Source organism: Hibiscus syriacus, unplaced genomic scaffold, assembly GCF_006381635.1.
Source record: "Hibiscus syriacus cultivar Baekdansim isolate YM2019G1 unplaced genomic scaffold, ASM638163v2 tig00109982_pilon, whole genome shotgun sequence".
Classification (NCBI taxonomy): Eukaryota; Viridiplantae; Streptophyta; class Magnoliopsida; order Malvales; family Malvaceae; genus Hibiscus; species Hibiscus syriacus.
The window spans coordinates 115,578-187,666 of NW_024062548.1; the positions used below are offsets into that span (position 1 = coordinate 115,578).

Below are 72,089 nucleotides of genomic sequence, written 5' to 3' on the forward strand. Positions count from 1 at the left end.
ATTGGGCAGGCTCCGGGAAATTAGCAAGTTGGAGGTTGGTTTCTCTGTCTATATCAGGCGAAACTATGTGGATCGGATCAGGGTCCACTGGCTCCTCTGCTTCAGCTCGCTGGGGACTGTCTTTACTCGATGAATGTTGAGCAGCAGCTGGGGTGGGTGGAGGTACTTCTGCAGATGCCTCGGTATCTCCATGCGATGGGACGAGCTCATCAGGAAAAGAGGGAATGGTAAAGTTAGTGTGCGGGGAGAAACTCCATCAGGGAACTGGTGAGAAAGGTATCACGTCGTTTGGCATAAGCAAAATAGACCATCAGTTTGTCGGACAGCTGCCCAACATGCTGGTGAGTGCACTGGACAGCCTGCTCTAGGTCAGTTGAAGATGCCCTGACATGTGGTGATGATGCAACGCGAGATGTGGTTGCCTCGTGTTCCTTTCCTTTGGCTTCCTTGTAGCCCAGCAACATAGGTATTTTCTCTTTGTTGAGTCCAACAATGCCCGGCAAAATCTCATCAAACATTTCTTCTCGAACTTTCTTTTTTCGGCATAAAACAGTGATGAGATTTGGGAATACCAAGGCACTTGCATGTCGCTTTAGGCATAGATGAGCCTGTTCCACGATAATCTTCCCTATATCGATGGTTCGTCCGGTGATGATAGAGTGCAGCAAAAGCATCCGCTGGCATGATACAGTTGTATTGTGGGAGGTTGACATAAGCTTGTGCTTCATGAAATGGTTCCACAGTTTGACATGGGGGAGCAGTCGATCCCTATCCACGGTCTTTCGTTTCAGTTGCTGACTGTTCCACTGAGTACCGGGAAGACACAAGTCTTCCAGGATGCCTTGGTAAGTTTCATGGTCGGCCTCTTGGGCAAAGCTCGCATGGTGGTCATCAGCAACCTGCAGTTTAAAATAACGGTTAATAGCGGTAGGAGTAAAACGAATAAAAATGCCGCGAACCATCACGGCATGCTGATTTGGCTCGATAATGTTAGAATAAAACTCCTTCACTATTGTGGCGTTGACAGGGGCAGGATGTTTGGCAAACTTCTATCACTTATGCTTAGTGACCACGTCCAGTACTTCACTACCCAAATCGGCGTTCTCCGCCTCGGAGAAGACAAAGCCCAACTCGAAAAAGACTCACCGGTTCTTTATGGTTTGATAGCGTTCCTTGGCAGCCTCATCGACAAAGCATGGTGGTGAGGGTAGTGGGGCTGGTCGTGAGCGCACCATCGTGAGACTGCAAAAATAAATGAAGGAAGATAGCCTTTTGAGGCAGTTGTTATGGTGGTCGACGGCAGTTGGAAAAGAGAAGAGGAAACTAGAAAGTGAAAGTAAAAAGAGAAAGTGAAAAGTAAGTGGGGTAGGCTAGTTAAATGGAAATATTTTGGGGGGGGGTAATAGATAAGCGGTGGGGTAGGGCGGGAAAGAAAAAAAAATTCATTCCTAAGTCAAAAGTCAAAATAAAATTTCCCTCCTTTTTCCTTTTCATTTTGCCGCCCAAAGTGTTCTCAACTTCGTCAACACGCCTCACGTGCTTAGTGCGTGGGATTCCCTGGCAAAAATATGAAATGAAAATAATTGATAATGAGATATTAAAATAAAGGCAAACAAAAATAATTTATGTACAGATGTAAGTTAAAAATGCCACGGCATCCTTAAGATGCCGAACCAGTGTCAACATCTTGCAAGAGCAACGCCGACTTGTCACGTGCAGGTGGGACTCCTTGATAAGCCTTTAGGCGCTGGCCATTGACTTTAAAGATGGATCCATCGTCCAGGTTCTTGATATAAACAGCACCATAAGGGTAAACATGGTGAACTTCAAATGGTCCAGACCAGCGCGACTTTAATTTACCTGGGAAGAGCTTGAGCCTAGAATTGAACAACAGTACTTTTTGACCCATATGAAATTACCGTGGCAAAAGCATTCTATCGTGCCACTTTTTGGTTTTTTCCTTGTAGAGCTTGGCATTTTCATATGATTGCACTCAAAACTCTTCTATTTCATTTAGATCCAGTAATCATTTCTCCCCAGCAATTTGCTCGTCAAAGTTTAACTTTTTGATTGCCCAGTACGCCTTGTGCTCTAGTTCAATAGGGAGGTGGCAGGCTTTTCCATATACCATCTTAAAGGGCGACATTCCTAAAGGTGTTTTGATTGCTGTCCTATATGCCCATAATGCTTCGTCAAACTTTGGGGACCAGTCTTTCCTTCGGGGGTTAACCACCTTCTCCAGGATTTGCTTAACTTCTCGATTGGAGATTTCAACCTGTCCATTCGTCTGCGGATGATATGGCGTGGCAATCTTATGTCACACTCCATATTTCTGTAATGCCTTGGCAATCAACTTGTTGTCAAAGTGAGTGCCCTCATCACTGATAATAGCTCTTGGGACTCCAAAACGAGTGAAGATGTTCTTATGAAGGAACTTGAGCACAGTCTTTGAGTCGTTTCTCGGCGTAGCAATTGCTTCAACCCACTTTGAAACGTAATCCACCACTAGCAAGATATATAAATCTCCAAAGGAGATGGGAATGGTCCCATGAAATCGATGCCCCAAACATCAAAGAGCTCATCTCCAGTCGTCTGGAAATATTTCCAGTGCTGGCATCTGTCGCACGCCTTGCAAAATGCGTGGGCATCTTTAAATAATGATGGCCAATAAAAACCTGACTGGGGAACCTTTGCAGCAGTCCTCGAACCTCCAAAATGCCCTCCACAAGTTGATGTATGGCATGGTGTAAGATATCGCTTTGTTCTTCTTCGGGACCACCGTCGAATCATTTGATCAGCACATTGCTTGAATAAGTACGGCTCGTCCCAAAAGTAGAACTTGGCATCATGAAGAAACCTCTTTTTGCCCTGGCTGTTCAGTTCATAAGGAAAAACACCACTAACAAGAAAGTTAACCAGGTCAGCGTACCACGGAATTGCCGTGGCTATAAAATTTTCTCGTCAGGGAATTCTTCTTTAATATCAAAAATGTCATGTCATTCTGAAATATTTTCTAGCCTAGATAAGTGGTCTGCAACCTGATTTTCAGTACCTTTCCTATCAATTACCTCTAAGTCGAATTCTTGCAGAAGTAATATCCACCTGATCAGTCTAGGCTTGGCATCTTTCTTGTTCACAAAATATTTTATAGCTGAATGATCAGTGTGAACTATAACCTTGGTGCCTATCAAGTATGGCCTAAATTTGTCAAATGCAAATACCACGGCAAGTAATTCTTTCTCAGTGGTTGTGTAATTTAATTGTGCATCATTTAAGGTACAACTAGCATAATATATGACATGAAAGATTTTACCTTTATGCTGCCCAAGCACAGCTCCCACGGCAAAATCACTTGCATCACACATTAATTCAAATGGGGCCGTCCAATCTGGGGGAACTACAATTGGTGCAGAGATAAGTTTCTGCTTCAGCTCTTTAAATGCGCCATGGCATTTCTGATCGAATACAAAGGGTTGGTTCTATTACAGCAAGGTGCACAATGGCTTGGATAGTGTGGAAAAATCCTTGATGAATCGTCTGTAAAAACCAGCGTGGCCAAGGAAACTCCGAATGCCCTTGACAGAATTTGGTGGGGGAAGCTTCTCGATCACCTCGATCTTAGCCTTGTCGACCTCAATGCCCTTTGCATAAATTTTATGTCCTAGAACAATGCCTTCAGTCACCATGAAGTGGCATTTTTCCCAGTTTAGTACGAGATCAGCCTCCTCGCATCGCTTCAGTACCTTTGCTAAATTGCCGAGGCATTTTTGAAAATCGTCTCTGGAAACAGAAAAATCGTCCATAAAAATTTCCAAAAAATCCTCCACCATGTCAGAAAAGATGGCTTGCATGCAACGCTGAAAAGTTGCCGGGGTATTACAGAGTCCAAAAGGCATTCTTCGAAAAGCATATGTGCCATACGGGCACGTGAATGTCGTCTTCTCTTGGTCCTCTGGTGCTATGGCAATCTGATTATACCCTGAATAACCATCCAAGAAACAATAGTATGCCTTGCCCGCAAGTCGATCCAGCATTTGATCGATGAATGGCAAAGGAAAATGATCCTTCTTGGTGGCCTTGTTAAGCCTGCGGTAGTCCATGCAGATGCGCCATCCAGTGACAGTTCGAGTAGGTATTAAGTCATTTCCTTCGCTCGTTACCACGGTCATGCCTCCCTTTTTAGGCACGCATTGGACGGGACTGACCCACGAACTATCCGAAATAGGGTATATCACTCCAGTATCGAGCCATTTGAGAACCTCTTTCATCACAACGTGCTTCATGATTGGATTTAATCTTCACTATGGCTCTATGGATTTGCCGTGGCATTCTTCCAGCAAAATTTTGTGCATGCAGATTGTTGGACTTATTCCCTTGAGATCTGTCATCGTCCACCCTAACGCTTTCTTATGCTGTGACAAAATACTTAGCAAACTAGATTCTTGGTTAGGAGTAAGGGCAGAGGAAATAATCACAGGCAAAGTGTCATTACTACCCAGATAAGCATATTTAAGATGTTGTGGCAAATTTTTAAGTTCAAGGGTAGGTGCATGCTGTAATGAGGGCTTAGGAGGAACAAACTCTTCGAAATTCAAAGGTTCAAAGCGCGTACCTGGGCTAGCTTTAAGGAAGCTAGCCTGCTGTTCCTCGGATGAAAAGTCATTCGGCTCTTCAAGGAGCCTCTCATCAATATCTAGCTGAATGAAATTGTCGTGGTAAAATTGATCTGCCTCTTTTGTAATTTCAGTGTCTACCTCAAAAATGCTCTGACATTTTTATAATCATCCATGTGTTTGAGAGATCGGAAAACATTAACAGTGATTTGTTGATCGGCCACTCGCATGGTTAGCTCGCCCTTCTCGCAATCGATGAGAATACGACCGGTGGCTAGGAAAGGTCTCCCCAATATAATGGGCGCTGTGGCGTCGACCTCACAGTCCAGAATCAGAAAATCGACAGGGAAAACGAACTTGTCAACCCTCACGATGACATCTTCAATTCACCCTTCTGGACGCACATGTGAACGATCGGCAAGTTGCAAGATGACTGAAGTAGGTCTCGCATTTCCTATCCCCAGTTTTACGAAAATCGACTTAGGCATCAAGTTTACACTTGAGCCAAGGTCACACAGTGCTTTTCCAACAAATTTGTTTCCAATCGAACATGGAATGATAAAGCTTCCTGGATCACGTCTTTTTTTGGTGGTAGCTTACTTAAGGAAGAGCAAAATTCTTTTGCCGTGGCAATTGTTTCGTACTGCTCAACCTTTCTCTTCTTGGTGACGATTTCTTTTAGAAATTTAGCATATGTGGGCATTTGTTCCATTGCTTCAAGAAAAGGAACATTGATCTCCAGTTGACCCAGAATATCAACAAATTTTTTAAACTGAGTATCCTCGTTATGTTTCTTTAGTCTTTGCGAAAAAGGAGGTGGGGGTCTGGCTTCTTGTAATGATGGGGTGCGAACAGAAGTTACCGTGGCATTTTTATTTGCCCCTTCAACTTTGTTACTTGATGAACCCTCAGATTTATCTTCTTCCTTCGATTTTTTCTCCTGCAGTTCTTTATCAGCTTGACTGGTTGTGGGGGGTGAATCTTCCTTCGGTTTTCCCCCCAGACTTATCTTCTATATTAATTTGTGTACCGCTTCGGAGAGTTAGCACATTTCATTGTTCTTTGCTATGAGGTTTGGTGACTTCAGTGTCACTTGGCAAATGTCCGGGTTTGCGTTCTTGTAATGCCGCGAAAATCTGACCTACTTGACTCTCTAGTGCCCTTAACGATGAACTATGGCTCTGGAGTAGAGCTTCTTGATTTTTTATAAAGGTCGAGTGGTCTTGCAGCATTGTTTTTGTTGTTGCAATGAATTCTTGCATTGTGGCCTCCAAAGAACTAGTATTTGATGAAGATGGCCCTCCCTTGTTTTGATTATGCCATGGAATATTTGATTGATAGCCTTGGGAATCATTAAAATTATGCCGACGAGCTGGCTATTGAGCAGTGCTGTTTCCTTGATTTCCCCAAGAAAAATTTGGATGCTGACGCCATCCAGGATTATAGGTGTTTGAATAGGGGTTGTTATTGCCTCGATTAAAATTGCCAACAAAGTTGATGGATTCTTGATTGGTTGGGCAATTACTCTCATTGTGATTGCCTTGGCATAATAAACAAACTGAACAGGCTGCCTTCGATCCCTTACCTCACTTGGCCTTTGTAAATTTTTTAGCATGTTGGTAATGGCAGCAAGTTGGGCTGACACGGCATCATTAGAATCTAGCTCGAGAGCTCCATGTGTCTTACGCCCAAACCCATGCTTAGTTGAGGGAAACTGATAATCATTGGTAGCAATCCTATCTAAGATGTGCCTCTGCTGGTGATTTATCTAGTAACGTCCCATTTGCCGAGGCATCTAGCATCATCCTCGTGGGTGCGTTTACTCCATTATAGAACATCACTACTTGTGTCCAATCTTGAAAACCATGGTTTGAACACTTGCAAAGCAATGCTTTGTATCTATCCCAATACTCATGCATCGACTCGTCATCAGCTTGACGGAATGAAGCAATGTCGTTCCTAAGTTAGGTGTTCATGTTCGGAGGATTATACCGCAGCAAAAAATATTTGCACAGATCTGTCCACGACCACATAGAACCCGCTGGAACTCCACTCAACCATGCCCTTGCTCTGTCTCGTAGGGAATATGGGAAAAGCTTTAATTTCAGAACATCTTCGTGCACCCCTTGTTGGCGAAAAGAATCGCACACTTCCAAGAAGTTACGAATATGCTGCCTGGCATCTTCATTTGGCATGCCCCCAAACTACCCTATAGAGTTTAACATGTTGAACATGACAGGTTTCAGCTCGAAATGGGCTGCCTGAATATCGGGTGCCACAATTCCAGGGTTGAGATCCTCTAAGATTGGATTTAAATGATCATGAATAGCCCGAGGCCTAGCTGCATTCCCAGCATTTGGATTTGCCTCAGCATGTTGATCACCCTTATGGCCAATGCCCTGATTTCCGAGTTGGTACATATTGACACGTTGTGCTCATCTTCTTTGTCTAAAGAGCCTTTCAATTTCAGGATCAATAGGTTCTAATGGCTCTTCAGGGTTGCTTCTGGTCATAAACTCGAAAAAATCTGAAAAATTAAAAAAAATATAAAGTAAATATAACTAAAAGAAAAAAAAAATTTACACAAGTAATATAAAAATGCTATGACAAATCAATTTAACTTCCAGTTGCAATTCCCCGGCAACGGCGCCAAAAACTTGTCCGCTATTTGTGAGTACTAAAATATGATGCGGATATGTGTGCAAGTATACACAATCGAACAAGTAATAAAGTGATAAGTAGAGTATCGTATCCACAGGGAATTGGGGAAATCAAATAGGTTTGTCAAGGCACTTTACTTTGTCACCTAAGTAAAGTTAGTTATGGTATATACAGATGAGAATGCAGTGGCAAAATGGAATGGACATAGTGGAAATGGAGTGGTGATAGTGTGGTAGCAGATGGATATGTCGTGGCAAATTAAATTGTGATACGTGAAAACAAATGGAAATGTCAAGGCCAAATAAAAATTCAAATACTAGATTTAATATATGTAGGACTTTAGCATTCTCACAAGACAAGCAGCAATGAAAATGAGTGATGGGAGACACAAGCAAAACTTAAGTTTATTTCTCTAAATGGTGCTTCTTCTATGCTTACCCTGCCCGACAGAGTCTACTGATGTGCCCTATGCTATCTCTAGTAAGGGACTTGACAGACTAAAGATGCCCTGGAAAAATCGATTGGCGTAAGCCCAAGCAGTGATCCTATTGACTCAGCTAATAGAATATGTCTCGGTAATACCTTTTTTGCGGCAGCATTAACATCTAACCTATTGTTTATACACAACTCCTTTTAGTCGAATGAAATCCTATTCTTATCTCTAAGGTGGATTAGGCCTAGTTACTATCTAGAACCCGTTGTTTATGTAGTTCCTCCCTAGCTTCTCTCGAAGACTAAAGATAAATTGCCAAGGCATTCTCTCGAACCTTATGAACCCTCCTAAGGAAAGGCTACTCTCGTAGCTCCTACAACCTCAAGACTTTAAGCATCATAAAAAAAACAGAATAGAGCATGAAACAACAACCATTCATTAAAATAACAACTTAAATAACCATGCGAACTCCCACCAAATAGGATTAGTTCATGGTGGGGCTCGAAATCAACAAGCACAAAGCAAGATTCATTCGTTCCTTACAACCCAACAACAAAATATAAAAAGCAAGGACTAAGGGGATGAGAGAAAGCCTTCGACGTGCACTGCCAAATGCCTTCCTCGGCCACCAAGGACTGCTCCCAGCGGACTAGCTCCTATCGGATGCTCAGAACGCCACTCCATTCTGCTAGTCAAGGAGAAATGCCACGGCAAGTGGGATTGACGGAGAAAGATAAGACTTTCTCTCTCTAACTTTTTAAGATCAAATGTGGCTGGAACTAAAGTCCTCTTCAATATAGCTTCCTCCTCTATTTATAGGGGAAAAGAAATCCTAAGTTTTGGTGTTAACCATCCTAGGAAACCCCAAAACCATGGTTGAGTTACTTGGGAGTCGAGCAGACTAGGCAATGATACAGCCTAGGTAGCTGGCTAGAGACCGGCATAATCCCGCTATAGGCGCCCTAGGACCGACAGGATCTGCAGGGTCAGACTAGGCAACATCATCAACAGAACCGGTGGTTGAAGTGCCAAAATGCTGCGGTGGGTATCTCGGGCAGAGCATGCGTAAAATCCGGGACAGCTGGCTAGAAAATATCTTCTCTCTCCTTGTACGCTCCTGAAATGCCATTTGAACTTGGCATTTTTATTTAGCTCAGCAATATCCTTATGTCACGGTATTTTAAATCCTCTTTTCCTTGCTTTCAACACCTGCACATCATCAGACAAGTACCTTTCCCATAAAGCAGCACCGCTGTAAAAATAAAATGCCACGGCAAACTGAAATCCACCACATGCAACTATATGCTCCTAAATGCATCTAAATGGTCCTAAATGGGCTCTTAGACATTCAATAACTTAAGTGAAAAGGTCCCAAAATATGACCTTTTCAAGGAGTTATCAATAGTCTATGCCCTCTTCTTGAGTATACCCTTGAGCAACAAGTCTAGCATTGTTTCTCACTATATTACCACTCTCATCAAGCTTATTCCTAAATACCCATCTAGTACCTACAGTAGATTTATTACTAGGCCTTTCAACTAATGTCCATACTTTACTTCTCTCAAATTGATTTAACTCTTCTTGCATAGCCATAATCCAATGTTCATCATTTAATGCTTCTTTAATATTCTTAGGCTCTATGCATGAGATAAATGCAACATAATTACAAATATTTCTTAAAGAAGATCGAGTTGTTACCCCTTTGGATGGATCACCTATAATTTCACCATCCTTGACATAGTTGTACTCTCTTGGATAAGATACTTCCCTTTCTTCAATGGTTGGATTCTCAAAAGGATCATGAGTTTCCTCATTTTTTGTTTCTTCCTTTGATGATGGTTCTCCAACTTCATGTCTAACGTCATTTGTATTTATAACACCTACATCATTATTCACACAAGAATCCTTCCTCGGAAGGGGATTATCATCGAAAACAACATGTATAGACTCTTCTACAACTAAAGTTCTTTTATTAAATACTCGATAAGCTTTAGAATTTAAGGAATAACCCAGAAAAATTCCTTCATCACTTTTAGCATCAAATTTGCCAAGGTTCTCTTTACCATTGTTTAAAACAAAACATTTACATCCAAAAGGATGAAAATAGCTAATGTTAGGATTTTTATTTTTGAAAATTTCATATGGAGTTTTCTTTAAAATTGGCCTAATCATTACTCGATTTATAACATAACAAGCGGTATTTGTGGCTGCCGCCCAAAAATATTTTGGCAAATTATTTTCACAAAGCATGGTTCTAGCCATTGCTTCTAAAGTTTGATTTTTCCTTTCAACAACTCTATTTTGTTGAGGGGTTCTAGGTGCTGAAAAATGATGGCTAATACCGTTAGAGTTACAAAATTCAGTAAATCCAAGATTTTCAAATTCAGTTCCATGATCACTCTTAACACTAGTTATAGAGTAACCTTTTTCATTTTGGATTACTTTTGAAAACGTGATGAATTGTTCTAATGCTTCATCTTTAGTACTTAAAAATAGAACCCAAGTATATCTAGAATAGTCATCTACTAAGACAAATGCATATTGTTTTCCACCCAAGCTAGTAGTCCTAGTTGGTCCAAAAAGATCTATATGGATCAATTGTAATACTCTACTAGTTGATATGTCATTAATGGATTTAAAAGAAATTTGCTTTTGTTTTCCTTTAGCACAAGCATCACAGATTTTATCATTATCAAATTTAAGCTTAGGCAACCCTCGAACTAAATCACCTTGAATTAGCCGTTGCAAAACACTCATACTAGCATGTCCTAGTCTCCTATGCCATAACCAACTATCATGTTCATCCTTAGCAACTAGGCACAAATTAGTCATATCAATAGAATCTAAATGCACCATGTATATGTTTCCTATTCTATGACCAACAAGCATAATCTGATTAGATGCAATGTCAATGACTTTACAACCATTAATATCAAACATGACATTGAATCCCTTATCACAAAATTGACTAATACTTAATAGATTATGCTTTAATCCATTCATATATAAAACATTCTTAATTTGTATGGAAGAGGTATTACCAATAGTACCAATACCTTCAATGTGACCTTTTGAATCATCACCAAAAGTCACTTCTCCTTCATTTTTGGCGTTAAGCTTAATGAACCGGCTTTTGTCTCCGGTCATGTGTCTTGAGCATCCACTATCAAGGTACCATGAGTTTGAATTTGTTTCCCGTGCCTTGTAGCAATTCTCCTTTTCCTACAATCATAGATTAATTTCTAATTTTTGGTACCCAAATTCTTTTGGGTCCATATTCATTAGTTTCCAAAATTCTAGTCCCCTTAGGTATCCATTTGTGTAGGATATCCTTATCTTTAGTAGTAATGAGCTCTTTAGGAACCCATATACTTCTAACGATTTTTCCATTAGAGGTTCTTTGGGGACCTCTATGATTGTAGTTTTTAAAAAAATTTCTAACAAAGTTGGATTTAGAATTTTCTCCACATTCAAAACATTTTGTTCCAACTTTATCAAAAGAAGCTTTAAGATCATCAATTTTCTTTTGATGATCATCATTGACCTTTGAAAGTAAATTTTGCAAATCTAAATTTTTCTTTTCAAACTCTTCTAGTTTGATTTGCAAATGTTTGATCTTACTTTAAAGATCGTTGTTGGTTTTGGATATGTGTTTATTTTCATTTTTCAATTTTGAAACATCATTTTTATATTTTAAAAACAATTTCTCATAATCCGAAGCCAACCCATTATATTCCTCTAATAGCTCATCATAGGATAAATCATCAAAATCAGATGAGTTAGAGGTTACCTTAGAATCTTCCCCGAATGCCATCAAGCACAAGTTTGCTACTTCTTGTTCCTCTTCATCGGAACCTTCTTCGTCGCTCCATGTAGCTACATAAGCCTTGTGCTTATTCTTTGATTGACTCTTTCTCTTCAATTGTGGGCAATCATATTTAACATGCCCCAGTTTTTTGCATTCATAGCAAATGATTGGGTCCTTCTCTTTTGGTTCATTTTTGAGGCCTTCATTTCGTTTGAATTTTCTTCCTCGATAAGGTCTCATCATTTTTCTGAACCATTTGGCAAACAATGTCATTTCCTCGTCATCGTCATCTTCATCTTCATCCGAATCACTCTCATCTTTTGTGGATTTGAGAGCAACTCCAATGTTTTTCCTCTTCTCCTTCTCCTTTGGTGTCTCTTCAATCTTATCAAGGTCTACCTCATCTTCAAGCATCATTTCATGAGTGAGGAGTGACCCAATTAGCTCTTCAAGAGTTAAGGACGTTAAGTCCTTAGACTCGATGATTGTCGTCTTCTTTGATTGCCACGATTTTGGGAGGGAGTAGACTAACTTCCTCACAAGCTTTTCATTTGAAATGATCTCTCCATATGACTTGAGACCATTGAAAATTGCTGAAAATCTATCCGTCATAGCTTTGATATTTTCATTTGGTTTCATCTTGAAATTTTCATAGCTATGCGTTAGAATACTAATTTTAGATTTCTTTACCTCATCGGTACCTTCATGAGTGACTTGAAGTTTATCCCATATTTCTTTGGCGATTGTACACGATGAAACTCTTCCGTATTCATCTGGTCCAAGAGCACAAAAAATTATATGGATGGCTTTGGAGTTGAGCTGGAACATTTTTGTCTCTCTTTCACTCCATAATCTTGCATGAGTGAGAGGCTTGATGTATCATTCTACTACGACATTCCATGCTCCCATGTCACTTGCTTGAATGAAGTACATCATTCTTTTCTTCCAATAGGAATAGTTAGCTCCATTGAAGAAAGAAGGCTTGTTGACGGGCATCGAATCGAGACCGGAGTCGAAGTTTGAAGCGGAGGCCATTGATGACTTTGATTAACGATATAACTCTTCCCGAATCGACTCAAGAGGTTATTAAAACTTCAAATGAGTTAGGATCTGATGCCAATTGTTGAGTTAATCGATTGACGGAATCGGCCAAGAGGGGGGGTGAATTGGCAATTAAAATTTTGGTGGAAGCTTTTGCAGAAAATTGAAAGTAATTGCACAGCGATTTAGAGTGGTTCGACTTTATCAACCAAAGTCTACGTCCACTACCTTAGCTATCCACACTAAGGATTTTCCAACAAATTCACTAATTTGTTCTTTCTTTTGAGGACAAATAGTAACCTTACAGCTCCCTCAATAATTATACCCCAAATTCTTGAGCACACTCTTTTTCAAAGAGAAATACACAAATTTGCAAACTTACAAGGAAAAACCTCACAAGGTAAGATGTTTGAACAATTCTAGAACAAGAAAAGAACACTCACAAATAATTACAAATGAGCACAAATGGTGTTCTTTGAAAGCAAAATGAATATTAAAAGGAAAATTTGCTTGATTTGCACAAACTTGGTGTTTGATGCTTTCTCTCTTGTTTCTCTATGATTTCTTGTTGATCAAAGGCTTCAGAACTTGTTTAAATACACCTTGAATCACTTCTGAACGTTGGGGATGATTAGTGAAGATAATATAGTCGTTTTAGTGTGAAAACAATTAATAAAATAGCTTGGAGCGTGGGGGGAATCGGTACCCCCTATGGGGAAACGGTTCCCTAAGTGTAAAATTCAAATATTTCGACCGTTATACAAGGGGGGAATCGGTACCCCCTGGGGGGAATCGGTTCCCTCCGAGCATACTGGAATTCTCGGAGCCAAACCATTCATGGGGAATCGGTCCCCTTAGGGGGAATCGGTTCCCTCTGAGCAACCTGGAATTTTTAGCTTTGAAATGGTTCGAAATACTTTGTAAAATTATTTTGAAATTGTTTTAAGATTAAAACATAATTTTATACTTGAGTAAGGATTAAAAATGATTTTTGAAAGATTTGGAGTAATGTTTTGATATTCGAATAGTTATATCGAATATACTTAGAAAATTATTTGGAAAATCTTAAAATTCAATTAACTTAATTTGTTATATCGAAATATCAAAATGTTTTCAATAGTAAGAGCATCTCAACATTTACAGAAGTGGAGGATAAAAATCTAAAAGACATAATTTCACTCAGAGTATAGAAATTATCGCAGAGAGTATGTTTCTCACTAAGAATAACATCTCACGTAGGGGTTGACTTATCTCACAAAGGATAACATTTCACGCGGAGGATGACTTCTCTCGTAAAGGATAACATTTCACATAAAGGATGACTTCTCTCGGGGAGGATAGCATCTCACGTGGAGGATAAGAGAAATTATGTTTCCATATTGATTCTAAAGGGTAGCAAACGCACCTTGACTCTTTTGACTGGTCATTGATAGGGGTGGCAAAGTTATTGTAGTAAGATATAGGGCAAAGGTTTCTCTAAGCCCTTATCTACAGAGAATGTGTCTCTTCACTCTCGAAGAGATTTGGTTATTGTCCTGGTGAAAAGTGAAAACAAATGGGAAAAATGTCAACTTTCCCTTTGCCAATGTAAATGCATCTCGATACCGTAGAAAAGGTATCTCAGCATTATTTGGATATGACTCTGAGTTGTATTAGTAAGAGTGAGAGGTGTCCTGACATTAGTCGGGCTTTAGGAGGTATCTCAATGATTCATGGATAGAAGCATCTTAACATTTTGTTAGAGTTAAAGCTCTCGACTCATTCGGTTGATTTTGGGACGTAATTTTATTTTCTAAAGAGAGCATGAAAAATCTCAATGTTGTTCGACTAGGTAGAGGAGACTACTAAGTCTGCAATGGCACACTACGATAGGTGTATATCCATCTTAACACGTACCACACACTACAAGTAGAAATGAGGCATCTTTTTTGTGTAAAGTTAGGGCAAAGACATCTCAATGCCGCAAAGGATACATGTCAGCCTCTCAAGTTGATTCATGGTCGTAAGCTGGGGTAAAGGAAATTCAATGCTCTTCGGAGATAACTTATGTTATGTAGGTACGAAGACAACTCAATATCTCTATAGTTAGCGAGAAGAGGCTTCTCCGTGTTCTGAGTCATCCCACCTCTTTTGGTGAGTGAATTCATCTCAATACTCAGAAAGAAGGTAGTTCAAAACTCTTTTAGCCAAAAGGAAAATACATCCCTACTATGGCATCACAGTGAAAACATATCATGTTGTGGCAACATACTGAGGATAAAAGAAATATACTTGGGAACTCAATGCTAAAGCGGATGTAGCAAAACCTCAATACATGCATATGTTAGTTGTTCAAACATTATATGCTATTCTAAGGAGGGGTTTCAGAGCATATAGGTCAGATAGTAGTTTGGTAAATTCTAATGAAGGTTGTTCTTGACATGACATGTTAGATCCAAATAATATATTACAAGGAGGTTGCGACCCATACCTAGCGAGAAACTGTCTAGAAGACCATGATAGGGGCTCTTCTTAACATCACGGGTTAGAATTGCATACCATTATATGAGGTTCTATATGATGAAATGCTCACAAAATAAGAAAGAATTTAAGAAGATAGAGAAAATAAAGTAAAGAAAACAGAATTCATCATCATTTCATTCATAATTTCCATATCATTACAACTGAATTTTTATAGGAATTATTTACTAATAGATTGTCAGCTGTATCATTTCTCTAACAACTTATATTCCCTTAACCGTTTTTGTTGTCTTTTGTTGGTTGTAGGTAATTGGGCTCGTCATCTCCTGGTCCAATAAGCACTTAGTCTCTTGCTTCAGCAGTCCACACACGACCCTCTTCTCATCAGGTAACATCTCAGCCCCATCATTGTACTCCTTATCTAATTTCCCAAACATAATCCCTAATTTCCCTGTGTTTCCCCCTTTCTCCTCATCAGCCTGTAATTTATTTCCCCGTTTCTTCTCATCAGTCTCCAGTCTTGCCTCTTGGATCATGACAATACCCCCAGTTGCAATGGATGCTTGTCCCCAAGGATCAAAATCAGGAAATTGGGATCGTAGCACTGTAAAATCCTCCCAGGTAGTATTCTCAATCCCTAAATTCGACCACTGAATCAACAATTGAGTCAATGCCTTATTGTTTCTTTTAATAACTCGTTTATCCAAAACAATTGCAGGATAAACTTGAAGATGTCCATCAGCAGTGAGTTCAGTGGGTCTCGTGAAGCAACACTTCTATCCCCAATTTTCCTTTTCAAAAGGCTGATATGAAATACCGGATGAAGTTTAGAATGAACTGGCAATTCTAATTGGTATGCGACTGAACCAATTCGTTTCTGTATCTTATAGGGACCATAGTATCGAGCAGACAGTTTCAAATTTTTTCATAGAGCTAAGGAAGTCTGCTTGTAAGGCTAAAGTTTAAGGTAAACTTCCTCCCCTTCCTTAAATTCCCTGTCACTGCGGTTTCTATCTGCATAATATTTCATGCGATGTTGTGCTTCAGTGAGTTGTTCTAAAAGGATACTATTGATATTATCCCTCTCCTGCATAAATTGGTGTACATCAGCCACCCTTGTCTCGCTTGACCAAGTCATTGTTGGAGGTGTATAGCCATATAGGGCATGAAAAGGTGTTGTACCCAATGATGTATGAAAACTAGTGTTATACCACCATTCTGTGTGGGAAAACTACTTAGCCCAGGAACTTGGTTTTAGAAAACACAATCCCCTTAAGTACTGTTCAAGACATTGGTTAAGCCTCTCGGTTTGACCATCCGTTTGAGGATGATATGTATAAACAATGTTGTAGTGCCCAATAACTTTAATAATTCCTTCCAAAAAGCACTAGTAAAAATTTTATCTCTATCAGAAAGAGCAACTTTAGGCTGACCATGAAGTTTGTAAACCTGGTCCAAGTAGATTTTAGCAACTTCAGAAGCTGTAAAAGGATGAATCAGGGGTAAAAAATTCCCATAGTTGGTGAATTTATCAATTATCGCCAAAATAGAATTGAATCTATTAGAAGTATGCAGCCCTTCAATAAAGTCCATAGTAATAAACTCCCAAGCATGCTGTGGAATAGGTAAAGGTTGTAATAATCCAGGCTGTAAAACATGTTCATTTTTTATTCTCTGAGAAACATCACATTGCTGCACATACTGTTTAACCAGTGCTTTCATTCTTTTCCAATAAAAATACAACTTCATCCTATAATAAGTAGCATGTATCCCAGAATGGCCACCTTGTGGTGAATCATGAAGTATATAAAGAATCTGCTGTCTTAGACCACCTGTCTCACCAATATAAACTTTACCTTTGTATCTCAAAACACCCTTAGCATAGGACCAATCTGCTATAGAATTATTATCAAGTAACAACTTAGGAATGAAATCCTTTGCCAAAGAATCCTGCTCATAACTGTTTTCTACCTCTTGTACCCAAGCAGGAATAACAATTGTAGCAGATAACTGATTTAATTCTGATTTGTTTTCAAACTGTCTAGATAAAGCATCAGCAGCTCTGTTATGTTTGCCTCTTCGAAACTGAATTGAGTAATCCAGTCCTAGCAATTTTGTTGGACCTTTCTTCTGAATAGCAATACTAATCTTCTGTTCTAACAAATGTTTCAAAGATTCATGATATGTTTTAATAATAAATGGACTCCCTTCAATATAATGTCTCCATTTAGAAATAGCCATTAATATTGCTAGATACTCCTTCTCATAGATAGACAAATCAATTTGCTTTGGTCCCAAAGCCTTACTGAGGTAAGAAATTGGTCTGCCTTCTTGGGACAAGACTGCACCTATACCCTTAGAACTGACATCAGTTTCTAAACAAAATTGCTTTGTAAAATCTGGTAAAGCCAGCATAGGAGCCCTACACATAATCTCTTTAAGTGTGATAAATGCCTTCCTAGCCTCCTTAGTCCAAAAAAATTGATCCTTTTTCAACATAGTAGTGAGGGGTTTACTTATTTCTCCATAACCCTTAATAAATTTTCTGTAGTAGCCAGTGAGGCCCAAAAAACCCCTCAAGATTTCAAATTCCTTGAAATGGACCATTCCTTAATAGCTTGAATTTTTGAAGAATCTGTAGCTACTCCCTGTGGAAAAATAGTATGACCAAGGTACTCCACCTCTGATTGGCCAAAGAAACATTTAGTTCTCTTAGCAAAAAGCTTATACTGCCTTGGAATTTCCAACTGTTGTGCATGACTATGTAAATCAGGGCTGTAGATTAAAATATCATCAAAGAATACTAGAACAAATTTCCTGAGATAAGCTCCAAATAAATCATTCATAAGAGCTTGAAAAGTAGCTGGTGCATTAGTTAAGCCAAAGGGCATTACCTTGAATTCAAAATGACCATGGTGTGTCCTGAAGGTTGTTTTTGGAATGTCTTCCGGCCTGATCCGAATCTGCTAGTATCAAGATCTTAAATCTAATTTAGAAAAAAAATTTAGCTCCAGCTAGTTCATCCAAAAGATCATCCACCACAGGTATAGGAAATTTGTTCTTAACAGTTAAAGTATTTAACTGTCTATAATCAATGCACATTCTCTAACTACCATCTTTCTTTTTTACTAACAAACAAGGTGAAGCAAAAAGACTTTTGCTAGTTTGATAATTGATGCTGCCAACATTTCAGTCACCTGTTTCTCAACCTCTGATTTTTTATGATAAGGCATTCTGTAAGGTCTGACATTAACTGCTTCAATTCCTGATTTTAAAATAATAGAATGATCATGTTTCCTTATTGGAGGCATTCCAGTAGGCTCCTCAAATACATCTTTGTAATCAGTAATTACTGCTTGAATTGTAGGAGGAATTTCATTATAACCAACCTCTGCATTTAGCATATAAATCTCCCCAACTGCTTCAGGATTCTTAATCATCAATTTCTGCATTTTGTTGTCTAAAATTATCCTCATTGCAGTAGTGTGCAATCCTTCCCGCAATACAATCTCTTGGTCACCCATTTTAAAGCTAAGAGTCATGTTGTTAAAATCCATTAATATTGGACTATATTTCTTCATCCAATCAACTCCTAGCACCATATCACTGCCTCCAAGGGGTAAAACCCTAAAATCATGTGCAAAAAGAAAATCTTGCATCTCCCAACTCAATTTTTTACTCTTTGTTGTACTACAAAGTTTATCACCATTAGCTACTGTGATAACTAAGGGATTAGTTTCCTCCACTTTCAACCCTTCTTTAGCCCACCTATTAGTGACAAAATTGTGGGTGCTGCCACTATCAATTAATATACTGAGTGGTTTCCCTTTTATGAATCCTTGAATCCTCAAGGTACTACTTCCTAAACTGCCAGTAATTGCATTCATAGAAATCTCAGGATCTTTTTCTTCTAATGGTACTTTATCAATATTAGTTTGAGTTGCTTGTAATTCTTCAGCATCCTCTTGCTCTTCCACCTCTTCCATAGAATTCAATTGCTTCAATTTGCAATGATGTCCTGGAGTAAACTTGTCACCACATTTATAGCATAAATTATTGGCCCTTCTATAATCCAGTAGCTGTTGTCTGTTTGTAGGAGGTGTTGAACTGTTTTTCAAAGGTGAACTTAGTGAAGGATTAGAATTCCTAGAACTGGTAGAATTCCCTGGCAGCAATGGTCTGAAAATACTTCTGAATTTTTTACTTTCCACTTCTGCTAATAGGTCATAGAGTTTTGCTTTCCTAGCAGCTTCAGCTACAGTCTTGGGTTCCAAAACCTTCACCTTATGCTTCAATTCCTCTTTAAGACCACTCAAAAAACTGGAAACAAAATACTCCTCTCCTAGTTCAGGATTAATCTGTAGAAGGTAAGGTTGAAGTTCCTCAAACTGAGCTTCATACTCCTCCGCAGAGGACAGTTGAGTCAATTTATTAAATTCATCAATAACATCAATATATCCTTTATCAGTAAATCGATGACACATATCAGAAACAAACTCATGCCAAGTAACTCGACTTTTCTTCATAATATACCCATCAAACCATACTTCAGCCTTACTAGTAAAGTACATGGCAGCTATTTCTAACTTCTGTAATTCAGGAACATCAAAGATAGAAAAATATTTCTCACATTTCCTAATCCAACTCCTAGGATTAGTACCATCAAAGAACTGGAGCTCTATTTTTGGTTTCGGAAGAAACATACCAGTGTTGTTATTCCTGGAATGTTTTTCCATAAATGGATGACCCTTACTGACATATTGTTCCCCTGACTCCATTGTATTTGTTGTTGTTTTCATCTTAAAAACATCATGTGGCAAGGTAGGCTTGGATGCTAGGATTCCTGGTTATCCTGGTTGAAATGAGTATTTCTCCTTATCATCAAGGACTGTAACTTGTAATGGCATTTTAGTTGCATCCTTGGTCTGAGTTGGTGATGCTTGTGGTCGTTCTGCAGGAGTAGATTGCCCAGATTCAGTCCCAGCCTTCTGTATCAACCCTAAAAGTTACTGAAGCATGTTCTTCGTGTCAATTGTTGTGGCCTCCAGTAGTTGCATCCGCTGCTCCTAATTACTCTGTTGATTAAGCCACCAAGTTGGAACTGGCTCCACCTCAGAAGACTCTACTGGATCAACAGGAATGACCGGCGGCTGATCATTGTGTGCCATCTGCTGTAATTTATGTGTCTTACCTAGCTTGAAAAAAAAAATTAGTATTTTTGGATCAAAATGGCCTTGCTCTGAATACCAATTGTGATGAAACGCTCACAAAATAAGAAAGGATTTAAGAAGATAGAGAAAATAGAGTAAAGAAAATAGAATTCATCATCATTTCATTCATAATTTCCATCTCATTACAACTAAATTATTATAGGAATTATTTACTAACAGATTGCCAGCTGTATCATTTCTCTAACAACTTATATTCCCTTAACCGTTTATGTTGTCTTTTGTTGGCTATAGGTAATTGGGCTCATCATCTCCTGGTCCAATAAGCAATTGGTCTCTTGCTTCAGCAGTCCACGCACGGCCCTCTTCTCATCAGGTAACATCTCAGCCCCATCATTGTACTCATTATCTAATTTCCCAAACATAATCCCTAATTTCCCCGTGTTTCCCCCTTTCTCCTCATCAGCCTGTAATTTGTTTCCCCGTTTCTTCTCATCAATCTCCAGTCTTGCCTCCTGGATCATGACATTCTAACTCATACCTTTCATCAATGATTCAACACCGAGGATCAGTCGATGATTCCTTGAGCATGCCTTTCTTGTTGTTGTCTGGGAAGCTTGAAACTATGTATGCAAGCTTCGCAACTTGCTTTAAAGGCTTTGAATTTGTTGGTTTTCTGAGCCATAAGAATTTGCAGGTCTTTATTGACTGGTAAAAGATAAAGAAAATGTAGGGTGGGATGATTTTGAGAACAATAATAAAGATTGGTTTGACCGTTTTAGTTTTAAGGATCTTTTTTACCGACATTTGAAGATCAAAAGTTTTTCACATCCACTGCACTAATTGTTGATGAGAACAAATGAGTTGCGTCAGTCACTGACATTTTACCCTTCTAATTTGGGCGGGGAACCGCAACCAATGCAAAGATGAATACTAGCGAGTTAGTCTTTTTGAGAGGAAAAAAGAGAAAGATGGTCTGAGAGAGAAGATGAATAATGTAGATAAGAGAGCTGAGAGAACGAGAGACTTTCTTTCAGTCTTTCCTCGGAATATAAATGTCCCAACTATAGGGTGATTAGTGTTAGGTCTAGGATCATCATGTCTGTTAATAGGCTAACAAATTGAACAGGTACGAGTGTCAACTATTAGATTTGGCTTTGTCAAATATCATGTCAAAGATCGAGAGTATAGACTCCAAAAAAATGATATTGACGAAGGATGATTCCGGAGATAATATAATATCTATGAGAATCTTTATTGACAAAGGTTCGATATAATTTCCGAAGGATATCTATGTAGGTATAACACACTTTTTTTTTTCTTCTAAATATGCACTCAAATTCTTTTATAAAAAAAATTGTTGGGGGAGAACTGGGAAGGGAATAAAGGCTGAGCTTTTCCTTTTCATCTAAGAGTGGTGGATGTTGTTGGCCTTTGGCTCATAGAGTTCTGGTATGCCCCCGGCTCAAATCTGCTCCAACATCGCTATTAACCAAAGAATAATAATAACAATAAAAACGAATTTTCTTCTGCTGAAACTCTTTGCTTGCGCCACAAAAATTCCCTCAGCTTTGGTAGTTTAACACTAACGTTTTTGCTTCTCCGTTTTTTTTTAATTAAATCAATGTATTGAAGCATATATACATATGGGTTTATTTATTTATTTTCCTTTTTTCCTTGGAATGGAAATTCATGAATTTCCAGTTTTAGGCTGCACTATTCAAGAAATGATTGGAATAGTAATTTTATGTTGATTAATTGTATCATTTTTAATTTAATGGTAGTTTTGGTGCGAAATGTTTTGTAGTTAATTTTATAGAACATTTATTTTCTTTTTTCTGCTAAAGGAGAATTGAATTTATGCATATTTGAATTAAGATCTTATCTGTGGGGTTTTTTTTATTGTTTGTTGAATTATTTTCACAGTTGTATGAAGAAGAAAAAAATTCCTTGAATTTTTTTTTTTTGAAGTAAGAAGGTGAATATGGGTGCGTCAGAGAACAGTGCTTTGTTCCCAATCTTTGTGTTCACTATAATGGCTTTGCCATTAGTGCCATACACTCTAGTTAATATATTAAGCGCCTTCTCAAAGAAGGCGACGACTATCCACTGCCAGAGTTCCGTGTGTTCTCGTTCGGGGAAGTATAGGAAATCGATTTTCAAACGGGTAGGTTCGCCTCCAGTTACTTTCATTTATATCCGGAATGTTATTTCTATTCGAGTAATATTTATGATCCTTTGGATTGCTTTGGCAGATCTCAAACTTCTCTACATGTAGTAATCTTACCCTTGTGCTTCTTTGGATTGTCATGGGGGTGCTGATATACTATATCAAGCATACAAGTCATGAGGTACTCCGTTCGTTCTTAATTTCCGATGACAACATGATTCTGTTCGATAGTCAGCTGCTAAACCTCATCCTCTCTAATGGAACTTTGGGTTTAGGTGAAGAATTTAAATCTTATGTGTGGTTTGAAAAAAATGTAGATATTCATTCTCCCCTAATTGTTTCTGTTTTTGAATGTGCATTGATGGTCATATACTTATATCTACTTGGTCATGTATTAATATATTAATGCAAACAAGCAGTTTGTTTGTTTCTTCAACATTGTTGTGTATGTGGTGTGCCTTGGCTTTTTCTCATGATAAAACATGATTAATCTTTGTTTCACTTGATTCTCAGGTTAAAGTGTTTGAGCCATTTAGTATTCTTGGTCTTGAACCTGGAGCCACAGATTCAGACATAAAGAAGGCATATAGGAGACTTTCTGATACATGCACCACATGCCCTAAAGCTAAAGATGATGAATTTACTATACCACTTGGCCCTATCACACGAGGCCGGACCAAACTTCTTAAAGACAAGCTTCAAATCGCAGTTCAAGCATTCATCCGGAAGGGTCTAATAGCAGCAGATTTGAAACAACTTTTTGAAGGGGATCCAGTTGTTATCCGGTCGATATGTCTTCTGGAGATACAACCGTCTGTCTCTTATCTTTCCAACGGTTCTTGAATCGCATCAATCCGATATCGGGAACTCAAGATATGGTCATTTTACTGAAGACGGTGCATGCAGGAAATCTTATACGGGATTAATACGTTATTTTGTAAATATTACGAATTTTCAATATTTATATTGATTATTTGTAATATAATTTAATATAGGATGATTAATTATCTTTTAGGATCAGATTTATTATTTTATTATGAATTAAGGTTGGGTTAAAACAATATTTTTAGTTATTATTATTATTTTATTAGGAATTAGAGTTAAAACATGTTTAGTTTATTAATATTTTATTCTTTAGTTATTTAGGACCTTTAGAATTCAGCCCCTATATAAAGGAGGCTTCATTCAACTTTGTAAATCAGATTTCTTTGATTAATAATACAACGAGAGTTCGTTTTTTGTAAGTGTTGATTGCCTTGTGCCTTCGAAGCTTCTTCTCCTTGAGTTCTTTCAAGTTCTTGTGAGGGAGATTAATCTTCACACTCCAATTTTCCTTTTCATCGCGACTAGGAGGGTTGGTTAGAGCCATTTATCGTGTTTTCCTTTTCATTGCGACTAGGAGGGCTCGATAGGACACTTATCCATCTATTTTTCCACAAATCCATCCGCACCATCAATCATCTTTATCGTTCACCTTCATAAGGGAGATCTTTTGATTTCTTGTTTATCTTATTTTATTTGCAATTCATTTATCTTTTCTTTATCTTGTTTTAATCTTATTTTTATCTTGTTTCCAGCACATAAAAAAAACCCTAAACAATCCTAGCGACTGCCGCCACCTTCCCATATTCATCACCTTTGTTCTTCATCGAGTCTAGAGCTTTTCTAGGTTTGATTCTTCAACAAGAGCAACGTTCATTAACCCGCCACCGCTTCCCTATCAATTGGTATCAGATTTGGGCCGATTCTTGGAAAGAAGCAAGCAATTTTGCTTGTTCTTGCACACAAAACCGTCAAGGTACCCCAACGGAGCTAGTTCAGAGAAGATTCATCGTTTCAGGTTCTTTTTATTTAATTTTAATTTAGATTCAAATCCTTCTTGTTAGTTTGCTATTTTTTTCAAAAACAAAACAAAAAAAGGCACAAAAAAGGCACAAAAAAGGCACAAAAAAAAGCAAAAAAAAAACCAAAATTTCAAAAAAATTGCAAACGAATGTATTTAGGGCTGATTTTCTGTAGATATCATATCCATCTTAATTTTAATTTCCATTACAAAATTCACTTCAATCAGAGTTCATTAGAGCATGCAAATACATCATTCAAGTTTTATCAGCAGATTCGGTCTAGAATATTGTCGAATTTCTTGAAAATTATACAGGAGGAATATTGTGGTGAAAATTTCCAGATTGAAACATAATATATTTGAGATCATTCACACAAAATATCAGAATTTTTGGAGATCAAGAACAACTTTGAAAAAAGTGATCAAGAAAAATAGATTGTTTGAGGACTCACCGTTCAACAGAGTCTACTGGATACTAGTGAAGGTATTTGGTTCTGAAATTTTACAGGTGGTTTCTTGACGCATCGAAAGACATTCAAGAAATTCTTTAGAATTTTTGGACACCGGTAACCCCCTCAAAAACGTTTCTCAAGTTGATCCAGCGTTTTCTAGGTTTTCTGGTTTGGTCCCTTTTTCTTTGACTCTTAGTGCTTTAGGTTCTTTTGTTTTTCCTTGTTATTGTTCTTTTGCATTATCTAACACATTATCTTCTTTGTGTTAGTAGGACTAAAGAGTTTGCATACTTCTTCCTTCTTTGCATTCTCGTTCTCTTGGAGTCTAACCTTTGTTTGGCCTCTTAGAGCTTTTAGGTTTTTCTTATCGCCTTTGCTAGTAATCAAACTCCGATACGAACTGTGAAAGACTACTTGGTAAAGTGAGTTTTAAAGAGTACAAGATCGGCTTACTTGCCTCTCGTTGTGTTACTTTCTTGGAGTGACTTGTGAGGTTTCTTGCTTTGTTGAATTTATTTTATTTTATTTTTATTCTACTTTAAAATCTTCTTTTGAGTGTTATAATTGCAGGATGGGCGACAATAACAATGAGACACTTACGGCTATCTTAGCCGCACTTGAATGACTCACAACTCAATTTGATCAACTTAACAATGCCTTGAGAGAATGGCAAGAACTACAACTGGATCAACCAAACCAGAATCCAAGGCCAAACAATGTTGAACTTTTGGCCCCCAGGTGAGCACAACCACGTTTTCAAACACCCGAACTCTTTGCAAAACCAAAGTTCACGATCCCGTCTTTTAAAGGAGACTACGACCCAGACAAGTACATCGATTGGGAAGGAAAAGTTGATCTCTTGTTCGCATACCATGACTACCCCCAAGCTAAACAAGTTCCCCTCATCACCTTGGAATTCGAAGGATATGCTCACACTTGGTGGATGCAAACAAGGAAAAAGATCGACAACTACCAAATTCAACCAATCACGTCTTGGACTGAACTCAAACATGCCATGAGGAACCGATTTCTACCGACACATTATACACGAGAAGTTAAACAACGACTACACCGACTTCGACAAGGTAGAAGTTCAGTTGAAGATTACTACAAGGAGATGCAGTCCTTACTCAATAGGGCTAACATAACTGAAGAAGAAGAGGACACCATGTCAAGATTCGTCGTTGGCTTAAAGTCAAACATCACTGATCTTCTTGATCTCCATGGGTACGAAAACCTCGAAGATACAATAAAGAAAGCAATGACAATCGAAGCACAAATACAAAGGAGATTCCGATTCAAAGAACATTACCAAGGTACTTCATTCTCTTACCAAGGTAATACTTCAAATCCTTCCTCATCTTCTACTCCATCTTCTCAAAAAAAGTCGAGAGATGACAAACTCGATAAAGAAAAACAACGACCAGCGAAGAATGAGTCACTTCCAGCCCCTAAAGACGACACCCGAGAAAGAGACATCAAGTGTTTTAAATGCTTAGGAAGAGGCCATATCAGCCGCAATTGTCCAAACATGAGGACCTTAACCATACTAGGTGATGGATCTTACAATTCTGACTCTGATGACGACATCGCCGACATTCCAGCACATGCCGAAGCCAAAGAAGACAGTGATGACTATGGAAGTGATGAGTACAATGGCACAATCTTGGTGATCCGTCATACATTGAACATCCAAGCATCCAACGAGTCTGACATACAACGTTCCAACATCTTCCACACACGCTGCCTAATCAAGGAACAACCATTCTCCATCATCATTGATAATGGTAGTTGTGTCAACGTCATTAGCTCCAATGTTGTTGAATCACTCAAACTTCCTTGCCAACGACATCCGAAACCTTATTGCTTACAATGGCTTAATGAGAGTGCCGAGATGAAGGTGGTTAAACAATGCCTCGTTAATATCAAGATGGGAAAGTATTGTGACGACGTATGGTGTGATGTAATTCCGATGCAAGCATCCCACATTCTCTTAGGACAACCTTGGCAATACGATAATGACATCACATATTATGGTCGAAAGAACATTTACACAATTCCAAAAAAAGGTAAACCGTTCCGACTTAACCCCCTACCCCCCAAAGAGATTCTCATAGATCAACAACGAATTCTCAAGGAAATAGGGAATTTGAAACAAAAGGCAAAAGAGGTCACAACCGATAAAAGCCAAACAAATGACCCACGGGTGGTGAGTGAACCTCAATATGAAAATAAAAGAGTGTCTCAAAACATTTATGCGAGTGCAAAAGACATGATAGATACCCTTTTTCAAAATAGGTCGTGCATTCTAGTCCGTTTCAAGGACTCCATTTTATCAACTATCACTAACATCACAGATTTGCCTAGTGTGTTTTCTTCTCTATTACAGGAGTTTCAAGATGTCTTAAGCAACCCACCGGATGGTTTACCACCTACAAGAGGAATCGAACATCAAATCGAATTCATCCCTGGATCAACCATACCAAACCGCCCCGCTTACCGATGCAATCCTGAGGAAACGAAGGAATTGGAACGACAAAGATTCATTATTACAAAAAGGACACATCCGTGAGAGTCTTAGTCCTTGTGCAGTTCCCGTCATTCTAGTTCCAAAGAAAGATGGCACATTCCGAATGTGTGTAGATTGTCGACCTATCAATCGGATAACAATCAAGTATAGGCATCCTATTCCATGCCTAGATGATATGTTGGATGAACTACATGGTGCAAGTATCTTCACCAAAATTGACTTGAAGAGTGGTTACCATCAAATTCGAATGAAAGAAGGTGACGAATGGAAAACATCATTCAAGACAAAGTTCGGCTTGTATGAATGGCTTGTTATGCCCTTTGGACTCACAAACGCTCCAAGCACCTTCATGAGATTAATGAATCACGTTCTTAAGGAGTTTATAGGTAAATTTGTTGTCGTTTACTTTGATGACATTCTTATATACTCATCTTCTTTTGATTCTCATGTCATTCACGTTCGAATGGTTCTCGAAGTTCTTCGACGAGAACATTTATATGCTAACATGGATAAGTGTGTGTTTTGCAGTGATAAGCTTATGTTTTTAGGCTTTATAGTTAGTGTACAGGGTATTCATGTAGATAAAGAGAAGGTCAAGGCAATTCAAGAATGGCCCACGCCTACTTTCATCACCGAGGTAAGATCTTTTCATGGTTTGGCAAGTTTCTACCGTCGCTTTGTCAAAGATTTCTCAACCATTGCTGCACCATTAACCGAGATCATCAAAAAGTCAGTTGAATTCAAATGGGGACCACTACAACAAAAAGCTTTTGAACTTCTTAAAGATAAGTTATGGTATGCCCCTATTCTTCGTCTTCCCAATTTTTCTAACACCTTTGAGCTAGAATGTGATGCTTCAGGCATAGGCATTGGTGCCGTCCTCATGCAAGAAAGACAACCTATCGCTTACTTTAGTGAGAAGTTAAAAGGTGCACAATTGAACTACTCTACCTACGACAAGGAACTTCTTGCACTCGTCCGAGCACTCGAAGTGTGGAAACACTATCTTCTCCCTAAAGAGTTTGTCATTCACATGGACCATGAATCACTCAAATGGTTAAATGGACAAGGTAAGTTAAACAAACGACATGCTCGATGGGTTGAGTTCATTGAATCTTTTCCTTACATCATCAAATACAAACAAGGGAAAGATAACATCGTAGCTGATGCATTATCCCGACGATACACACTTATCACTCGAATGCATGCTACTGTTCTGGGTTTTGCACATATCAAAGAACTTTATCCTAACGATCCAGATTTTTCTGAGATTTATAAACAATGTGTAAAAGGTGCTTTTAACAAGTTTTATCTTGTAGATGGCTTTCTTTTTCGCATGAACAGGTTGTGTATACCACAAAGCTCTTTGCGAGAATTCTTGGTTCACGAGTCACATGCCGGAGGACTTATGGGACACTTCGGTATTCACAAAACACTTGATATAGTCATGGAACACTTCTTTTGGCCGCACATGCGTAAAACAGTGGAAAAGATTTGTGCATCATGCATCACGTGCAAACAAGCAAAGTCAAAGGTAAATCCTAATGGTTTGTATACGCCTTTACCAATTTCTTCTTCTCCTTGGATCGATTTATCGATGGATTTTATACTTGGCTTACCCCGCACTAAGAAAGGACGAGATAGTATTTTTGTGGTTGTGGACAGATTTTCAAAGATGGCACACTTCATTCCTTGCCATAAAACCGACGACATGTCACCTTTGAACCAGGAGATTGGGTATGGGTTCACATGAGAAAAGAAAGGTTCCCGACACAAAGGAAATCCAAGCTAGACCCACGAGGCGATGGTCCATTCCAAGTTCTTGAATGAATCAATGAAAACGCCTACCGCATTGATCTTCCCGGTGAGTATAACGTGAGTGCATCCTTTAATGTTTCTGACTTATCTCCTTTTGATATTTCAGATTCGAGGACGAATCCTTTTAAGGAAGGGGGAGATGATACATGCACCACATGCCCTAAAGCTAAGGATGATGAATTTACTATACCACTTGGCCCTATCACACGAGGCCGGACCAAACTTCTTAAAGACAAGCTTCAAATCGCAGTTCAAGCATTCATCTGGAAGGGTCTAATAGCAGCATATTTGCAACAACTTTTTGAAGGGGATCAAGTTGTTATCCGGTCGACATGTCTTCTGGATATACAACCGTCTGTCTCTTATCTTTCCAACGGTTCTTGAATCGCATCAATCCGATATCGAGAACTCAAGATATGGTCATTTTACTGAAGATAGTGCATGCAGGAAATCCTATACGGGATTAATTCGTTATTTTGTAAATATTACGAATTTTCAATATTTATATTGATTATTTGTAATATAATTTAATATAAGATGATTAATTATCTTTTAGGATCAGATTTATTATTTTATTAGGAATTAAGGTTGGGTTAAAACAATATTTTTAGTTATTATTATTTTATTAGGAATTAAAGTTAAAACATGTTAAGTTTATTAATATTTTATTCTTTAGTTATTTAGGACCTTTAGAATTCAGCCCCTATATAAAGGAGGCTTCATTCAACTTTGTAAATCAGATTTCTTTGATTAATAATACAACGATAGTTCGTTTTTGCAAGTGCTGATTGCCTTGTGCCTTCGAAGCTTCTTCTCCTTGAGTTCTTTCAAGTTCTTGTGAGGGAGATTAATCTTCACACTCCAATTTGCCTTTTCATCGCGACTAGGAGGGTTGGTTAGAGCCATTTATCGTGTTTGCCTTTTCATTGCGACTAGGAGGGCTCGATAGGACACTTATCCATCTATTTTTCCACAAATCCATCCGCACCATCAATCATCTTTACCGTTCACCTTCATAAGGGAGATCTTTTGATTTCTTGGTTATCTTATTTTATTCGCAATTCATTTATCTTTTCTTTATCTTGTTTTAATCTTATTTTTATCTTGTTTCCAGCACATAAAAGAAACCCTAAACAATCCTAGCGACTGCCGCCACCTTCCCATATTCATCACCTTTGTTCTTCATCGAGTCTAGAGCTTTTCTAGGTTTGATTCTTCAACAAGAGCAACGTTCATTAACCCGCCACCGCTTCCCTATCACTTTCCATTCAATATCATCCTGATAAAAATCCAGATCCAGGTTATAGGTTTTAATGTTTGTTTCAATATCTGATTTTCTTAGCAGATCATTTTTCCCCTAAAGACCTAATACCTATCTACCTTTTCCTCCTCCCCGTTCATCTCAGAGGCCCATGATTATTTTGTCGAATACATTTCAAAGGCTTATCAGGCCCTGACAGATCCAGTATCTCGGGAGAATTTTGAGAAGTATGGCCACCCTTATGGCAGGCGGGTAACGTGATTCTTTGTTTCATCTGTTATTGCAGACACTACTAGTTTCATGAAGGAGGGATTTTAATTCTGATTTTTTTCATTGGATTCATAATTTAGGGGCTTCAAATGGGTGTAGCCCTACCTCCATTCCTGTTGAATGTTGATGGAGTATCAGGTGGAATACTTCTTTTGGGAATAGTTGGAGTATGCATTCTTCTTCCTTTGGTGTTGGCTGTTATATATCTCTCAAGATCAGCCAAATATACTGGAAATTATGTGATGCATCAAACTTTGTCGGCCTACTACTATTTCATGAAACCTTCTTTAGCTCCAAGGTACATATTTCCTCAACTGATGTTTATTGTAAAAACAAAGTTAACCAGTGCTTTTTGTTAACTTCATAAAGAAAAGAAAATATTGCTTTGTGTTTCTAAATATATAGAAAATTTCAGTAATGGATCGAAATTTCCCACCAGCCAACAATTTAACTACTCTAACGCGAGGGGGAGAGAGAGAGAGATAGGCTTCTCTCGTCATACTCCTAGTTGCATTGATGCTGGACATTGCATGGACTGGAAGTCAGAGTGTCAAACTAAAAGCTATCATAAATTTCACTTTAATTGACTATGTTCAATAAGGCTTGCTCTTGTTTTCCATTTTTCTTTTCTCAATAGTATTCCAATTTTGCAGCAAGGTATTGGATGTCTTTATAAAAGCAGCAGAATTCATGGAAATCCCTGTTCGGCGAAGTGATGGGGAGCCGCTTCAGAAATTATTTATGTTGGTTAGGAGTGAGCTAAACTTGGACCTTAAGAATATTCGCCAAGAACAAGCCAAGTTTTGGAAGCAGCACCCAGCTTTAGTAAAGGTGATTCACATGCAGCCTTAGTCTATTTATTTTAGTATCTTATTCTTTCAAATACTCTGAAGTTAAGGCTCATTATTCTTGCTGCAGTATATTACTCACCTTTCTACTTTTCAGGCAGAATTGTTGATCCAAGCCCAGTTGACTCGTGAGTCTGAAGCTCTGACACCAGCTTTGTTGCGTGATTTTAGACGCATGCTTGAGCTTTCACCCCGCCTTCTTGAGGAACTCATGAAGGTGAAATTGAAACTCAGTTTTCCTAGCGCATTAATGGATTTGTTGCACTCAATTTTTGAAAATCATTTCTTATTCTGCACTCTCATATTTTAACATATTGATAAGATCAGCTCCTGATTATAATTGTTGCTCTAAACATGATTGATGTTATTCTTGAAAAAATTTGGTATTTTTGTGGCATCTAAGAGTTTTGAAGGATTTAGTAAAAAATTGATTGTGTCGTAACCGGTTTTCGCCCAGACATGAATTTTTTACTTGGCGGGAAAAATAAAATGAATAAATAAATGATTTTGATTAAAAAAATATTTTGGGAGTCAACGTTGACCTTTTGGGGTTAGGTAGGTCAAATACCTAAAAACAATCTTTTAAAATAGTTTTGAAGAAAACATAATTTAAAAGATAAATTGATCTGTGTATAACCAAAAATTTTAATAAAAAAGGATTCGTGAGCAGTTACGTTTAGGGAATGATTAGCACCCTTATAACGCCGAAAATTGGTACCCATTAATTATAAATTGTCTTTATTATTGGAAATTTAAAAATTTAAAAATATATTTAATTAATAATCCTGTTATTTCAAATTTATTAGTACAATTTTAAGAAAAAAATATATTATTTTTTATAATTTTTATAATTTTTATAAATAAGATATTTATTTACTTAGAAATATCAGAAAAAGACTTATAGGTGCTTTAAGACATCTCATTTCTTAATATTAAAAAATAAATAAATATTAATAAAATATTTCTCTAAAAATAATTAAAATAAATTAATATATAATTTATAAAAATATGATATTTATTTATTTAAGAATATCATAAAAGGATTTCTAGTTGCTTTAAGACAACCCTTTTCTTTAATATTAAAAAATAAATAAATATTAAAAATATGATTATTTTTGTGTAAAAGTAATTTATATAAAATTAAATTTATAAATAGGATTTTTAAAAAATAAATAAATAAATATTATTTTATTATATATAATTATATGACTAAATAATAATAATAATAATAATAATAATAATAATAATAATTAAACATATAAAATAATAACTAACAGTGACTAAAATAAATAAAATTAAAACTATAGTATTAAAATACAGAATATATAAATTAATAGACAAAATGAAAATTATTAAAAAATCAGTAACAAAAATATAAAATATAAAACCTAAAGATTCTAATTTGAATTATTAAAAAGATATGTACTAATAGTGTAATTTAGCCTTAATATTAATTATTCGGGTTAAACTAAAATTTATTAAAATTACCAAGGACTAAATATATTATTTACCCTAATTATATATGAACATACAGGTAAGGATTAAATTATAATAAAATGAAATGCAAGAACAAAATTAAAATAATTAAAAGTATGATACGAGTGACCAAAATGGAAGGTTGCGAACTCTGAGTGGCTGAGAAAATAATTTTCCCAAAAAGGGAAATTACACAGGTACCCTCCTGAAAACGGCGTCGTTTGGGGAGGGTTTTAAATATCCTTTTAACCGGTCCTTTGGGGCCAAATTTTTATTTTTTTTCTTTTTTTATTCTCTAGGAGAGAGACTCTCTCGCCTCTCTCTAAGTTTACCTCGCCGGAGGAAACCGATCTCGGCCGGCCGCCTTGCTCCGGCGCCGACCACCACTTATGGTGGCCGAAAATTACAATATTGACCCAAATCAAGCCTCTTCCGACACTAAGGCCGAATCCGGCCTCCATTTGTCCTAAAAATCCCCCAAACCCTGTAGATCTAGGTTTTATTTACCTTCGATGTTTATCTCCGGCGACGTTTGGGTTCTCCGATGGCGGCCAAGGCGTTAGGGGTAAGACTTCTATACATTTTCTTCTTTCTTTCCTTTCTGTTTGTTGTTTTGGTTGCTTTGTTTGCTATGGTTCCTCCTTTTTTCTCTCGGTTGTTGGTCTCGTTTGGCTTGTTGTCGCCTCTGTCTTGCTCTCGTTTTTTCTCTATCCTTTTTCTTTGCAAGATTCGGTGGCTTTTATAGCCACCACCGGTGATGGCTTTGGACCAGTCACGAAAGGGGCTTTCGGTGAGTCACCATAGCTTGACATGTGGAGGGCGTCGTGGCAGCAGTTGGAATCTTCGACGAGGCGTGGCAGCAGCTTCCTGAGGCGACGGGGTGGTGGCAGCAAGGGAGGCAGCGACGTGGCCCTAGGGTGATGATACCCTAGGGTTTCCTCTGAAGGCTTATGGACCTTTGGATCTGGCTAGATCCAACGGCTGAGATTGAGGCGGTTGGCTGCTGAGATGTTAGAACCCTAATTAGGTTTAAAGTTTGGTTGGATCCGGGTTGGGCATGTATCTGATTGGGCCTGGGCATGTAAACGGGCCTCCGGGTCTTGGGTTGATTCCAGTTGGGCCACTGGGTTGTAAATGGCCTAGAAATGTACAAAATATTATTTAATAATAATTATTATAATAATATAAAAATAAAAATAATATAAATAAAATAAAATAATAATAATAATAATATAATAAAAAACAAATGGATAAAAAAATTAGTATCTTCAACTGCCCCTCTTTGCTCATTCTTGTGTTAAAAAGAATAGGACAAAGACGAAAAGATAATAAAATTTTTTATCTATTGGACTTCACTTGATTATGATGGCAATGTTGAACAAGTTCTTTTTTGGGATTAGTTATTCTTATTATGAACTCTTCCATTTTTCCACTGGGGATGATAATCTATCTTCTTCTCTGATGTAATTTAGCAAAAAATTGAACAAATTCTTCTTTTTCAGATGAATTCTTCTCATTGTGAACTCTTCTGGAAATGTTGATCCATCGATCAAGCTAAAGTTGAACAAGTTCTTCACATTATGAACTTCTTCTTCTTCTTCAGATGAGTTCTTCTCATTATGAACTCTACCTGACAATGCTGATCCATCGAGTGATGAATTCGAGCAAAAGGTTGAACAAGTTCTTCTCATTATGAACTTATTCTTCATTCTTCAGATGAGTTCTTCTCATTATGAACTCTTCTTCCTCTTCAGATGAGTTCTTCTCATTATGAACTCTACCTGGAAATGGCTTTGTTGCTCTATTTCTTTCTGGAAATGGAGTCAAGCAAAAGGTTGAACGAGTTCTTCTCATTATGAGCTTCTTCTTCCTCTTCAGATGAGTTCTTCTCATTATGAACTCTTCTTGGCAATGTTGATCCATCGAGCGATGAATTCGAGCAAAAGGTTGAATAATTTCTTCTCATTATGAACTTCTTCTTCCTTCTTCAGATGAGTTCTTCTCATTATGAACTCTTCCGGCAATGTTGATCCATCGAGTGGTGAATTTGAGAAAAAGGTTGAACAAGTTCTTCTCATTATGAAATTATTCTTCCTTCTTCAGATGAGTTCTTCTCATTATGAACTCTATATGGGAATATTGATCCATCGAATGATGGATCCGAATCTTTACTGAAATCTTTGCAAATCTTTGAAATTCCTGTTAAATATTCAAATTGATAAAATGAATGAAAATGCCCCTATTTTTGCAAATGCCTAAATATGAAGCATGAATGTTGAGTGTATTTTTTACTTCAAAGTGGCAACTTGGTCTTCCTTCACTTGGTCAAAATGTCATTTCAAGCTGGCATTTTTTATTTGGAAGAGCAATCTTTGTGTCTTCTTTGTTTCATGAAAGTCTCAAAAAAAATTCATTTATGGAACTCTTGTCGTAGTCAGAACTATGACCTTGATGCCTCATTTTGTCTTTGATAAAATCGGCTTTCTTCATCTGAACTTGTGTAAAAATCCAATAAAGCTTTCATCTTTGAAAATAGAATCTATCATCTTTGAAGAATGTAGATGTAGATATGTCAAACTTAGCAGAGATTAATTAGGAGAGCAACGTCTGTTCTAATTTGACTCTTGAAACACATTAAAAGGAAAATTTATCCTAATTCCTTTCATGTCTCCACATGTAATCAGATTTTGAACAAGGCAACTTAGAACATATCATGTCGATATGTTTAAAACAACCTGTCGTTCAACCTTAGTTGGCTCCACTAGGTTCTTATTGTTAAAAGTTTCAACTTTCCATCTGTGGAAAGAAATATTCATCATATCTCACTTCTAACCTTGGGGTTGAAGAAGACAGGCTTTATCTTGCATCAATAAATGAAAACCATATGATCACAACATTGGTTCAGCACCATAATCACTGGTTCGTAAAACATTTGACAACATATTCATCTTTTCCTGTGGTTTCAGAATAGATGTTCGTAAAACATTTGACAACACATTTATCCTTTCCTATGGCTTCTGCACAGATTTCTGATCAGGGAAGCTCTTTTATAGTGTTCAGAACTTTGTATGATGTCACAAGACCGCTTGAGAACAAAACTCAATGGGAATATGAGTGAGATATTGGCGTGTTTCATGACCAAAAAGTTGGTCAAATTCACAAAATATGCTAGTGCCGAATTGAATAAGAGATACCAACTAATCTTGATATCATCTTGAGCAAGGGAAAGTGTGATGTCGATCACGTTTTCTTCCATAATGAATGTTTTAGGAAGTAGAAACACATCAATTATAGGAGCCATGTACAAAAAAAGGTTCATGGACATCTTGTTGCTGTAGATGAAACACACATGATAAACCAAATAGATGAAAACTCAGTTCAGTCTGACTGGCAATGATAACCCCAGTAACAATGGGAATAAGGGTAATGTATGTAAGATGAGCCTTTTTCTTCAATGTCATCAAGTAAGCGAAAACTGATGTGAAAAACGATTTCGTAGCCTCAACAACATGATTGAAACTAACTGCCAGGAATCTCAAAGAAATATTTTCAATCATCACCGACATACAGAATACAAAAATCAAAACTGAGATTTTGAGAAATTGAACCCTGGATCGAACGGTCTGTCTGGGGACCATCTGTATTCATGCAACCGTGATGTAGCTTAACAAAGAACATGTTGTCATGTGACACATGGTTAAGAAGATTGAGTATTTGAAACCATTCTTGCTGAGTAAATATTTGTTCAACAAAAGGACCCTAATGTAACTGCCTGATGAATGAAGCAATAATGTATAGTTAGCTCAACTGCCACTGCTTCTCCATTTTCATTCTTCGTACCTTTCTATCTCATTGGAAATATTTGGTCAAGTCAATGATCTTTCCATAAGATGATATGGATCTTCATCATGCCCCAACATTGGCTAATACTAACGTTCAAAATGTGTCAATATTCCTGATTATGATTGAAATGGGCTTTCAACATGCTCCATCATTTGCTTCTTGTTAATCTGAACCTTCAAAATGCCCCACATAGATCTGTCTGAAGTAACCATTAAAATGCCCCAATATTTGCTGATACAAATATTAAACGTGTGCTCAAAAATACTTCTTGCTGAGATGAGCCTCCAAGAAATATCCAAATATTCATATTACTATGAGCCTTCAAAATGCCCCACTATTCTATTTCTGGTTGAAATGGGCTTTCAAGATGTCCTGCATGGATCTGTCTGAATTGGGCCTTCAAAATGTCCCCAACCTTCTAAACTGTAAGGCTTATTTTTAATGTTTGTTTGATTTCAATATCATGATCCCCACGAGGTCTAATTTTGACAATGTACTGTTATGGGTACTTGCAGCTTTATTTGTGCCTCAAATCTATTTATCTTGAATACTCTCATTCTGATGTCACTAAACAGCAGTTGCCAAGTAACTTGAGGAATTCTCTTCATGTTGTCACAAACTTAAAAAGTAATCAATCATTCTAACGGAAATGTCTGAGATATGTGCCTCTTCTGAATGAGGTGCCCATTTTTTGGATCTGGAGGGATCTAGTCGGACAGAGTGGTATAAATCGCTTGGTAATTAATTCCAGGCCGGCACATTTGAACCTTATTTTTAGTGAAGGTTATTTCTGGAATATACTTTTCTGTGGGAGAGAAACCAATTTATGTGAACAGTAATCTTATTTTGATGCAATAGCAATACTACATATACAGTGGTACAGGCTCTTGAAAAGTCCACACCCATGCAACATGTTGATTCTGATAACTACTCATCTGATTATGAAGCGATCTTTTAGGATGATTTTACAGATATTGATAGTTCTTCTGATACCGAGGAAATCTTGAATTCTGATTCTGATGAGGAGAATAAACTATTATACTTGATGAAAATGGGGTACTCGGAGACTGGGGCTTCAATAGCCATGGAGAGATGTGGTACGAATTCATCAATTGCAGAGTTGACATATTTTATATGTGTTGCTCAAATGGCTAAGGCTGCTGACGCACTTCTTCCGGTAGAAGATAGGAAGCCATTATGCAATGACCCTAATTACAAGAAAAGGCAAAACTCAGGCTATGATTTTTGGAAAAGGAAGAATCAGAGGAAGCTTGAAAAGAAGCTTCTTAATGAAGACTATCATGCAGTTCATCTTCCTAATCCAGTGATTGGTTTTGGGATTTCTACCAAACCAGATCAGATAACTCAAAGAACACTTCCAGAAGATGCTATTGGGCCTCCTTATTTCTACTACGAGAACGTGGCACTTCCTCCAGTTGGTGTTTGGACCGAAATGTCACGGTACTTATACGATGTAGAGCCATAATTTGTAGATTCGAAGTATTTTTGTGTTGATGTATGGAAAAGGGGCTATATTCATAATTTGCCAATTAAGAACATATTTCCTCTTATTCCGCTTCCTCCACGCACCATACATGATGTTTTTCCATTGACAAAAAAAATGATGGCCTTCCTGGGATCCAAGAACAAAGTTGAATTGTTTACAAACATGTACAGGAAGTGCCAAATTGACACAAAGGATCTGTAAGGCTCTTAAAGCTTATTATGATGAGCCACCTTCGAGTGACCAGAAGTATGTTCATGATGAGTGCCGAAAATGGAATCTGGTATGGGTTGGAAGGAATAAAGTTGTTCCACTTGAACCTGATGAGGTGGAAATTCTTCTAGGTTTCCCTAAAAACCATACGATGACGAGGATCTGCTAGAGACATGTTCCCCGGTGATATCAATGTCCTGTCTCTTTTCTCTGGGATCGGTGGTGCAGATGTTGCCTTTTACTGTCTTGACATACCTTTGAAAGTAGATGCGCAAGAACTGAATGGTGATCGGTTGGAGCAATTAATGAGTAGATTTGGCGAATTCGACCTTGTTGTTGGTGGCATCCAGTGTAACAACCTTACCGAAAGAAATAAACATCATTGGGATGAACTATAAGATTTTTGTTGGTGCATTTTCTTGCAATGATTGCTACAATGACTATCTCTTCTGCTTATTCAAGATACACCCCTACATATCCCACTCTTCCTGAACCATAGAGAGGTTTAGTTGATAGTAAAACTGGTTATCTTTACTTTTGGAATCATGTAACCAATGTTACCAAATATGAAAGGCCTACAAGTGTAGAATTAGTTCCAATGTCTTATTTTATGCCTATAAGTTCTCAATTTCAAGTTTAGCAATCTTCTGAAGGATATAATGGATATAATCCTGACAAGGAAAATGATCGACATGGAAGAAATAGCAATGATGTATCAAGGCTTGAGATAGTATCATGGTATAACCTGAGTGCAAGTGGTGGACTTGTTCATTCCCATAATACACTTAAATGGGACTTATAGCTCTATGATGTAATCTTCTAGGGAACATGGATTAATGGCTGGGGAAAATAATTGGTCTAGTGATACTTATCGCCCTCAGCATGAGATAAGTGATAATACTTCTTGATGAATTGCTAATAATGTCATAGGAAAGGGCATTACAAGTTCAATTCTTCAGACTTTCTGGCTTCTTGGACTACTTGCTTTCAAGAAAGTGAAATGCTTCATTATTCTGGCCTCGTTTTTTCTACAATAGAGGTAGAATAAACAACAACTTGATTCAAGGACCTTCCTCATTTGAGACTGTCCTGTTTGAAAATGTTTTTTCTCCTTTCTTTATCAAAAAATTAAAGAATTTTGTAAAATGTTACCTATTACAAGTTCACAATAGAATCAAATCATAAGCATGAATTCAAAGAATATCAAAAGAATCAACAATTCTTTAATGTTTGAGAATTATAGCTCTTTGACAAGTATCGAGATTTATGGGTTAGTTTTCAGGATGGTTTTCCTATTTTCTATGGTTACATCTATTTAAGATGTCACTCCTCTCTCTCTTTGTGAAATTTGTCACATGCCTCACTTTAAGGGCTTGGTATTTTAATCGGATGCGTACAAAATGACATAATCTAGCATAAAGGTTACTAGACTTTCTAGAATACTTCCATTTCAATTCTCTGGAATCTTTCATTTAGACTCATCTAACCAAAATAGTGCGAAAATATCGGTCTAAAAATGAAATTTCTGAGTGCTTGTGTGAAGTTGACTATAACAGGTGTTTCGCAACTCCCTTAGTCCATTTTTATTTAGTGACTTTTTGCCATTTTGGCTAGCTAAATTCAGCTTTATTGTATATAATAATATAATCACATTTATCAGGCTAGTTGAAACTTATCCATAAAGTCGGGGTGATTAACCAATTGCTCTAGAGGGACAATTTTATTGCATATAATAGTATAATAGGTTAGCTGAATATTATCCATAAAGCCGGGGCGATTAACCAATTACTTTAAGGGGATAACTCAAGCATAACAGATTAGCTGAATATTATCCATAAAGCCGGGGCTATTAACCAATTGTTTTAGGGGGATAAATCAAGCTTTATTGTATATATAATAATATAACATGGGTATCCAAATCCAATTTCTTAATCTTGTTAAGAAGAACCTGTTATAGTCTAGGTGTTTTGGTGGAATTCAGAAAATCTCTTTGTTAGAGTTAAATTCCCAAGCAACTGACTTAAACTAGATTTACCTATTTGTAAAAATTATGTTCATCATCGAACGTCATCAATAAAAAGTACTCTAGTCAGTTTTGCAATGTAATACACCAACGATGCCCCATGTTGTACGCTCCTATATATAAATACCAAGCCTTTTTATAATTCCTTTCAATGGGAAAAGGCTATCTTATATTTGTAATAGGATAGTGTTTGGGTATATTTCATCTGAGGTAAGGTCAAAGTTCTTTGTTTTTCTGGTTTTCAATCTTGATATTTTGTCAAAAATTATAACTCTAATCATTTAAAAAAATTAATCCAATTGATATTCAAAGATCTGCAAGATTGCAAAATTGACTCAATGCTCATAACCTTAAAAGCAACACAAGTTTATTTATTGCACAAAAGGTGGAGAAAGGAACAAAAAACATGTGTAAACAAGATACTGGAAATAGAAAGGTACTACAGTGGTAGATAACAACTTCCACTTATTTATTTATCATGCCACGTCATTTCTTGAATGTTGGGTGTGTAACTGGTCCAGGATTTTCATCCTTATTTGCTCCCCATTTCTTGATCATTTCTTTTGTCAACTTCTTTGGGTAAACCTTCATATACACAACTATTTCCTTCTTCTTGAACAATTTCCATTATCATTTTTTCTCCTCTGACTGGAGATTGAGCTCATTTTTAGATCCAGAACAACTTTTACTAAGGATGATAGCTTTTTCCTGATTCTAAACGCATATTGCGGCTGTAATTGGAGTAGTATTCACCAGACTCTTTGTATTACCCACTACCTCACTTGTCCTCAGAAAATCTGATATAGGTGTCTAAGGTGTCTTCTGGGTTACATCTGCCCCATTCCTTTTTAAACCTATAGGCTAGTCTAGAATTACTTCTCCTTTTACTTCTTTATCATTTATAATCAGAGAGGTATTGAGATTTGAATGTTTTATCCTTGGCTTAAGTACTTCGTTTTCCTCGTCCTCTGCGGTATGTACTCTACTTGTTTTGATACTACCAACTCTATTTTGGGGTTTGATTCCCAATTGTTTAACCAAAACAGACTGATCGTCCACTTCTATGATTCCCTAAACCAAAAGGTCTTGAACCCATCGTTTGAAGTTACCACAATTCTCAATGGAGTATCCTCGGGCTCCAGCATGATAGTCACAAGAGAGTTTCTCATTATACCAACTTGGGTATGGAAGCAACAAAGGCTTAGCTCGACATAGAGTAATAATCTGGGCTTGGAGAAACTTGTAATATACCTTGCTACATGAAACTGAAGGAAAACGAGGTAGATTCTCCTTTGACATCACTGTCTCTTTACAATTGTTTACTTTGCTTTCTTGAAGACATGTGAATGACGACCAAAATGTTTGTTTTGAATGTTTGACTCTGGAATGTCATGAGACAGACAGTAATTCGAAAACTTCTCTTTCTCGACCAGTTTTGAGCTTTTGAGGAGCTTAGGTTTCCCATCTTTAAAATATAGCAACCCTTCTGCGATGAAGGTTTGGACTTTTAAATTCACAACCCTACAATTTTATGTAGAGTGGCTAAACTCTCCAGAATGATAATTGCATGAATTCTTGACACCCTATCAATCTGGACGCAAATAAGTATTAAGCCTTGGAGGAATTGGTGTTATGAGGTCATTTTCAAAAATAAATAGTAATAAATCTGAATATGAGATTGGAATTGGAATGAGAAGTATCATTTTCTTTTTACTTTTCCTAGCTTTCTTCAATGGCCTTTGAACCTCTTCTATGCTTCGCTTCAGCTTGATCTCTGTCGCCTTTTCTGGGAGCCTTATTGGATTTCCACATCTCTTGACAAGTTCTTGGTCATTTTTTTCTATTGCATCAGCTACATCATTCATAATCCCATTCAAATCTTATACAACAGGATCCTCTAAGGGTTTCTCTCACTGGATTATAATATTCACTATATCCATTAGTTTTGTCATTTGCTCTTTTGAATCATCTTGGAATTTTTTTTGCTTGATCCATTTGTTCATTTGAATTACCCTGAAACTTTTCTACTTGATCAATCATCTCTTGTTTAGTCTTGATAAGTTGCTCTTTTAGTTTCTCGATTCTACCAACCCTTGCTAAAATCTTATTCATGGCTACTATCCTTCTTTAGGAAGACCAAGTTAGCTCCACTTTGATTTCAAAAATTCTGTCATGGAATTCTCCACGAATTATTTCACGTTGTCATGATTAAATGCATGTAAAATAGTTTGAAATAAAATGTAATTATGCAAAGATGCAAATGCAAAAATAAAAATGTAAATACAAACGTAAAAATGCAAAATGCAAATGCAATGTAAATATGTGAATGTAACAATAAAAATGCAAATTGTGCAATACAAAAGTATAAATGAAAATGCAGAGATGCAAAATGCAAATGCATGTATGAAAAAGTGTTACTCAAGAGTGATCATTTTAGAACAGATTTCATTGAACATAAAAGTTTATGTGCATCAAACAAAACTTTTACATGTAGGGGACAACTTTCAGTCCTAACTTCAACAAAACTTTACATATATGGGATAACTTTCCCTCCTAACTTCTCTAAAGCCAAGTTAGTTTCCATTCATGCTAAAAAGTTGAGTTATCAGTCTGCTTCAATTCCTTGTGAAGTCAACTAAGTCTATCAGCTTATGGGCCATATTGATTGTCTGGACTACAACTTCTTCCATGACTTTCTCTTTTTCCTTCATCTTCTGTGTCAACCTTCAAAGTTGTAGGCAATGTTGCTCATTCTCCCTTGTAAGGGAATCTTTATGGTGACGGAGTTCTTTGATAAGATGTTCATGTATGTCAAAATTCTTTTTCAGTTTGGTGACCCCTGTTATCCATTCTTTTGGGGTGTTTCCTATGCCAGCATTTTGAAAGGCTTCACTAATCGTTTGGAAATCTTCATGCATGGTTTCCATTTCTGTGCTCAATTTCTTATTTTGATTCTTCAAATAACATGCTTGAGCTTCATAAAAACCTCCTTTATTCTGAATGCCTTGACTGATACTCTTACCGTAGAATGCTTTTGGTATCAATCTAACAGGATCTTTGTGTGCATAGCTCACTTCTATACTCAGAGTTTCCTCAGGATATTTTTCTTTGGTTGCGTCATATTTTGTTTGATCATAAAACTTTTTGTCCATTTATAAATTCTTTCCAATTTGATGAACAGTCTTTCAAGTTAACACCTTTTGGTTATGCCATGATCATGCAATGCAAACAAAAGAAATCAATATAAACAAGTTAGAGCAAAAAAATGTATGAGAAATAAAAATGAGAAAAAAATAAAATGGTTAGTACCAACTAATGGAAAGAAAAAATTCTATCTATCAAGGTATAAATCCTAACCTCATGCTCTCTAGTTCCATACTTTGTTTGGAAAAATTAACCTAATTGCATGATTTCTAGTTCGCATGCATTTATTCAGAAAAAAGAAAATAAAATAAATTAAAAACTAGAGTTTATTTCTCCTTTGTGTACACCTACGGACAGAGGTTCAGTCCTGTCTTAGATCAGGTGAAGTTCTAAGGTTTATTATATGCAGGGTTTCAGTTCTAAGAGTAAAGGTACTCGAACTGTCCTTGTTGGTGCCCCTTGGGCTGCCAAACCCTCAATCCTAGTCCATTACAGACTAAAGTAGATCGAGTTCAATTCGAGAGGACACATTTCCCTATGCCTGACACGGAGAATAAATTCTCACGAAGACATAAAGCATATGATCCCCGAAAGCTACTTGCTAGGTCTGACACGGAGAATAAATTCTCACGAAGACGTCGCTTTCACTCTCACTTAAAAGGGACAAGCTTGATTATAAAGCTTATGTTATACAATGCACGTGTTGTGTGTGAGGAGAAATTTTCACACATAATTTAATATCTAGAAAGCAATTAAATAAATATACAAGGGTATAAAATAAATTGAAAAAAAATAAAAAGAATCATAAATTAAATAAAATTTGATTCTCAATTTCTAATTATAGAGACAATATATAATCCATTTAGGTTTTACCAGTCCCCAGCGGAGTCGCCAAGCTGTTGTAACTGGTTTTCGCCCTGGCACGAATTTTTTACTTGGCGGAAAAAATAAAATGAATAAATAAATGATTTTGATTAAAAAAATATTTTGGGAGTCGTCATTGACCTTTTTGGGTTAGGTAGGTCAAATACCTAAAAACAATCTTTTAAAATAGTTTTGAAGAAAACATAATTTAAAAGATAAATTGATCTGCGTATAACCAAAAAATTTAATAAAAAAGGATTCGTGGTCGGTTACGTTTAGGGAATGATTAGCACCCCCTATAACGCCCAAAATTGGTACCCATTAATTATAAATTGTCTCTATTATTGGAAATTTAAAAATTCAAAAATATATTTAATTCATAATCATGTTATTTCAAATTTATTAGTATAATTTTAAGAAAAATATATATTTTTTATTTTTATACTTTTATAAATAAGATATTTATTTACTTAGGAATATCAGAAAATGACTTCTATGTACTTTAAGACATCTCATTTCTTAATATTTTAAAAAAAATATTAAAAAAATATTTCTCTAAAAATAATTAAAATAAATTAATATATAATTTATAAAAATAGGATATTTATTTATTTAAGAATATCAAAAAATGATTTCTACTTGCTTTAAGACAACCTTTTTCTTTAATATTAAAAAATAAATAAATATTAAAAATATGATTATTTTTGTCTAAAAGTAATTTATATAAATTAAATTTATAAATAGGATTTTAAAAAAATAAAAATAAATAAATATTATTATTATATATTTATATACTAATAATAATAATAATAATAATAATAAAAAAATAATAACTAAACAGTGACTAAAATAAATAAAATTAAAACTATAGTTTTAAAATACAAAATATATAAATTAATAGACAAAATGAAAATTATTAAAAAATCAATGACAAAAATATAAAATATAAAACCTAAAGATCCTAATTTGAATTATTAAAAAGATATGTACTAACAGTGTAATTTAGCCTTAATATTAATTATTTAGGTTAAAATAAAATTTATTAAAATTACCAAGGACTAAATATATTATTTACCCTTTTAACCGGCCCTTTGGGACCAAATTTTCATTTTCTTCTTTTTTTATTCTCTAGGAGAGAGACTCTCTCGCCTCTCTCTAAGTTTACCTCGCCGGAGGGAAACCGATCCCGGCCGGCCGCCTTGCTCCGGCGCCGACAACCATCGTCGGCCACCACCTACGGTGGCCGGAAATTACAATATTGACCCAAATTAAGCCTCTTCCGACACTAAGGCCGAATCCGGCCTCCCTTTGTCCTAAAAATCCCCCAAACCCCGTAGATCTAGGTTTTATTTACCTTCGATGTTTATCTCCGGCGACGTTTGGGTTCTCTAAGGGCGACCAAGGCGTCAGGGGTAAGGCTTCTATACCTTTTCTTCTTTCTTTCCTTTCTTTTTGTTGTTGTGGTTTCTCTGTTTGCTATGGTTCCTCCTTCTTTCTCTCGGTTGTTGATCTCGTTTGGCTTGTTGTCGCCTTTGTCTTGCTCTCATTTTTGCTCTCTGTCCTTTTTCTTTGCAGGATTCGATGGCTTTTATAGCCACCACCGGTGATGGCTTTGGACCGGTCACGAAAGGGCTTTCGGTGAGTCACCATAGCTTGACTTGTGGAGGGTGTCGTGGCAGCCGCAGGAATCTTCGATGAGGCGTGGCAGCAGGTTCCTGAGGTGGCGGGGTGGTGGCAGCAAGGGAGGCAGCGACGTGGCCCTAGGGTGATGATACCCTAGGGTTTCCTCTTGAGGCTTCTGGACCGTTGGATCTGGCCAGATCCAACGACTGAGATTGAGGCGGCTGACTGCTAGGGTTTGGCTAGATCCGGGTTGGGCTTGTATCTGATTGGGCCTGGGCATGTAAACAGTCCTCCGGGTCTTGGGTTGATTCTTGTTGGGCCACTGGGTTGTAAATGGCCTGGAAATGTACAAAATATTATTTAATAATAATTATTATAATAATATAAAAATAAAAATAATAGTATAAATAAAATAAAATAATATCAATAATAATATAATAATAATAAAAAACAAATGGATAAAAAAATTAATATCTTCAGATTGCATTTACTATCTCAGCTTCTTTGATAAAGATCAAAGAAGCTGAAAAAGAACAAGTTGCTCTCGCAATCTCCATTGCAGTCCCTCATCCTAATTATAATTTTCTAGATAATTAATGCAATAGGCCCTAATATTTTGAAATTCCTAGACTGTAGCAGGCAGTGATTATTGTGTGCATTTCCTATTCTGTGCCATCTTGTACTTTTCTGAACAGTTATTGCTTGCAAGTCCACATTCTTTTCCGCATACATTGGAAGCTGTAATATTCAGTATGTTATATATGAACACAGATGGCATTAATACCGCGCACTGCTCAAGTGCATGGATGGTTGAGACCTGCAATTGGTGTTGTTGAGCTTTCTCAAAATATCATTCAGGTATGCCTATATACTCATTCGATGGAATCGTTTTTCTTGGAAAATTTGTTGCTTTACTGCCACGTTTGGTGCCAAATCATGTTTTAGTTACCTCCATGTATGTTTTTCATTTGCAAAATATCAATGGGAAAAATGTTAATATGAAAGCATAATATTAGATTGTTTGATTTGCATCCTTAGCATTAAGATGAGTGTAAGAAGGATCAATTTCCTAAATGGGCACGATTTAGGCTTTTTCTTTCTTCTTTTAGAATTAGCAAGCTGTATTTCCTTCTGGAGATTAAAGTGGAATATTAATTTTTGGTCTCACTGCCGTATCAGTTGTCAATATGTGTGTGTGTGTGGCACCTTCTTATAATTCAGTAGGTTGTCTTCACTGCGATTTGTTTCTGAAATTGTTTATATCTAGTCATTCTCTTTTAATTTATTAGAATAGATTTTCTTTTTACACTATTATCTCAACATATCGATGACCTTTTTCTATTTTTACTTTATTTATTCATCGAGCCAGGCTGTTCCACTAAGTGCAAGAAAGGTTGCTGGGGGATCTAGTGAAGGTGTAGCGCCGTTTCTACAGTTGCCACATTTTAGTGAGGCCATGGTTAAAAAGATAGCACGGAAGGTAGTGATATGCTCCTTTTATCGGTTTTTGTACTGCACCAAAAGAGTCTTTATGCATCTGCAGGAATACTGTGTTGCCACCTGTGTGTAGGCTGCTTTTCAGGTTATATCGCGTAGGTGCTTGGCTATTATCTTTATATCGAGACACACTATGTCAACCATTTGACATTGTTTTGGATTAAATTATTTGTGGGTTAGAAAGAAAAATGTCAGTTGATGGGCTGAAACCTCGGAGACTTAATATTGAAATTTTTGCATTTGTGGAAATAGTTATAATGTCTTGGAAAGTGGTGAAGATCTTGTAGAAACGATGTTGCCTCGATGTTGTGGCGTAACATGCAAGAATCATGGGACATGGCATTAATCAACATTTTGCATCTGTTCTCCCATTATTCCTTGGTTTGTAAATTCTCTTTCTCCATGCTTGCAGAAGGTGCGAACGTTTCAAGACTTTCGTGACATGACCTTAGAAGACCGGGTTGAACTGCTGACTCAGGTTGCCGGACTATCTCCTACCGAAAGCAAAGATGTGGAGATGGTTCTTGAAATGATGCCTTCCTTGACAGTTGATATCACGTGTGAAACAGAAGGTGAAGAAGGGATTCAAGAAGTTGATATCGTCACAATGCGTGTTTGGATCACACTAGAGCGGGGGAGCGGCCTCGTTGCTGCTCTCTCCCATGCTCCTTATTACCCCTTCCACAAGGAGGAGAATTTTTGGTTACTGCTTGCAGACTCCGTCTCCAACGGTGTTTGGGTCTCCCAAAGGTGAGCTTCATGGACGAGGCTGTGGCCATAACCGCGGCATCCATAGCAGTTCAAGAGTTGAAAGAAGGCTCAGGGGCAAGCCTGAAGGAGACAAATGCAGCTGTTAAGGAAGCTGTTGAGAGAGTAAAGAGTGGGTCAAGGTTAGTAATGGGCAAGTTCCAGGCTCCTGCTGAGGGAAATTACAACTTGACTGCATTCTGCTTGTGTGACTCTTGGATCGGTTGTGATAAGAAGACGAACCTAAAGATCAAAATATTGAAACGGAGTCGAGCAGGTACAAGGACAGGTCCCTTTTCAGAAGAGGGTGCTGTCACGGAAGAGGGGATTGAGGAGGAAGAGAAGGACAAAGAAGATGAATATGATGATTATGAGAGTGAATACAGTGAGGATGAAGAGGATGGAAAGGATTCAAAGAGGAACGGAGTTGTGCTGCTGAAAATTCGGACAATGCGTGAACTTTCCCAATCTTTCATTTTATTTTTGTGAGAAAACAAGGGATGAATCCTTTTTTTTTTATATTGCAAACGCTGATTACAAAATATACAAGTTCACATGTTGATATGAACATTAAATGCCATTTGCTTGTTACACAGAATCCTTCATTTGGCTTGCTTTGAATGTTGCTTTAATTCCAACATATCTTGATTTAGCTTGCAGGAAATTAAATATTAGTAACCGATTCCAAGAAAATATATAAATTAACAACATAAGAAACTTAACTACCAAATGCCTCAAAGTTCACATTTATTTCTATCAGATTTAAAGGACACTTTGTCTCCAAAACAAGGGATTATATGCATCGTTAAATACCGACATCGGAGTATATGATGACCACCTTCTTCTAGATACATGAAACTAAGACAAGTTATCAGTGTCACGGACTATCTTCATCGAAGGAAGCACGATTGCAGCCACCGGATTACCCTCAAGTCCCCCGCCTTCATCGATAATCAACCTAAGACCTTCTATATGAAGTTTCCCATGGTGACCACTTACCACAATTGTCTCACTTAGTTCCTGCAACATATTCAGCACCAAAACACTTGCATCACTCATTAATACCATGTTATGATGTGTGTGCAAGTACAACAATGTCAAAGACGGATCCAAGTGGTTTACCTTGGGGATATCCCAAACATCCTTCCTCCCGCTGAGATCGGTTACTTTGGGCACACGGGCGTCTCTGGCTTTCAGAAATTCGAGCTGTTCTCGGACATTTTTACCTCTCTCTAAACCAGCATGAACAGCAATCAATTTACAATGCCTAACTCCTTCCTGTGTCTCAATACAGACATTATCCTGAAGAAATTACACCCTCAAAACACTAAGTTTCCATCTTCACTCTCAAGTTCAGACACAACATCATAGCTAATTGAAACTAAAGATTTTCTTATTACTTCTTTAACAAGTCGGTGCTAAATGTACTTTTTGCACATTCGGATTACCTCTTCATGAACCCAAACCATCTCAGCTAGAAATTTCTTGTGGTCCTCAGGAACAGCCTTCATCAAATCTTAGACAACAAAAATCAAGTTTTTTGTAAGAATAAGATCAAGATTTTCCCTCAGATTAAAAGAGAATAAATCTAATCCAAAAAAAAGCTAACTGATTTACATACTAACAGGTAGGTTTAACCTAAGACTAATTCTTGGCGGATTTTAACCTAAAATATGTTACTCTATCCAAACTAAAAATGTTATACAATTATTAATAATTTCGGTTACCATTAAGAATGTTACATTGCAACAAGTTTTAACATAAAATGTTACATATCTGCTCTAAAATATAGACAATTGATTTTAATATCGGTTACATCCAATAACGTCTTGTTCGTAAATTTTTAGTTTGCAACCGGAATAGTTATACAATTTACATGATTCAATATGGAGAATGTAATAATTTTGATTTCAGCCTAAAATGTTACCTAAATTAATCCAAAGAGATTCGCTCTTGGTAAAATTTTCAGTTACCATCGATTTTTGTCATTTTAATCGTCCCATACTAACTGAGAAGTAACAAATAAAAGTCATGCGAATCAAACACAACACTGAAGCACTTGATTCAACATTCTAACTGAAAACAGTCAACCTCATACAATCAATCCATGCCTTCAGAAACATAGAATCCAGAATCATAACAAAAATGAATCATGAATCCATTTCAAACCCAATAATCCACTCGAAAAATGAATATCTAAGAAGGTTAATCTCCTTATACCATTGAATCAAAGCAGTACGAAAGAAAAGGGGAATAACCCAAAGATCCAGAAAAAAAAAAAAGAGAAAGCATGAATTACCAGAAGATCCATGAGGTACTCCATAAGACTCAAACGTGGGAGCAGCATCGTAAATGGAACCTTTATAGTCAATCCCTTTGGCAGCATTAAACTTAGCCTTTATCCAACCACCCCATCTCCTTCCTTGCAAATGCATCTTCTCATACCCTTCTCCCTTAAACCACCCCTCTCTTTCCTCATTATCCGTATACTCCCGCCACGTTTCCTCCGCCTCGAACTCCCCCGGCAACACCCCGACGAACCCCGCGAAAGCGAAGTCATGGTTTCCCGACAAAAATACATGCTTCTGATTCGGATATCGCTTCGGCAACGAGATTAAAAAATCGATCACTTTGCGCGTGTTGGGTCCACGGTCACAGTAGTCGCCTAGGAAGATGACGGTCGCGGTGTTGAAGGATTCTGGGTCGATGTGGGATTCGAGGTTTGACCAAAGATTGAGGAGCTTTGTGATGTAGCCATGGATGTCTCCTATGCAGATTATTGTTCTGTGTTTATTGTTGGGATCTGCCATGCCCTTTTTGTTAGAAATCGAAGTGAAAAGAAAGATCAAACATGGGAAGTTAATCGTTTTTCTCTCTCTCTCTCTGGGGTAGCTCAAAAGTTATCACTTTTGCAATTGATTCTGTCGATGAATTGTAAGCCACAGCATCATCTGCATCAAAAGTACCCATAAAGGTTTAAAGACGGTATATTCCTTTTGGCATAAATTTGGGTTTGGGTGTATATGAATCGAGTTTGAACGAATAAGATTAATATATTATATTTTTATTTGTTTATTTATTTTTTAATATGTTCGTATTCAGTTTATATTCATTTAAATTTTTAATATTGTGTTGGTTTATTTATTGTTCATGAACATGTTCGTTTAATATTCACGAGTGTGTTCATTTATATGCTCAAAAATGTGTTTATTTAACATTCACGAACATATTCATTTTCAGTGGCGGATGCACTAAGTCCCCATCCGGGCTAAGTGCATCCCATTATTTTGAAAAAGTGGTTAAATTTAACTTAATATGTTAAGGAAAAAAGAAAAAAATTACAATTTTTGCATACCTATTATTTTAAGAAAAAAATTAAAATTTGGACTCCTATTCTTAAATTTATAGACCCATTACTGTTCGTTTATGTTAATTTAGTGTTTGTTTATTGTTTGTTTAGTATTTGTTTATCGTTTGTTTAGTATTTGTTTATCGTTTTTTTATTGTTCGATTATATATCCAATTTTTAGTTTTATTCTTTCATTTGCAAAGCTAAAGAAAAATAATAAAATTACCCCACTAGTGATTAAATTGGCAATTTTATCGAAATATCACACTCACATAAAATAATTACTTGTAAGAAACCCTTTCTTTTAATTTTATTGATCTAACACCCTTTTTGATAAGGATCTGCGCCTTTCCGAGGTTTCGTCCGAGCTGGCGTCACGTCATGAAAGGCACGGATGGTCATCCACGTCTTATCCGAGCTGGCGTCACGTAATGACAGGCATAGATTGCCATCAGCGCCTTTCTGGGGCATCTGACACGTGTTAGTAAGGCGCGAATGCTTTCATTATTTGGTTCCTCCCGAAAAGTTCGGCCTTTAAACTCTCCCCTCCCTATAAATAAGAACCCTTCTATTCAAACATCACCACATCAATTCTTTTTATTTTTGTTTCACCAATTCCTTCGATTTTTTGTTGTAAGATAAAATTATTTTTTATTATATTATATTTATTTTATATATAATTATTTGGAAAAAAAATTATTGTACTAATTATTTTGTATTATTTTTTGTAGTTGTAAAATTGGAAAGTGAGATCATACCTCGAGATATTTTTACAGATACAGTAACAATATAAAATTATATTATTTAAATTATTGTAAAAAAATTTAAATTTTTTATTAGTTTATATTTTAATTCATATACTATTTATTTAATTAGGTGTATTTCATCTATTGTTTTTACAGATATAAAACTCTCAATCTTTCAAACTCTCATAATGACTCGTATTTCAGCTATTGTTTACTATGATGGAGAATTTTAAGAAGATGAATCTGGCGTCGTCTTCGCATCAAATCATTATGTCATAATATTCTTCAAGAGAAACATAACTCTTGAGGAGCTAATAACGAAAATTTTAAGGAATGTTCATGTTGGAAGTACTAGAAGATTGTTCTCACTTCAGTACAGATTTCCAACCGCAGTATTTTTGTTAACTTATGCAGCGTTTGAACTATCCAACGATGAAGATGTTGATATGATGGTTGATTCTCAAAATCATTATTCAGACGCCGATACAGAGATTTATGCGAAATTTATTGAAGTGCATGTTGTTCGTGGTATGTCATTATGCTCCCACTATGGGCTGGCTCAAAAACCTGATCAAGTTGATAGCCCAACTCAAGTAATATGTAATGGTTTTAACTCGTTAATGAGAAATCCACATCATGGTGCCATCTCATCAAGTTCAATGGGGAGCATTCATTAGCAACTTCTTACGATATGTACCGAGGTGGCTCCATAAATAATTGTATGTCAACATCACGTCCAATTCAAGGGGAAGACATTCATCTGCCAATTTGTTTGACCTAAATATGGAGATTCCCTCGATGCATCAATTTATCCAGTAACCATTTGACACGGTGCCTTCAAGCTCTAAGGGAGGCATTCAACTACGAGCTTATTCAACCTCAATGTCGAGATGCCTTCAAGTTCAAGGGGAAGGCATCCAACTACCAGATTATTCGACCTTGTGAAATAACCCTCATCTCCACTAGAAGAACCTCTTCGTGAGACAGGTGTGGATGATGCTAAGATTGGACTATTTATTCAGCCCAAATCACTGCAATTCAACATAGACTCTGATGATGATGATTTAGATGAAGTTTCCACAAATATGGTAAACACTTAACCTCCAACACACATGTATCAAGCTGACTCTGGTGCAAAGTACGGGCCATAATTTACGTATATGCCTAATGTTGGTGACTACGAATTTAACTCATCATTCAATGATGGTGAGTTATATAAAGGAATGTAGTTTTCCTGTAAATAAGAAGCAATGATGGCAATTAAGAATTACAACATTCGTAATTTTGTTTAGTCCAGAGTCGACCGCTCTACCACTGAAAAATGTCTTCTACTATGTCCAACGTGACAACGGATTCAATTAGATGGTTCGCGTATCGAAAAAGAAGAGGAAAAATAATATATGGTAACTAACGATATATAACGGTCCTCACACATGTTGTGATAGAGGGATCAACCAAGATCATCCCAACTTAGACTCCGACATTATCTGCCAAGCCATCATGCCCATGGTAAAAGCAAGCTCCCTTATAGCTATTGATGTGTTGATTTTAGCTATACAATCGTAGTATGGGTATATCGTCTCATACAGGAAAGCATGAAAGGCAAAGCAGAATGCCATTAAAAAACTTCATGACAAATAGGATGCATCTTATAATGAACTACCAAGTTGGTTTAGGGTAGTGCGCAGATTAAATCCTGGAATAATTATCGACTTCGAAACTTGTCATGCATACCACAATAATCGAGTTCTTTGTGATCGATGCCAATTCTACCGGCTTTTTTGGACTTACCCACAGTGTATTAATGCTATAAAACACTGCAAACCCGTGGTCCAAATCGACGGGGCATTCTTGTATGGAAAATACAAGCAAGTTTTACTATTTGCAGTTGTCCAAGATAGTAATCGCAACATACTTCCAGTTGCTTTTGCACTTGTTGAAGGAGAAGATACAGATTCTTGGGTTTTATCCTCAGAAACTTACGCTTACATTTTTTCACGAGAGAAAAAATATGTTTCATTTTAGATCGCGGAGCTGGGATCAAAGCAGCAATGAATTCTTTGGGTCCAATGTGGAAACCACCCTATGTCTAACATCAATATTGTATCCGACACATTGCTGCAAACTATCATGGAATGTTTAAGAAGAATGATGAGCGTCAATTACTTATGCGCATGGGTATGTCAAAATGTTATTTTTTTCTCAATCATTTTCATTTTTTTATGGAAATAAAGTTAGTAAGTTCTACATTTGATGCTCAGGTTACGAATTACTACCTGAAACATTTCAGTCCATGCTTCAAGAGTTGCAAGGAAAGAACGAGGAATGATACAATTATACCGGCCTCATCAATAAAGAAATATGGACAAATGCATATGATGGTGGATATCGATATGGACACATGACGACCAACTTGGCTGAGGCTATCAATTCGACTTTAAAGGGGGCACGTCATTTACCAGTAACTACTTTGGTAAAAATGACATATTTTCGTTTGGGAGCACTTTTTTCCAAGCTCGGAGGACAAGCTCAAACATGGATGTAAAACAGTCATGTCTATCACCCTAGATTAGTTACAGATCTACAAAAAATAATTCCTGCATTAAATGGAATGTCTGTAACAAGCTTCTCTAGAACCTATGAATTATTTCGTGTCACAGAGATCCCGCGACCTCTTCAAGGGATTCAAGCTAACTCGTTCAGAGTTAATCTACGAGACAGATGGCGCAACTATGGGTTTTTTCAACTCTGAAGTATACATGCTCTCATGTCATAGTTGCTTTCTCGCATACCCATCAAGACTATGACCGTTTTGTAGATCTCGTATATCGACTTTCAGAAGTGTTTAAGGTATATGAATTTGGGTTCCCCCATAAGTAATGAGAAAGACCCTAATGAGGTTCAGAATTAACTTCCGATTATACCAAATCTTCCTTATTGAGGGATCGTCGTCATCCAAAATCACTCGAATTCATTGTGATATGTATATTCGGGAAACATCCAGAGAAAACAAAAGATGTGGGCATTGTAGAAACCTATGACACACTAGGAAAAAATGTCCATCTCTTTTGTCATCAAGTAATTGTTGATGTTGTGCTTGATGTAGTTGTTGTTTATGAAATCTAAGTTTCTATAATTTAATTTTCATTTACTTTCAGTTACTGTCATTTAAACATCACCGATTAATTAAACAAGAAAACGATACAACATAAAATTAAAAAACACTAAATAATAAAAATATTCAAACAATTAAGTAATGAAAAATTAACAAACAAAATAAATTAAGTAATAAATAATTAAATAAAAAAATTACAATTATTGGTAAATAAAAAAATAATGAAGTGTATGACTCTATCGATGCTTGCGTCTTGAATGTGTTTCGCAGGGCGGTGGTTGTCTCTCTCGAGGAGGATTTATTCGTATAACTTGTTCTGACTCCTCACTCTCATCTTCATCATCATCACTACCACCACCACCATCATCATCATCATCATTATCATTAGGAGCATATACATTTTGTTGATGTGGGACGAATGACGATGTAGCACCTCCATAGAATAAAGACCCTAGAGATGTATGACTGACTATCCCACTGCTCATAGAAAAATGTGAAAACTACGAAAAGACGACATCAATGAGTGCGAAAACTGTATAAGATATGTCTGTGCATGTGGTGAAGCTTCACCCGCCAAATAACCAAAATTTGAACCCCAAGTTGGATCTACAAACATAGAACTATAATATCTGCCAAGAGGGGTCATATAACTCTACGGCGGTGGTAGTATTTGAATAGAAGTGGTGGCATCTGACCTGGCTGCAATGGCATATGAAATGGATGCAGAATTTATAACGGTGTAGACGGTGACTGCTGTGAAGGTTTCGGTGATGCAGCTGAAGACAAGCTAGAAGCGTCTGCTCTCCATCCACGAGTTAGTAGATGATGATGTTGTGACGGTGGACGTCTTTGTCGACGTCGATGAATGCACCCGCCTCGAGCTTCCTCAGAAAGTGGGAATAATTTTTTGTTCATGTTCAACCACTCATAATAATCATCCGCAACAGAGTAATGATCCACATAAATATGTTATGTACGGGGAATGTGCCCACGTCGATCCTCCCATATCATTACATACTCATAGTGCTTTAGCAGCCAGTCGACTTCTTTTTTGCCCCGTCTATCGATGATATGCAAATCGTCGAGATTCTTGGGTGCTTCCGGAATAGATTGTACAAAACCAAATTGGAGGAGCATGCGATCATTGGGATGTCACTCGACAATATCATAACATATCAGAGGGACTACCTCTATCCAGACATCTAATGGGCTCTTAAGTGATGTGGGATGCAAATCCTGCTCTCTTCAGTACAATAAAGAGCCCATTCAAACTAAAACAAATATATATAGTCTTATCAAAATAATAATCTAATTATATAACGATAATTAAAAGTACATTTTGTTATTTAAATACATACCTCTGTGCCAACCTTCTGATCAATTAGTATCTTAATTTCTTCTAATTCATCAAGTAAATCCCGATGATATTTTCTTGCACTTGACCACCTATTCAATGAAATAATTTTTATTATACACTAAATAAAATTATTAATATACAAAATCAGTATTGTAATTACCTCAATAATAGAGGGAAGACCAACGAGTTTTTCACCACCAGACATAAAAAGGGCATATGATACCACGCCCAAGATTGGAGCAGAAAGAGACATCCGTTGATAGCATTTTTTCTATAGTCAGTAGCTCGACACATTTATATCTATACATAAATGCCAAAACTACAGAGCTCCAACTCAGTGTGCCAACATGATAAAAATCGGCGAGGTAACACAACCACATACAATGAACTTGGTTATACGATTTGTCCGGCATTAGGAGCCCTCCTACGAGTTGTAGTATGCAAGCTCGTGATACATTTTAACTTGCTCCTTGGAGGCGTCGCCATGCAAATGCTTGAAAGTTGCATCCAATCAATTTAACAGAATTCGACCACTGTTGAAATTAGGCGGGACACCTCTAAGATACTCTTTGCACAAAGAATGTCAATCACCATGCGCCACCCTATAAATCACATCTCTATCTACCAAAGCCCCAAATGCATGGAAACATCCTCCAACGTAATTGTGCACTCTCCACACAGAAGATAGAATGTGTGTGTCTATGGTCTCCACCGCTCAACCAATGCAAAAAGAAGGTTGGATTCAAGGTTACAGTGCCCTTCATATTTTGCTACGTAACCGAATCCAGCCTCGACTAAATACGACCATACACGGGTATGTATCTCTAACTTAAGATTATGAATGAAGGGATATAATATACGATCTCTCTCATAATTTAATAAATATTATAGAAATTAAAATATAAACTAATACTAAAAAATCAAATAAATAAAATATTAACAATAATTAAAATTAAAATATAATTTAAAATTATTACCATATCATCAAAATGCCTCGAGATATGATGTTCATCTAAACGTAGCAAATCACCTTCCATTTTATAATTGCAAAAATAATAAAAAGTTAATATAATAAAATTTAATAAAAAATAAAAATTGATATTTTACCTTCTTAATAGAATTTAAGCTTTGAGAGAATATGAGAGGGTTTGAGTTTTAAAAGGGTTTGAGTTTTGAGAGGGTTTAGATGTTTGTGTTTAGTTTTGTGTTTGAATGAAGAGTGGATGGGGTATTTATAGGGAGAGGGGAGAGGATTTAGTCGGATGGGGTATTAATGTGGGAGGTGTGAACGGTTGGGGTATTAATGGAAGGCACGGATGGCGAGTGTCCAAAACCCCAAAAAGGTAGATGGCAATCGCGCCTTGTCAGAAATGGTGCTAGATCGGTAAAATTTAGAGAAAAGGTGTCTGATAGGTAATTATTACCTATCATGATGATATTTTAGTAAAAAACCGATTAAATTCCTTAAAATCCACAATTTAAAATTTAAACTTTTATTATGTGTTCAATTTACTCTCAGCCTTCATCAATATTTAAAATGTAAAAAAAAGGAGAACCATGTAAACGAGCTTGTTTATAAACATAAATGAACAAGTCGATAAACGAGTTTATAAACGAGCTTGTTCGTGAATATAAACGAACCAAACACACATATGTTCATGTTCGTTCGCTTATAAAATGAACATAAAAAAATTGTACATACTCGTTTATTTAGCTTGACGAACGAACATAAACAAACACTATACAAAGGGTTCATGAATAATTCACTAAACGCTTTGTTCATTTACTCCCTTATATTTGGGATTACAAAAAATTATTTTGGACTGAATTGAAAATTTTAAAATTTATATTACTCAAATGAAGTTTTAAACTTTTGGGATGAAAAAACAAGAACAATTAACTGATAGTCGACAAAGCTCCATTGGTAATAAGAAGAAAAGACGACGTCTGATATGACAAAATCCGACAGCAGCTTTAAAAAATATTCTCAATAAATTTACATTATGAACTAAATATTTAATTACAATAAGTTGGTATATTATGCGAACTTTCGCTTAAAGCAAACGTTTTTCTTCAAAATAGCTCGAATTCCAGGTGCTCTCCTGTAGCTTTACATTCTAAATAATTGCTCTTTGTTTCCACCTCTGGCGACATCATGTCTGCAACCTCGTAAAACTCGGGTAATTCCGGTGGAACGGCACACCGTATCAAAGCCCAGTTCAAGCCTTCGAAGAACGGATGCTGTTTGATCTCAGCAGCTCCCCTGTCCGTTCCTAGACGATTCTCAGGCTCCTTCACCAGCAGCCGTTTGATGAGGTCCCTTGCCTGGAAACTAACAAGGGGACTGTCCGGAAACTTAAGGCTGTGTAGCACAACGTTCGCCAACGTTTCTTCGTTGTCTGCACCTTTAAACGGCGTCGTACCATAGAGAAGCTCGTAAAGAAAGATACCGAAAGTCCACCAATCAACCGCAGCTCCATGACCCTCTCCTTTAATGATTTCAGGAGCTAAGTACTCGTGGGTGCCAACAAAGGAATTGGATCGTGCATCGGTGGGTTCGGCCACAAGCTGTGGCAGTGATCGGACTTTGGCAGCAAGGTCTTCCTTTGCCTTCTTCTTTGCTTTCGTGGAAGTGTGCAAAAACCTAGGACCGAAGCACGGGACATGACAGGTTGGTTCGATGCAGAAGGGTTCCACGCAGCTAGAAGCTCTACATTGAACAGATATCCTTGCAGGATCCAAATATGATGAAGATTTCAGGAGGGTTGGACTAACTGTGCATCTAAGCGAAAGGTCAAAATCTGTAAGCATTATGTGGCCATCTTCTCGAACCATAATGTTTTCGGGTTTCAAATCACGGTACACAACTCCAAGCATGTGCAAGTACTCCAAAGCGAGAAGAACCTCGGCTACATAAAATCTACACATGAAGTAATATAAATAAACAGTTCAGAAAAATACCAATCACTTATCTCAAATTTTACGAAAAAAGATAAAGTAGAGCATGGAATGCTCTCCTACGACAGAAACAAGTAACGACAGCACAAATGGAGATTATTATAAACATCTCAAAACCTACTTCAAGCAAGTTATTTTGAGACAAGCTAAAACTTCTAAAAATAGGATGATCCTATATTAAAGACGAGTACTTGTTTACTTGGCATAAACACCTATCATACCCATATCTAAACTATTTCATACCTTAAACCATATATACTAGCAATGTATTGCAAAAATATTGCACTTTGGGTATTCAAACTGAACAAATGACCAAAGACATTCAAGGCTGAAGGTTATCAACTAGCATGACCCGTCTTCATTTTTCTCTATTTTGTTTTTTTTTTTTTTTTTTGCTTACTTGTAAAGATATCTCAAACTAATAAAGATAATTTAATGTAAGTTGACTTTTCATCATCTAAGCATCTTACCTTGCTGCTGGCTCGTAAAAACATCTCCCAGATTGCTTTTGCCGAAGGACATGCAAATCCCCACCAGGACAGTACTCCATAACTAAACATGACAAGTTATCTGAAACAAAATGCGAATATAAAGTAGGTAAAAAAGGATGATCAAGCATCCTTAATATTTCTCTCTCGGTTTGGGCCCTTGGCATTTTCTTCCTTCTTGCCAAGAACTCATTGTCCATTACCTTTATAGCAAACAAGCAGTTCGTACCAATAAGCTCAGCAAGATATACCGTCCCAATATCTCCACAACCGAGCTTCTTCAAAAGATTGAAATACCTCAACCCCAAAACACCATCCTGCGTCATTACGTGGCGGATGGCATCCCACCTCATGTCCTTTGACATGTGAGGCCTGTTGCCGCAGGTAGACCGACTTAAATTGCTGTCATCACTGATGCTTGTGCTGCTACTATCAGCAAGGCTGCTTGAACTTTGTGAGATGTCTGCCTTTTCTATTGCTTTCTGGCTATTTTTAGCCCTCAGAATGGCAGCTTGGTTTCTGTTAGAGTTATTTTCAACCAAGGCTGGTTTGCGCATATCAAAATTCGCATGACTTGAGCTGACTTCAGCTTTAATCCCAGGTGACTGTGCCTTGAAGGAATCTTGATTTGATTCATTACTTGAAGTCTTTATAGAGCACTGGCATCTCTGACAAATTAGTTGACTTGTATTTGAATCCATGTGGCTATTAACTTCATTAGAAGTATTAGCAGCAGAAGCGAAGAAGAGATATCTTGCTTCATTTTATTCTTGACAGAACTTTTGTTCCTGATAACTGTTTTGGCCACCCGTGGCACATTTCTTGTTATCCTCCCTGTTTTGTTTCCATTGGTCAAGCTAGAAGAAGGAACAGCGTGCAACTTCCCTTTCCGTCCCGATTTTGGTGCTGGTGATTTTTTCGGTAACTTGGTTGAAGAGGACAAGGTATGTTCAGGTTCTAACATATTATCATCAGCATAAGAACAAGATACAGAAGACGCAGAAGTATGCTTCTCTTTCCGACACAGTTCTGCCTTGGGAACTTGAGTTCCAACTTTTCTTGATGTGGAACTATCAGTTGGAGTCGATGCAGAAGTTACGGTGCTAATATGCCTTGTTGCATGAGGAAACCGAGACGAAGAATTAGCAGTTTGGCTCAAAGCCTTATTCTTGGGAGCTTGATATGGTGCAGTCATCTTCCTATAAGAAGCTGGTTTGCCTTCTTCAGGCATCATAGATATTTCAACCACGCCCCCCTTATCTTCATTTCCAGGAAGACCAGATTCAACTAAAACAGAATTGAACGAACTTTTTACCCTACCAGCTTCAGAGATTCCAGGAGAACTAATTGACATCGATAACCGTTTCATAGCAGCCATTTCTGATGCCTTAGAAATACAAAGATCCCTTAATGCCTGCTTCAGTGACAATGGCTCCGAACCACCAATTCTAGGGGAGTGGGGCATCCCCATGGTAATTGGTTTCTTCAAAGTATTCTTCTTTAAAGAGCTCGAGCTTGCACCTCCTTGGTACGAAACACTTAGACCTTTAGGTCCTTTAATATTGATAGCCTCAAAAAGCTGATTAATATCATTTTCCAGAGAACTCTTGTACCCCGGTCTCTGCACAGGGGGCTTCCGATCTTTGCCGTCCATGCCTATTCCTAAGTGCGGTCGATATGCTCCTCTAGAACGTTGCACTGGTTTCAACTCTTCACCTGCTTCAACAATTTCACAAGTACCAGAATATGAACCCATCTTAACGGTTACACAGAACTAAACTTCCTCGGCTTTATCGTCGAAGAAAGGCTTTATAATACCATCGAAATGTACCCTAGTTCATGTTTGCACATAAACCAACTTCAAAGATCTGAATGTGTGGAAACTTATGAGCATACTTCCATCAAATCAATTTTGAAGCTCATATGTTCAGAGAACCTAAACACAATCACCAAATGGAAACATTTATAACCCAGACGTATAAAAAAAAGGCCACAATAAATCACATCAGAATAATATTGCCAACTTTTTTCTTTCAAAAATGATAAAAATTTACACCCTAGAGCACATCTGCTAGAATTTCTGAAATCTTAAGTAGCTAGCTTACTCTATCATGTCTCCTGGATCTTATGAAGCTTGTCTATATTATTTGTTTTAAAAAACTAAATCAAATCAGCTCAGATAATGAAAATCAATACTATTAGTATAGCGCTTTGCATACTTTAAATGTAACATAGCTAAATCATACGTGATACATCACATGCTAGAGTTCAGCATGAAAATAATGGAGAAAAATGGTGGCTGATAAAATGATTAAAAAAAACATGAGGCAGGCACAACTAATAAACTCTACTCTTCGCATTTTTCTTCTTCTTTCAGATGTAATAAATCAGAAGTGGAAAATGGAAACAAATCCAAACTCCAAAGTAAAGATTGTTTCATTTCCAGCTTAACAAAGAGGGGGAAAAAAGAACGGATCCAGCAAACATATGAAATGAAAAGAAAAAAAAAAACAGTTTTTAACTGCCAGCCAAAAACCAAAGGATAAAACACAACTGGAAATCAGAACAAACCCAGAAAAGGAATGCTCGAACATCATTAAATATTGTTGCATGTATCAAATTCATCCCAAAAACCGAAGATTCAAAAAACAAAAAGGCAAGAGTTGAATAAAACGAAAGAAAGAAAGAGACAGTACCTCATGAGAGAAGTGAAAGCTAAATCTAGAATGTTTGAAATGAGCAAGTGAACAAACGCAACGTTTAGGGATTCAGAATGCAAAGAACCCAGAGAGAGGCTTTGAAGAAGAGGAGGAGGAAGAAGCGGAAGAAAGAGAAAAAGAGTAGCATGTGTTTTTTTTTTATTATTATTATAATTATTCCAGTTTTTACGTTGGGCTCTGATTATTTTGAAGGATGAAATGGGCCCACCATGTAATAAAGTGGGTCTCACGTTAGTCGGGAGTGGGGACGGTGGATGTGCGCACTGTGCGTCTGTGCTTACCCTACTTTGAATCATTTCGAGGCAAACTACACTTTTAATATTCATGTTAAAATACATAAATGATCTACGATTATAGGAGTTTATTTGTTGAGTTTTTATATTTAAAATAATTTTTGATTATAGAGAGTTATTTTGTTGAGTTCATTGACTATTAAAAGTTATAAAATTGTCACCTGACTATTATTATATTCAAACTGGTCATTTTTCGTTAAAAAATTAGCGGCGATCTAAGTTAGACATTAACATGTTAACTGAGTTATGATAAAATTTTATCTCATAATCTCATACAACTATCATATTTAATCGGAATTTTAACGTCCAACTCAAATGAATGTTAATTTTTTAACGAAAAATGATGAATTTGGAAAATAATTAATAGTCGAGTGATCATTTTGTAACTTTTAATAGTCGTTAGACTCAACAAAACAAATCTCTATAGTTGGGAGACTATTTTATAACTTTTAATAGTCGAGAGACTTAACAAAGCAATTCTCTATAGTCATGGGATTATTTGTGTACTTTACCATAGTATTTAACTATCATTTTTTATTCATTTTTAAATTTAATTAAAAATTAAAAAGTAAAAAAAATAATTGGTTTACAATATTTATATAATTTTATATATTGTTAATACAATCTATATATATGTATATCTTCAATCAAAATTTCAATTTTGATAGTTAGTTATTAAAGTATATATTTAAAATAAATTAATTTATATTTTGCTATGTCTAATATATTAATAGATTATTTGAACAAAATTCCACCAAAGTGATATCTTTTGTGTAGATTAATTTATTTAAAATATCAAGAAGATTATGTGTTTTTGTGATTCACACTTCTATTAATTGATCCAAAAGTTGATATTTTATAGAATTTCAAACGACACTTGTGATAATAAATGTTTGACAATTATAAGGTATTTTATGTGAGAATTATATTAGTCCAAAGATTAACCTATTCTTTGACATAATTTATTGTCAATGTTTGATTACTACAATAAGAGTACATTTTACTGTTAATATCATTGTCCAAAGACTTGATATTAATGTAGTGTTTTATATCTTGATATGAGAATTAATCATTGTTTTAAATTTATTTTTTTACTAGTAAATATTAATGTGAAATTAATTTTTATTTATTTTTTATTCTCTATTTAGTTAATTCATTTTTCTACCACAAAATCTATGAATATACATTATATACTCACGCATAGAAATACAAATTTCAAGGATTGTAAAATGCACTTACATAAGATTTTAGTTGTATGAAAATAGACCTTACACTTAAAAAAATAATTTGCGCATCTTATGAGGATAACATTCTTAATGGTAGAAGAGATTTTGAGAGGCGATTGATGCTCTAATTAACGCTATAGCAAATTGCAAGCATACACTATCGCAACAAGTAGTAAAGTGGATGCTCTAAAGCATCGGATATCTTACCCTCAAAAAGTAAAATTGTTTACAAAAGAGTTTGTAAAATATTTTTTGTTGGAAGAGAACATGTAGTAACAAATTATAAAAAAGGATAAAACTCAATATGAAAATAACCAAGGGAAAACGTAAATATTAATATTGTTATTTTCTTCGTAACATTTTAGGTTCAACGAAAATGTTAGGGTAAATGTAACATTTTAGGTTACGTCTTATCTAAAATGTTAGAAAAATATAACATTTTTTGTTATGTCTATTTAAACCGTTTTTAACATTAAATTAGGTTATCGTATCATAGAACTTCCCATAAAAAATATGTAAAAGAGGAAAAAGGTAAAAATAAAGAAAAAAGAGGAAGAGGGTTGAAGACGACCCTTAAACCACTAACAATGACAAAAAAACTTAACTGGCCATATTCTCATATGTGATGGGGTGAGGGGGAGGTAAGGTAGTAGGTTGCTCCCAACACCAGGTTGAGAGCAGCTTCCGTGGAAGACCTCCGACAATCAGAATTATAAATTGCCCACCGTGAGACTCGATCCCACGACCCCAAGGTTAAGAGCCTTGTGCTCTACCACTAACAATGACAATCAACTAAAATTGTTAAAAAAACTCTTATGACACGTTTCCCACTCTCCCTTTGAATATTATATTTTCTTCTATATATGCAATTTTACAAATTATCATTACATAATAAAAAATATTTATTAAATCCAACGTGATAACTTCTAAATATGTTAATTAATTTTTTTAATACATACTAAATATTGTAACTTAACTTTCCTATCAATCACATCCTTAGTAGTCTTGTCTCTTGAAAACATTCGAAAATATCAAACACCACCTAGTACTATTACAACTTATTGTACTATTACTTTTAGTACAATATAAAATCATATAATTTAAAGTAAACTACACATTTAGTACCTTAATTATTACTTTTATTCTATTTAATCATCTAACTTTTTTTCTAAAAGCATACCAAACATCAGGGATGGCAATGGGTCGGGTTGGATTGGTTTTGGTAATCCGACTGACCCGAAAAATATATACACCCCACTCGAACCTGACCCAACCAAAAAAATATATACCCTCCATCTGACCCAAAAAATATATATCCTCCACTCGACTCCGACCTGAATTTTTATAGTATAAATCTGATATGATCCGGCCCGACTCAACCCGATACAAAATAAAGACTTAATTAAAAAAATAGAGAGGGGTATTATAGCAATTATCCATAAATTTATTTGAAGAAATAACACTATTACCCTCGAGTCGGGTCAAAGTTTTTCACCCTCCATCCGACCCGACCTCACTCATTTATAAAATTTGACCCGACCCCAACCGAACCTAATTTTTTTTGAAAAAATCAGATCCTATCAGATCGAATCTAGTTAGAATCTGTCAATTTTGGGTTAATCTGTCATCCTACCTAACATTACCTTTTGGTTTCATTTTGGTCATCTACCGTTAAAAAATAATATAACTAATGACATGATGTTATCTTCTGATGACATGTCAGCATCACTGTGAATTTTTTAATGATAAGTGACCATAATGAAACCAAAACTAAACATTATGTATGTGTTGAACTATATTTTGATATAACAATTAAGGCAAAATGTTTTTGGACTTGAATTGAATTTATTCAAAGTTTTCAAATATAATTCAAAGTCCTTAAAAATGGATTTGAGTACAAAATGATTTTCTGGACAAGAAGTATTGATATTGTTCTTGAAGTACCGATACCTCATTATCAGTACTGATACTGTTCATAGGGTACCAATATCAAAGGTGAGCGAAGTATCAATACTCACTAGGTAGTATCGATACTACCAACATTGCTCAAATTCCAGAATACAGAAATGATACTGATACCCAAAGGGGTACTGATACTACTTTGTATAGTAGTATTGATACTAGAGGCATAATATCAATACTATCAGACCCCAATGGCTAGTAACGACTAATTGATTTCAAAATAACAAAGGAAATATCGATATTCCCTTTAGGAGTATCGATACCCTCTGTACTGGGCAGTTTTATTTTACAAAGAAAACATCCCCAAACGGCTCCAAATCACTCCCAACAGCTATAAACGGCACAAATTCATTCCAACATATATATACAAGTTCAAGACACTTGAAGAAAGGTTAGAACACCTATCCAAGCAATCAAACACAATAGAAGAGTTTCCAATTTTATTTTTATCTCTCTTATAAATATTTGTGTTTTTAGTGAGCTAAATTTGTAAACACCCTACTATTTAGAGTTTTTTTTTGTTTATTTTTTTTACCTTTTGTAAAAGAGGATTGATTATATCTTAGCCAAGTTAAAAGATAGGGAGTGTAAAGGTTATCTCTTGATCATTGAAAAATAAAGAACAAATTACTGAATTTGTTAGAAAATCCTAAGTGATGAGCTTAGGTATAAATTATTATGCTAAATTTCTCTATCTTTTACTCTCCTTACTCCCTAAACAAATTATTGCCATTTCACATCTTCTGCAATTTTTGGTTGTTCTAATTGAGCCTCTTCGATCCTAACAATTGGTATCAGAGCTTGACTCGTTAGAAGGCTTCACATCCTTGAGACGATCCTCGAAGAAGCTCTATCGATTCCTGTCGCAACCGAAAAAGAGATGGCTTCAACCTCTAGTGCCTATTACATTGAATATTCATAATTGGTCAACAAGCCACCCAACTTCAATGGGTGAATTGTGTTTATTGGAAGAATATGATGATGCTCTTCATTCAAGCAAATGATTTAGGAGCTTGGAACTCTATCATGAAATGATACAACATTCCAACTAGCGAGATGGACGATTGGAGTAATGGAGAGAATAATAAGTTCCAACTCAATGCTAAGTCTATGCATATTCTCTTTCGTGTATTAAGCCTGGATGAATATGGAAGAGTCTTCTCTTGTTTCAATGCCAATGAGATATGGGATAAGCTCCAAGTCACTCATGAAGGAACCGATGAGTGAGAGAAATCAAGACAAGTCTTCTCAACCATAGCTATGAAAATTTCAAGATAAAACTGGATGAATATATCAAAACTATGATAGATAAATTTTCGTGATTGTCAACAGTCTAAAGGGATTTGGAGAATTAACCCCTAATGAGAAGCTTATGATGAAGATAATATATTATATTCCAAGTCTTGGCAATCGAAGAAGACGACAATCATTGAGGCTAAGAATCTAAAGTCTCTCACTCTCGATGAGTTGATTGGTTCTCTTCTCACTCATGAGTTGATGGTGAATGAAGAGAAAGAAAATGAAGAGAAACAAAACAAGCAGAAAAATGAGGTAGGCATTGACTTCAAGTCCACCAATGAGAGCTATCAAGATTCAAATGAAAAGGTGGATGAAGACGATGATGAAGAAGAAGAGATGACCAAACTATTCAAAAGATTCAAGAGATTCATGACTTCCAAGGAAGTAAAGCATGAATCGAACAAAAAGAATAGTCCCCCGGTGTGCTTCGAATGTAAAAGAATGGGGCATGCCAAGTATGAATGTTCCCTCTTAAAGAAGAATGGATCAAGAAAGAAAAAGGCATTTGTGGCAGCTTGGAGTGATGAAGATGACTCCAATGATAAAGATAAAGTAGCCAACATTTGCCTCATGGCCATCCAAGAAGATTCATTTATTTCTGATAACTGGTCAAGTATGCCTTTTATGGGTTATCTTTCACCATTCGGGGGAAGTCTTGGTCTTTTACAGTACAAGGGCATTTTCATAATTTTACCACATAAGGCTATTTTTCGTAATTTCTTATCCAAATAATCCCGATATTTAACCTTTAAAGAAATTTATCAAAATTTATGGATCATAAAACTAATTCATTTATTATTGGATCACTGAATTTATAATTATTTCTGATTGATCTTCCAATTTCTCTTTATCGAGTGGTCTGACTCTTATACCGTGTTCTTTCCTTATTCCAATTTACGTCTGAGTCCAATGATAATTAAATGCATCTAATGGACCAATCATTTACATTCATGCAATTACCATCTATCAATGAGTTCCAAAAAGCATTCAAAAGTAGTAGAATATTACCTCAATTTTCATGCCATATCGTTTACCATTTAAAATCCATTCGATTGCCCTCGAACTTTAATTCAATGTTCAATAATTCCTCATATACAAAGCAACCGAATTTATGTCAGAAACTGAACTTAATTGAGAAACTAATTTGAATTCGAAGACAAAACATTGAAAAATGGCTTACCAGCGATGAATTTGGAAAAAAGGACTTCGGATTCGGACTCAGGGCGTAAAAAAACATAAAATATGACCTTTTTTAAAAAGTTGACTTTTTATATCAAAGTAAACGGGTCAAAATCAACGGGTTGACTCAGACGAGTAAACTCAGTCTAGGTTGACTCGATCGGGTCAACCAGACACGGTTCAGACCGGTTTGGTCTGACTAGACCGATTCCAAAAACTTTCTAGACTGGCTGAAAAGCCCCACGCGCACTGTGGGCGCGAACTACAACAATGAGGGCCCTTTTGAACGGTCGATTCTCCCCTGAGTAATAACACACTTAAATCAATCTAACATAGACCAACATTCAATCCAAAACAACTTAAAATGTTAGAAATTAGCTCAAAGAATTTACTCATGTCGCGGTCGGGTGAAACCGATGACATTGACCCCACCCACCGATTGGATTTTGAGCAGACGGAGGTGGGGAGTGCAATGATGGTGGTCGTGAGCCAAACTGTTGTCTAAACTGGCCAAAATTGGGATAAAAATAATGGCAACCTTAGGGATTGGATAACTACAATGAGCTTCCCCAACAGCGAACGACTATAGCTAGCACCAAATGACCTTAGGGGTTTTGATCGGGCTGGCGATGAGAGACGTTTAAGATGGGCAGTGACAGCCACCGGTCAGCGACGATCAGGATTCAAGATAGTTTTCCTCATGATAATCGACGATCGATCAAGGTGTTTAGGAGTCGGAGACAAGGTTGTAAATGGTGACCATGCAATTGGAGGTGGCGGTATGCTCCACCACTGGCCGGAAGCAACTGGACGACGTCAGGCTTATCGGTGAAGAACAAGTTTTTGGGGATGATTTTGTAAAAGTATAAAATATTGGGATGATTTTGGGGTTTCACGGGGGTTTCATTTTCAATGTCCATGATAAATAGGCAAATTTAGGGCTGGGTCCCCAAATTTCCTATAGCTTTCTAAAACTGCTTATAAGTTTTGAAAACTTAAAATTTGACCCCTAAATTAGGGTGTTATAGGAGAAGTAATCCCTAATGAGAGGCTTGTGAGAAAGATGATCTATTATCTTCCAAAGTCTTGGTAATCAAAGAAGATGACAATCATTGAGGCTGAGAATCTAAAGTCTCGCACTCTCGATGAGTTGATTGGTTCTCTAATCACTCATGAGTTGATGGTGAAGGAAGAGGAAGAAGATGGAGAGAAACAAAATAAGAAGAATAATGAGGTAGGCATTGCCTTCAAGTCCACCAATGAGAGCTATCAAGATTCAAATGAAGAGATGGATGAAGACGATGATGAAAAAGAAGAGATGGCCAAGCTCTTCAAAAGATTCAAGAGATTCATGACTTCCAACGAAGTAAAGCATGAATAGAGCAAGAAGAAGAGTTCCCCGGTGTGCTTTGAATGTCAAAGAACAGGGCATGTCAAGTATGAATGTTCCCTCTTAAAGAAGAAGAGATCAAGCAAGAAAAAGGCATTTGTGGTAGCTTAGAGTGATGAAGATGACTCCACTGATGAAGATGAAGTAGCCAACATATTCATCATGGCCATCTAAGAAGATTCAATGGTAACTTCTAACTCAAATGAATTAGATTCTTATTCTTTTGATGAGTTACAAGTTGCTTATAATGAGTTGTATGGAATTTGAGACCATGAATTCCAAATATAAGAAATTAATTTCAAAACTTAAAGCTGAAAATGATTTGGTTTTGAAAGCAAAAGCTGATTTTGAAAAACAAAATGAATCTTTTAAAAATGATTTAGAGCTTTCAAAAGTCAAAATCAATGATTTATAAAAAAATTGATTTGAAGGTTAAGCTTGAGAGCTTAACAAAAGAAAAAGAATTAATTTCTAAAAACAACTCATTATGTTTAAAATGGAAAAAATGCTCACATTACCATTTTTATAGTCATTTGGAACATACTTTTCCTTTGAAGAAAGGAAAACGTTATAAAATTAAACAAGTATGTGATCCTAAGGGAACAAGAGGAATTGAAACTAACGTCCAAGGATCCAAAGCAATTTGGATACCAAAATCTACTTAAATGTCTCTTGTAGGTGTGTGGGAGCAATGATGATAATGAAAATAAAGAAATCAAGATGCTCTAGCCACACTAAAAAAAGGAATGGGTAACACTAAGCTTAAAAGCTTTTTAATTTCGCATAATCGGTTGCTCATTTAGTTTATACATGCATGAGTTTTGATTTTAAATGATCTTATGTTTTCTATCTCATATATGTTAAAAGGTGTTATGATGAACATTTTAAAGTTTTTAATGATTTTTCATAATTTTTAGTTCATCATAATGAATTTTGGTCAAAATTGGGTTTAAATGCTAATGATATCTCTTTAACAATTGATATCAATTTTCCAAATGCTTTGATTTTAAATTTTTTAAGTTTTTGACCTAAATTTAAATGTTTATGCATGTAATTTAAAAATGCAATTGATATCTCTCTAACAATTGGTATCAAATTTTTCAAATGCATAACATTTTTAGAAATTTTTATGCATATGCACTTAATTTCAACATTTGGTATTGCATATAGTATTTTAGACTTGGTTATATAGAATTTTATGTGCTACTAACATGCTTGTTATTCTTTGTTGAAATTCAATTTTGTTTAAGTGTCAAGCTTTTAAAGTAAAACTTTTGTTTGGAATGCACTTTTTGAAGGGGAGCTTTGATTTTTCAAATGTTTTTAATGTCAAGTTTATCATTTACTTTCCATTGTTATTTTAGAACTTTAAAGTTGAATTATTTTTTATATAACAAAAAGGGGGAGATATATAGTATGGTTTGGTTTGAAAAATTTAATTTCTTAATGAAAAAGGGAGAGCTGAACATTTTCATACTTTTTTCCAACAATTGATATCTTTTTCATTAAATATTTTATTAAGAGGACTTTTTCCAAAAACAAATTTTCAAATGTTTTGTTATATAAAAAAGGGGGAGATTGTTGAACTATATTTTAATATAACAATTAAGGGAAAATGTTTTTGGACTTGAATTAAATTTATTCAAAGTTTTCAAAAATAATTCAAAGTCCTTAAAAGTGGATTTGAGCACAAAATG

The 72,089-nt window shown here is 36.4% G+C and overlaps 3 protein-coding genes and 2 pseudogenes across 3 annotated transcripts; 2 read left to right on the top strand and 3 right to left on the bottom strand.

Annotated features, from left to right (window-relative positions):
* Positions 1-17,592: 17,592 nt before the first annotated feature.
* On the bottom strand, positions 17,593-19,794 carry LOC120211739. The gene is made up of 3 exons (XM_039210221.1): positions 18,203-19,794; positions 17,911-17,979; positions 17,593-17,791 (listed from the first exon to the last, which is right to left on the bottom strand). Exons 1-3 carry the CDS (start codon positions 19,792-19,794, stop codon positions 17,593-17,595), a joined length of 1,860 nt encoding a protein of 619 aa, XP_039066152.1.
* A 1,883-nt stretch (positions 19,795-21,677) lies between these two features.
* Positions 21,678-30,576, top strand: LOC120211740 (dnaJ protein ERDJ2-like). The gene is made up of 5 exons (XM_039210222.1): positions 21,678-21,798; positions 22,078-22,351; positions 22,440-22,535; positions 22,868-22,961; positions 30,545-30,576. Exons 2-5 carry the CDS (start codon positions 22,169-22,171, stop codon positions 30,574-30,576), a joined length of 405 nt encoding a protein of 134 aa, XP_039066153.1. The 5' UTR covers positions 21,678-21,798; positions 22,078-22,168.
* Positions 30,257-48,823, top strand: LOC120211728 (annotated as a pseudogene).
* Positions 48,824-49,007: 184 nt separating this feature from the next.
* On the bottom strand, positions 49,008-51,121 carry LOC120211730 (tyrosine-protein phosphatase RLPH2-like). Its single transcript, XM_039210214.1, has 4 exons — positions 50,610-51,121; positions 49,759-49,826; positions 49,433-49,612; positions 49,008-49,330 (listed from the first exon to the last, which is right to left on the bottom strand). The coding sequence occupies exons 1-4, from the start codon at positions 51,118-51,120 to the stop codon at positions 49,169-49,171; spliced, it is 921 nt and encodes a 306-aa protein (XP_039066145.1). The 5' UTR covers position 51,121; the 3' UTR covers positions 49,008-49,168.
* A 7,640-nt stretch (positions 51,122-58,761) lies between these two features.
* Positions 58,762-62,289, bottom strand: LOC120211729 (annotated as a pseudogene).
* Between the last annotated feature and the right edge of the window lie 9,800 nt (positions 62,290-72,089).

Coding starts and splice junctions, on each gene's coding strand:
- LOC120211739 (XM_039210221.1), bottom strand. CDS start 19,794: ATGGAGTCAGGGGAACAATATGTCAGTAAGGGTCATCCATTTATGGAA. Junction 17,980..18,202: donor GAGAAACAGGTGACTGAAAT/GTTGGCAGCATC, acceptor TGATACTAGCAG/ATTCGGATCAGGCCGGAAGA. Junction 17,792..17,910: donor ATGGTCATTTTGAATTCAAG/GTAATGCCCTTT, acceptor TTTAATCTACAG/CCCTGATTTACATAGTCATG.
- LOC120211740 (XM_039210222.1), top strand. CDS start 22,169: ATGGGTGCGTCAGAGAACAGTGCTTTGTTCCCAATCTTTGTGTTCACT. Junction 22,536..22,867: donor TCAAGCATACAAGTCATGAG/GTACTCCGTTCG, acceptor CTTGATTCTCAG/GTTAAAGTGTTTGAGCCATT. Junction 22,962..30,544: donor TAGGAGACTTTCTGATACAT/GCACCACATGCC, acceptor CTGTTATTGCAG/ACACTACTAGTTTCATGAAG.
- LOC120211730 (XM_039210214.1), bottom strand. CDS start 51,120: ATGGCAGATCCCAACAATAAACACAGAACAATAATCTGCATAGGAGAC. Junction 49,827..50,609: donor AGTACCTCATGGATCTTCTG/GTAATTCATGCT, acceptor TTGTTGTCTAAG/ATTTGATGAAGGCTGTTCCT. Junction 49,613..49,758: donor TGGTTTGGGTTCATGAAGAG/GTAATCCGAATG, acceptor TAATTTCTTCAG/GATAATGTCTGTATTGAGAC.